General features: G+C 44.1%; 2 protein-coding genes and 2 pseudogenes across 2 annotated transcripts; 1 reads left to right on the top strand and 3 right to left on the bottom strand.

The window, feature by feature from the left end:
- Positions 1-8402: 8402 nt before the first annotated feature.
- LOC127030800 (olfactory receptor 14A16-like) lies at positions 8403-9347 on the bottom strand. Its single transcript, XM_050917536.1, has one exon. It carries the CDS (start codon positions 9345-9347, stop codon positions 8403-8405), a length of 945 nt encoding a protein of 314 aa, XP_050773493.1.
- Positions 9348-33670: 24323 nt separating this feature from the next.
- LOC127030799 (olfactory receptor 14I1-like) lies at positions 33671-34627 on the top strand. Its single transcript, XM_050917535.1, has one exon. It carries the CDS (start codon positions 33671-33673, stop codon positions 34625-34627), a length of 957 nt encoding a protein of 318 aa, XP_050773492.1.
- A 15081-nt stretch (positions 34628-49708) lies between these two features.
- LOC127031204 (olfactory receptor 4D9-like) lies at positions 49709-50650 on the bottom strand (annotated as a pseudogene).
- A 12979-nt stretch (positions 50651-63629) lies between these two features.
- LOC127031131 (olfactory receptor 10A4-like) lies at positions 63630-64621 on the bottom strand (annotated as a pseudogene).
- Positions 64622-72089: the final 7468 nt, after the last annotated feature.

Raw genomic sequence — 72089 nt, 5'->3', positions numbered from 1 at the left:
CCCTGGAGAGAGCTAAAGCAGCATGGCTCAGGTAGAGCCTGAGCTCCGCCCTGCTCAGAGCCTCATGGTAAGGGAGTGGGGCTGCAAGCTCTGGTCCCTCCGGATCTGTGTGGTAAGGAGGTGGTGCCTGAGCTCCTTCCGCTTGGAGCCACGTGGTAAGAGAGCGGGGCTGTGAGCTGTGGCCAACTGGTGGAAACTTAGGCCCGGCTGGAGTCAGGCTGCTGCAGCACTGTCCAGGGCCACTCCTGGATGTGGCCCAGTGTGGCTCTGGGAGAGAGGGAGATGGGGGTAAGTAGCATGGCAGGGGGCCAGGGCTGGAGGTGTTGGATAAGGGGCAGAGAGTCCCGGGGACAGTTAGGGGGCAGAGGGTCAGGAGATGGGGAAAAGGGGGTTGTATTGTGAGCATTCCGGGGGTCTGTCCGGACTCGGCGAGGGGTGGGGTGGATAGAGGTCGGGGCAGTAAGGGGACAGGGAACAGGAGAGGTTGGGGGGGTGGGGTCTCGGGGAGGTGGTTGGAGAGGCAGTATCGGGGGGGCGGTGAGGGGACAAGGAGCAGGATGGGAAGAGGATTCTGAGGGGGGCAATTGGGGGACAGGAAGTGGATGAGGGTAACATAACCTTAGTCCCAGATTTGGACCTTAGCGTCCAAAATATGGGGGTTAGTATGAAAACCTCCAAGCTTAGTTACCAGCTTGGACCTGGTACCTGCTGCCACCACCCAAAAAATTAGAGTGTTTTGGGGCACTCTGGTCCCCCTGAAAAACCTTCCCTGGGGACCCCAAGACCCAAATTCCTTGAGTCTCACAACAAAGGGAAATAATCCTTTTTCCCTTCCCCCCTCCAGGTGCTCCTGGAGAGATACACAGACACAAGCTCTGTGAATCCAAACAGAGTGAATCTCCCTCTCTGTTCCCAATCCTGGAAACAAACAGTACTTTCCTATTCCCCCAGAGGGAATGCAAAATCAGGCTAGCAATCCAACACACAGATCTCCCCGATTTCTTCCTCCCACCAATTCCCTGGTGAGTACAGACTCAATTTCCCTGAAGTAAAGAAAACTCCAACAGGTCTTAAAAGAAAGCTTTATATAAAAAGAAAGAAAAATACAAATGGGCTCTCTGTATTAAGATGATACAATACAGGGTCGATTGCTTAAAAGAATATTGAATAAACAGCCTTATTCAAAAAGAAGACAAATCAAAGCACTCCAGCACTTATATTCATGCAAATACCAAAGAAAAGAAACCATAGAACTTACTATCTGATCTCTTTGTCCTTACACTTAGAAACAGAAAATAAGAAAGTAGAGCTACTTCTCCAAAGCTCAGAGAAAGCAGGCAGGCAGACAAAAGACTTAGACACTCAATTCCCTCCACCCAAAGTTGAAAAAATCCGGTTTCCTGATTGGTCCTCTGGTCAGGTGCTTCAGGTGAAAGAGACATTAACCCTTAGCTATCTGTTTATGGCCAGGCTGTTTAGAGAGGCATGCCTTCCCTACCCTAAAGCTCATTCAGCAGTCTGAGGCTTGCAGACAGCTATTTAACACAAAGAACCAAGCTGTTATCTTTTCCATGGAAGACAGTTCACATGAGAAGAGCAATATCCTACACCACATAGCTCCTTCCCAACCCTACCAAGGGAGACCTCCCTCCCCTGCATTCCCCGAGGCTCCAGAGAGGTTAATTCAGTGATTTTCAAACTTTTGTACTGGTGACCCCTTTCACATAGCAAACTCTCAGTGTGACACCCCCCTTATAAATTAAAAACACTTCTGTATATATTTAACACTATTATAAATGCTGGAGGCAAAGTGGGGTTTGAGGTGGAAGCTGACAGCTCGCGACTCCCAGTAATAACCTCGGGAACCTTGAGGGGTCCCAACCCCCAGTTTGAGTACCCCGGGGTTAATTTAATTTTATCACCTTGTGTCCATTCACATGCATGTGCTATTTTGAGCATTTCAGTTTTCACAACATAGGCTCATCCCAGAATATGCAACAAGCTCAAATGCTCAGTTCGTGGAGTATGTACATAAGCTATACTAAAGACACACCCACAGTAACCGTCTCCAGTTTGCGTGGGACCTCGTGGAACCAGTCTCTAGGAAACAGATACATTCATGGAGGTTGAGTCCATTAATGGATTTTAGCCAAGATGAGTAAGGAATGGTGTCCCTAGCCTCTGTTTGTCAGAGAGTGGAGATGGCAGGAGAGAGATCACTTCCTCTGGGACACTTGGCATTGGCCACTATTGGTAGACAGAATACTGGGCTGGATGCACTCTTGATCTGACCCAGTATGACCAATCTTATGTTCTAAGCTAAATGAACCCAAAGTTATGGAGACAGATATGAGTCAAGGAAGTCAGCAGAGTATCAGAAACCTGGAAAAATCTCTGACTCGATGGGCTAAGGCATTTGGTCACAAGCTGAGGTGGTTCAAAACTTTTGGATTTTTTTTTATTGTTTCTTTAAACAAACAGCAAGCAGCAAATATTTGGCCACACACTTCTGAAACCCCAAACCATATTCAAGTTTTAGCAGACTAATTTCATCTTTTCAATTAAAAAAAAAAACACAACAAATTTTGAAGGAAAGCAGACATTGTCCATTTTTTTCTGCTTTTTAAAAACCCCTAGTTTTTGATAAAAAAAAAGTTTTGACAGAAAATATGCGTCCAACCCTTTTAATGAGTTTTAGTGCCTTTTAGCACTAGCTGATGCTGAGAACCAGTGATACCTTGTAAAGATGACTTGAAAAGAACTTTTCTCAAAACTGGATTTATGCCGAGATGCAGAAAGTTTTTAAATGTTTATTTTTCCCAGGGCTTCCTGGGGGGTGAGGGGAGGAGGAGGCTCAAGTGGGGCAATTTGCTCAGGCCCCATAGGGCCCCCAGGAGAATATAGTATTCTATAATATTGCAACTTTTTTTTATGGAAGGAGCTCCTGAAATTGCTTTGCCCCAGGCCCCCTGAACTCTCTGGGTGGCCCTGTCTTCCGGTTTGGTCATTTTTCTTTAAAACAGTCAGGGTCTCCACTGAATTGCACAGTGTTTATCAAGGTCACCGCTTGTGCTAAATGTTCTTGGGTTAGGCACAGATATTGCATAGCATAAACTATGGCCATAACAGTGTTTAATAAGCTTTCCAAACAGTTCAACATACAGGCCCCGGAGCTTGCAGTTTCTATCCACTGAAGTCCAAGTCACACAGTCATGGTGCTGGTGGCCTGGCAAATCTATGACACAGCCCTAACCATCTTCAAAAAGCTTTTCCCTAAGACAGAAATTGAGGACCACATAAACAGCAACACATACAATAGTCCGCATAACTTTTTTACGCTCACAACACAGCACTGGCTCTGTTAGTTCCATGCCAACCCTCTTCCTAAACTCCTCATGGCCGTCATCCTTGGAGTTCTGTTCAACAATTTGTATCAGCATTGAGAAAAACCAGGGTGGGCCCGGTTCACCTTTGCTGCCTGATGCAATGCTGTCTAGGGCCTCTGGGTCCACGAGATAGGCATCATTGAGATGGTGAGAGATTTTCAGAAAAGAAACAAGTGTAGGTTCTCATTGCTTGTTTTTAGATTTACACAACCCTAGTTTCTAACTCCATTATATATATATACACACACACGCACGCATGCGCACATGCACACACACACATACACAAATCCTCTAATGTTACTTCTAAATCGTTCATTTACCTGAGTGATGACTTTTCCATTCACCTTGTCTGCCAGTGACTCCCCTGAGCTACGTTTGCCTTCCTCCTCCAGAAGGGTGGATGATAAGAGGCCACCATGCTCACTGGGGTTTGTCACAAGCAGTTGGGTTCCAGGGTCGGGTTCCAGCGTATTCATCAATGGCTTGGCCATAGGGCTCCTCTCAGCTCCTCTCTCCTCCTCCTCAGAACTGAGCTGATGTAGCACTTTCTCCACAGATGATAGAAGACTCTTGGGGCTAAAACAATGTCTGAAGTTCTCACGGGGGTGATGAAGGACTCCATGTTTCCTCTAAGCATTTCACGATTTCTAAAACACATATGCTTGGTAAGAGATGGCCTCTTCTGCCTGGCACTGGGACTTATGGGGTGATGGTGCTGTACTCTGATTGGCAGAGGGTGATGGGCAGTTCATCCTATCCCAGAAGCTGCCCTATTTTGGTCAAATCTGCTCTCAGAGTGGTTCTCTGCAGCCGAAACCCATTGCAATTGGTAGAGGGCCATGGAAGGAGTTCTTATAGGGGTCACACAAAACAGTTCCAGACGGGTCATCCCGCCCTAGGACTCCCTCTGATTGGTCAAATCTCCTCTTGGGGGTGGTCCCCATCCACTGAAACCACTCCTGATTGGTAGAAGGCAGTGGGAGGCGTTGTTAGATGGGTCACGCAACCCACTCCTGGATGGGTCACCCTGCCCCGGAACTCCCTCTGACTGGTCAAATCTCCTCTTGGGGTGGTCCTAGGGGGTGATACCCATCCTGATTGGCAGATAGAGGTGGGCAAAGTTGTTAGAGGGGCCATATGACACACTTTGGATCAAGTCATGTGTCCAGCTTCACCCCGGAAGCAATACTCTCAAGAAAGGGACTTCCTGTGATGGATGGGCGTGGTTTAAAGGGTCAAAGGATGTGGTTAACATTTGATTGTTGGTAGGGCCCATATACTACTTATGTGAACATTTAGTTTGTGGCAAACTGGTATGTGAATCTACACTACACTAGCCCATGAGCTAACTATCCATGTGACCCTGCTGATCTTGTCCTATTTCAAAGAGCAATGGATCAAAGTGCTGTAACCAACCATGTCAGCAGGGTGCTTAGGGACAGTTAGTCTGCAGCAGGCTAGACCAGGGTCCTTTCACTGACCAGCTGGCTGTGAACATATTGTTCTTACAGAGAAGCTGTAAATGGGATCAGGAACTTTAACCTCCTCCCAGCTCTAGAGCTGACACTGGCATGTGCAGACTTCAGACAGGGTCACAGTACAAGATGTCCCTGCTCTCTGGCTAAATATCTGAATCCAGTCTCCTGGGCTGTGAGCTCAGGTCTGATCTCACCTCTAGAGCAAACCATGCCAACAACCTGCCCCAGCTGAGCTTAACCCCACAGAGGGGGAACAGCACCTTCCTTGGGTCTCACATGGTGGCAGCATCCCTGGAAGGACTCTTGACTATAAATAAGTCTGGGCTGAGGCCCCAGGATGTCCCCAGGTGTTTGCAGAATAAAATGTATATTTGTAGCAGATACATGTGATCTATAATAACTCTGAGCCTTGTGGCACCAAAGCCCCAATAGGTATGGAATAGCCTGTTCCTTCATTAGTTCTATATAATTCCCTCTGGATGACCAGAGATTTTGCTTAATTTCTCCTATGTTGCGTCAGCACCTCTTGGGATGCAAACACCAGAGGAACCCACAGCTCAGGCTGCCCTGGCTGCTTGAAGTTGGTCACTAAAGGTTCATCTACACTATAAATAGAAACCTGCAACTGGCCCATGCCATCTGACTCCAACTCACAGAGATCAGGCTAAGAGGCTGTTAATTGTGGTGTAGACATTCAGCCTTGGGCTGCAGCCTGAGCTCTGGGACCCTCCCACCATGCAGGATCCTAGAACCCAGGCTCCAGCCAGAGCCCGAACAGCTACACCACAGTAAAGCAGCCCCCTAGCCTCAGCCCCTTGAGCCCTAGTCAGATCACACAGGCCAGCTGCAGGTTTTTAATGCCCTAAGAGGTACCCAAAGGCAAAAACTAAAAACTAATGGCCAGGCCCTGAGCTGATGAAAACTGACTTCAGAGTAGCTAGGGCTATTTATGACAACAGAGGATTTGGCCCTCCAAGGGAGCTGTGGCAGATTTTTATCAACTGGGGATCTAGCCCTTTGATTTTAATAGTGCTATAGCTGATTTACACCGGCTGGCCTGTCACAGTTTCAAATCCACATTCTTTGCATGTGAATCTGAGCGAAAGTTGAGAAGAAGTTCTGAATTGGTCTGCAATTCCTTAGTTCTTTACCTGATTTTATTCATTACAAGAGTGTAACTTTTAATGGTTACAGAGTGATTCATTCCTACTAGCTACTGAATTTGGGAGGATAGTCATTATTTATTTGCAATAAAATTGGAAAGTGAAAAAGGATAATGGCACTTTCTGTGATTGTTAGGATATAGATATTCAAGCCTGTCTGCAAAGGCCTATACTTTAAGAATTTAGGTGTATTCTTATCACTTAGCTAGTTTTAAAGGTATAAAAGAAAGAATCAAAAATCACTGTCTGTCTGTGTAATGGCCTTCTCTTAACTGTGACAGTCTGAGGCCTGGTTCTTAAGCTAAAGCCTTCTGCTAAGCAGCAGAGGCCAGCCATAAACTGGGAAATGTATGGTCACATCCTCACATTCCAAGATAGTCACGTTGAAATAAGGTGCTATTGGGCTGTTAGGAATACAATCCTGTCCTGATATTCCTATCTCCTCCAGAGAAAGGGAAGAGCCTAGAAGATGTAAAAGGAAACTTAGTTTGATAGCATCCTGTCTGGCAAGAACTCACTTACCAACAGCTGGGATGTAATATCTTCATTTCTATATTATTCTATCACTGTAGTCTCCACTTCCCTATTGTTTGTCTGTATAATTTTTGTCTGGTTCTGTGATTGTTTCTGTCTGCTGTATAATTAATTTTGTTGGATGTAAACCAATTAAGGTGGTGGGATATAATTGGTTAAATAACCATGTTAAAATTTGTTGGGATTGATTAGTTAAATTTCAGTAAAATGATTGATTAAGGTATAGCTAAGCAGAACTCAAGTTTTACTATATAGTCTGCAGTCAATCAGGAAGTAAAGGGAGGGAATGGGAACAGGGACTGGGGATGGGGGTGGGGGAATTGGGATCATGTTTTGCTAAAGGGGGAAATGGGAACAGGGGATGGGAAGAAAAACAGGGACACAGGCAAGTCTCTGTGGTGTTAAAGCTGGGAAGGGGGACACTAAGGAAAGAAACTGGAATCATGCTTGCTGGAAGTTCACCCCAATAAACATTGAATTGTTTGCACCTTTGGACTTTGGGTATTGTTTCTCTCTATTCATGCAAGAAGGACCAGGGAATTGAGAGGGTGAAGAAATTAGCCCCTTAACAGTGATTTTTTTTTATTTTGTCAACCCTGCAATTTTCTGTTGGGAAAGGTTTTGAAGGAATGTTCCATATGAACACTTTAAATAAGTTGAACAATAACTAATTGATCTTGTTTTTGTGACCAGCTCTGGGGTTGAGTTACGATAGTTCCCTCAGTAAGAGCAGATCATGAGGCTGATTTCACTGGGCAGTCTTCAAAGGGTGAAGTCGAGTGGGATTTTCAGTGGAGTTTAAAGCAGTAAGAAATTCAACTGTCATGGAAATTCAAAGGTATGTTAGCCCCTAGCTCCCTTTAATTCCTTTGTTAGTCTCATCCTAAATCAGGAGATCTAGAAGTTCTGTTCTCAGGGGTGCTACAGGCTGAGAGTGTGAATTTAAACCAGCTAGGCAACTTTGGCATGTCCCAGTTCCCCCACCACCTTCTGGTCACCAAGACCTGGATTTTCAAGAGTTGTTATTTTGATATAGCTACTTAGCTCGGAGGAGTGGATTTTCTCCTCCCCGCCCCCCAAAGCAGTGTAGTTATACCAACATATGTTGGTAGTGTTGACCAAGCCTGAGCAACTCATATACATTGAGGGCCAGATTTTTAAAGATATGTTGCCAACTAGTGGAATTTTCAAAGGCATCTACACACCTAACACCTAGATACGTCAGAAAATCACAAGAGGGAGAAGTCTACACTTAGAACACTGCTTTGACCCAGTGGATTTTTCACACACCTGAGCAACACATTTTTACACCAATATGTCTGTAGTGTAAACCAGACCTAGGTGCTTAAATGCCTTTAAAAATGTGGCCTTACCCTTTAAATATCCTTCTGATGGAGGGATGTATAATCAATCACCGGCATATTACATTAGGGGGACTGGGACATAGGGAGATGAAAATAACTTACTGAAAGTGACACATTGAGGGGTGGTGGGGGAGGACAGTGCATGAATCAAGATTGGCAGAGCCTCAATCCAGTTCCTGGGAGGTGAGGATGGATGGTTTTGAGGTTGTCTAAGAAGAGCTTAATTTTACAGAAGAAAAAATATTTCCAGGTCACTTTCTGAGCAGCATTAGGAGTAAGATAAAATAGAAGAAACTTATATTTGATGACATTAAGAGAGAAATATAAACTTTGATACATCCTGAATCTCTCTCTCTCTCTCTCTCTCTCTCTCTCTATCTCTATTTAATAATCCCAACCTCAGCTATTTAATTTTTCACCCATTGCTATAGCATCTGAGTACCTTCTGTTATGCTTTTCTGAATATTTTTTTGCAGATCATTGGAAATATGTGGCCATATTCCACCCCTGCCTTTTCACTTTTCTCAGCGCTCCTTTTATCTCTTTATTCCTGAGGCTGTAGATAATAGGGTTCAGTACCGGTGGTACAACAGCATACAGCACAGGAACCAACATGTCTTGAGTGGACGGGGCCCTAGAGTTTGGCTTCATGTACATGAAGAATCCAGTGCCGATGAACAAGGAGACTACAATCAGATGGGGCAGACACGTGGAAAAGGCTTTATACCTGCCCTCTGCAGAGGGGATTCTCACTACAGTATTGAAAATGTGAATGTAGGACACAAAGATAAAGATGAAGCAGATAAAGCCATAGCAGAGGGCTAAGACAATGTTGTGGACCTTGTTGGACTGTGTGTCAGAGCAAGAGAGCTGCAGGAGGGGTGGAATGTCGCAGAAGAACTGGTGGACAAAGTTGGGCCCACAGAAGGGTAAACTGAATGAGTTACCCACGTGCAACACTGAATACAGTGCTCCACTAAGCCAGGACCCTGCAGCCATCTGGACACATGCTCTGCTGTTCATGACTGTCCTGTATCTCAGAGGGCTGCAGATGGCCAGGTAGCGGTCATATGCCATGACTGTCAGCAAGGCCAACTCTGCTGTCCCAAACGTGATGAAGAAAAACAACTGCAGGAAGCAGCCATGGAAAGAAATGGAGTGGCGGTGCATGATGGCATTCACCATGGATTTGGGGACAGTGGCAGAGATGTAGCAGAGGTCTAAAAACGACATGTTCTTGAGAAAGAAGTACATGGGGCTGTGGAGGTGATGGTCGAGGGTCACTAGGACAATGATGAGGAAATTCCCCATGAAGGCCGCCATGTAAGCAAACAGGAACACAAGAAAGTGCAAGATCTGCAACTCACAGATGTCTGAAAATCCCAGGAGACGGAATTCAGTCACAGATGTTTGGTTGGTCATGTCCTAGCTGGCGAGAATGGGAAAGACAAGGAAGAGCCATTAGGAAAATGCAGTTAGACTGAAAAGCACTGAAACAAACATCTTTTCCCAATGCATATGACCTACAACACTTTATATGCAGAGGAAGGTTGTGACACTGCTGTCTGTTATGCATAAGGAAGTTAAATTAAAAACATAACATACTCTTTCTGGAAGGCAGGAATATAACACTACATTTATTTCTGAGAATAACACAGAAGAACCTAAAACCAGAGAGAGAGAGAAAGCAGGCTGCTTCCTAAGGAGAGAAACACAATTCACCCCATTTTATCCTAGTTTGGCTCCATGTAGGCTGAATGTCGAAGACCTGGAACACATGCTTCCCTACAGATTCCCCTAGACTGTTATCTGGAGCAGGAAACCCCTCACAAGCTTAGAATGATAGCTTGACATGCCAACACACCATACTGGCCATTCATTACTCATCACCTGAGTACACAGGAGACATCAGCATTATCCAACCATATTAATATGTGTTCTGCCACCTTTTATTCTAACTTTCAGGTTCTAGACAAGTTCTTCCTAGACCTGGTCAGAAAGTGTTTCCTCTTTCTTCCATAAAACATTTTAATAGTAAAAACATCCATTTATTTTTTTTAAATTTTCAGTGGAAACTTGTGACATTTCATCCAACAAAGCCCCAAAACATTTTGATTTTTGTAAATGAAATGCTTTTTCTGACACCCTCCCCAACACAGAAAATGTTCTGCTGAAAGGAAAATTGACAGAATTTCTGATCAAGTGTAATTCTTGTATATTTCTGGGAGATCTCAAAAGAAGAATAACTCGTGATGGTCGACTGAGATTCAAGTTCACAGCTCAGGTTTAGAAGCTTAGTGTTCTATCTAGATAAAAAAAATACTCCTGGTCTGATATTCAAAAAAGATCAGCACCTGCAAGTCTTATTTAGACACAAAAAGAATGAAACCAGATCATCAAAGGAATTTACTATTCTCAGGAGCAGGTGCAGGCATCTCTGATCTTTGAGAAGACCGGGTCACTTCATTTAAATAGCTATAATGGGAGCAGAGATTGTCTGAAAATCCAACTTCACTTCAGGAAGATCGGTAGGGAAGGTTGAAAGTTTCCCTCCACAACTTTTGTTATGATAGAAAACTCGATTTTTGAATAAATATTTATTTTATTTTTATTTGTTAATTTATTATGAGTTTATTGTGCCATGTGATTGTTTTCCAGCACGCGTTGGGGGGGGGAATTATCGACCAACTAATTCTTTTGCACAAACCATCTTGAAGGTTGTGATTTTTTTTTTGCATTAATAAGTCAAAATTTACCAATAACACCTGGGATGAATGGACTCTGTGTCTCCTTTCTACTTTTGAAAACTTCAGCATCAGCCCAAGTTTCCATTACATTTATGAGTTCTACTGATCACTGAAGCAAAGTACTGAGGCAAAAGCCAGGTCACAATGAGCTATCACATGAGCAAGAAAACCCTGGAATCTGGTGCAGAAAGAAAAAAATCTTAGCAAATATAATTCATTGTAAAGTTCATATTTTAAACTAGATTTTATTCACTTTTTCTCTCTCTAAACAACACATCTATCTATCTATCTATCTATCTATCTATCTAAGACCTACTCAGATCACTATGATTAAGAAATCATGCATCCTGGAATATCAACAAGAACCACTCCAATGAGAGTTGGGCTCCAATCCCTTTGAAAAATCCCCAGCATCACCAATGAATATGAAACTATACCAGGAAAAATAAATTACTTGCCGTTGCTGCAAAGTTCCTGGGGTGTCTGTCCTGCTTTGCAACCCATGAATTATTATAAAGAAGTTGAAAAGTATGAAGTCCCTGAAGAGATTCACATGCATCTTCATTTGCTTCTGACAAAGGAGTCATGTTGATGAGTGATGCCGACGTGAGAAGAGTGATAAATTGTCTTTTCTCCTATGCAAAGTCTTATATTAATGCCTTGTTACAGTCCTTTGGGATGTAGGTCCCATGAAGCATCTCATAATTTTATCTGGAGAGAATATTTGTGTACAGTTCTTTTCTTTGTTATTAACACTCAGCATAAGAGGGTGGATTGTCTGGCCTTTCCTTGGAGGTCACATGGGGGAGAGAGAGAGCAAAGACAATAATTCCTGTCCTCTACACAAAATTAAGCAGAGAGATCACAATGTGAATGTCCTTTCTATGAATGACTCAATTCAATCTGAGCCATTTACATGTTTGCCAAGTGGGTGTGAAACTCTACTGCATTAGAAGAGTAGTGTCTTACACCCACTTTGCACTCAATTTTGCACAAATATAGGCAATTGCCCAACATGCCAGGCAATAAAAAAATTAAGCCCAAAATGCGTTGGGCAGGGTACTATATGTGACACATTGGAACGTAGGAGTGAGTCAGCTTGATTTTGCTCTCACCCAATATGGTGTAAATCAGGAGTAACTCCATTAAAGTCAAGTCATTCATGCCCAGGAGGATCAGGTGAACAAACTGTAGGGAAGCTTCAATGAATGGGCCTAAGACTGATCCCTCAATGGTGTAGACCAATGGTTCTCAACTAGGGGCCTGGGGTCCCTTGGGCAGCCTCACACAGGTTTCAGGGCAGATTGAGAACCCCTGGTCTACAGCAGTGCTTCTCAGCTAGAGTTTGGGCTCCCTTGGAGGCCGCAAGCAGGTTTCAGGGGGTCTGCCAAGCATGGTCAGCGCTAGACTCACTAAGGCCTATGGCAGAAAGCCAAAGCCCTGCTGCGCTGGAATGCAGCCTGGGACCCCAAGCCCCACTACCTGTGGCTGAAACCGAAGCTTGAGCAACTCAGCTTCGTGGTGCCCCCTGTGGCGTGGGGCCCTGATCAGTTGCCCTTCTTGCTACCCCCTAAAACCAGCTCTGGCTTTTATATGCAGAAAAACAATTGCTGTGGCACAGCTGGGCCATGGAGTTTTTATAGCATGTTGGATGTGTGGGGCTTAGAAAGAGAAAAGCTGAGAACCCCTGGTGTAGACCATTAGTATCTCTACTGGATCTTGGGAGCGCTGGTCACTGGCATGCTCATGAGGGGCTGGTCACTGGCTCCCTGGGGGAAGGGGCAGGCCTGAGGTGGGATTCCTGGCCCTTGATTCTGAAGCAAGACCCTTTGGGGCAGCCTGACTTCAGAGTGCCTTGAGGAGGGAGATCCCTTGGCTTGTCTATCCCACTGTGGCAAAGGTGCATCCAGCTTCCCATTTCCCCTCCCCCGTCTTGTCCATGCTGCCTCTGTCACAACTCAATGGCCCACTCCCCTTAGGGAGTCCCCTGGGAAGGTAGATCAGCATTGTATATTGCTAACTCTGTTGGAAGCATTGCAAAGCATTTTGAGGAGGGTTAAAGGTATGTGAATGGAGAGGGGAAGATTCCTTTGCAGATTTACGAGAAGTTGAAAGAAGGTGGGGAAGAAAGAAGAAAGCAGAGAATGGGTTAACAACACTGCAGCTAGCAAGCTCAGTCCGAAGATAAGCTGACTCCAGCCCAAGGCCAGCTGCTACCTGCCAAGACAGAAGGGGGAAAGTCCAGCCCCCACGACCAGCCTTGAGAAACGGGAGTTGTTTAACAAAATGAAGGGTCCAGGAAAAGGAGTGAGATGGTGAAGGCCAGTCGGGAACAAACAGAACTGTCTAGTGGACCTGAAACTGGTGTGTTTTGGGGAAAGTTCAAGAGATCACAGAAAGCCGGTTTGGACTGGCACAAAGAGCACCAAGAGCAGAGTTCCCTGAATGACACCATCCCTCGCCCACCCCAAGGAGCCCAGGACTTAAAATCCTCTTGAGAGCTGAAGAAACTCAGAGATCACAGCAGATCCTTGGATGGCCTGGGCTCAGGACAGCACTCCCGTCCACTCCCATCTACACCTTCTTCTGACATTACACTTAGACTTGGCCAGTCTGGGTCGTGAGTGTGTGAGTATGAAAGTTGGTTAGGGCTTGGGGCATTAATGCTTTCTTTCTTCCCCTGTGTGATGTGAGAGTGTCCTCAGCACTCTCTGCTGTGATTTTATTATTTTATTAATAAAGCTTTAAATTTTAGACACTTGGTGTGCCTCATCATCTCCTCCCCAAAAAAGATCCTGTCGCTCCAGCCTGATCAGGCAGATTGGTAACAAAAATCTGTCACACCACCACATCCTCTTTCCATCCACCTTCTTTGAGGTCACTGAGAATGACAGGCACCGTGGCCAATGGAAAGCCTCAAAGCACTGGTTCTAATCCCGCCTGGTAGGCTCTTATTGTCCTGTCACATTCTGGGAGTGATAACATTATGCAGAGAGGAGCTAGAAGGTTCCTGGTTGCAAAGAGGAGTGTCCCTGACACATCCTCAGCCAGCCTGAGCAGACTGCAAGGGCCAGATTCACAGAGGGATGTAGGCATTGCAAAGGCGGCTTCTCGCCTAAGCTAGCCAGGGGGAGATGCCAGGGAATGGGGCATGCACAAAGCCCTGCCTATCTCTGGGAATTTGGCACCCAAGTCTGAGCTGCATGAAGCTGCCTCCCACTGCTTGGAATTCCCAGCTGTGATCCCTTTCTGAGAGTCAATGCAGGAAGCTGTGGGGTAGAAGGGAGAGATACATAAGCCCCAGAGCTATGCATGAATGAGGGGAGAACAGGTGTTCATTCCCTACCTCACCTGCAGGGCCAGTGCAGTAAGTCTGCCCAGAGCTTGCCTACCAGAGCGGGACCCCAAAAGCATGTCTCACAGAATGATGGAGCAAGAGTACTTCTCTTGTAGCTCTTAGCCATCATGGTCAGCACATTCACCTGGGGTACTGGAGACAGAAGGAGGGATGTGCATCTAGGGTCTCCCAGTCCCCAGGTGATACCCTATGTGCTGGGCTAATGGTTGTGAGGGAGCTCCTGCTTCGCCGCTAACATGGCCTAAGCTCTTAACTCCAGGAGAGGGGTCACAGCTCAGAATCCCCAGCAGTGGGACACGCCTCCCTGTAACCTGCGCTTAGGTGCCTACCTCTGAGAGAGGGGCAGGGCTTAGCACACTGCATCTCCCATTGGCCACCTTAGCCGAGAAGCTGCCAAGTGCATTGGCATTTACAGATCCCATTCTGAGGTGCCATCATCCCCCATTCACTGAGCACTAGGTGAAGGCTTTTTGAACCCCAGTGATTTTCTAGGTACCTAACACTTAGCTCTGGGGACCACTCAGCATTGCAAGATTATGTTTCTTTGTGAGTCCAGCCCCAGATGCCTAAAATGGCAGCTGGCACCTCAGATCTCTAGTGAATCTAACCTTGAGGTTTCTAACATGTTCAGTTCCTCAAGATGCTAATCACTGTAGCCTGACCCAACAATGAGCTGAAGTACGTCTAATTGACTGTAAGCAAATGATGAACAAACCCTTTCCAGTCGGTACCTTTAGCTGTTAGACAGCTGAAGTGGTCAGAAATCTTTGACTAAAAAAAATATTCTCAACAAAGGTGCCTTACATGGGCCTCTTTTTCTTATTTCAATGTAATCTTATATTAAACAGGTCAAAAATGCCAAAAGTACAAATGTTTTGAAAAGTTAGAAATCAGAACATTTCTGAATAAATCTTTAAATCAGGAATGAGGACATTGTCAATGACATTACCGTTGGGTTTTTATTGGAAGAAAGGATCATTGAACCAATTCCTCCACCCAGAGTTCCTGACTCAGCTTACTTAGAGATCCCTTCTTAACCCACCTGACTAATAGTCCCCACCTCTCTCATCCTCACTCTTTTGACCTGGTTCCAGGTATATGGAACAGGCCACCCACTCCTGCTTCCTTCCCCACCACTCCATCTCCAAACAAAAGACTTCTCCTGCCTATTAGCAAGCCCTGCCATCACTTCCTTCCTCTCTTACTCTCCTCCTTCCTGTGCCTAACCAGTCCTCCTGTTCTGAACAGTGCCCAGGGTGGCCTCTGCCCAGCATGGCTGAGCACACAGTTGAACTGGGGAACTCACTGCCACAAGGTATCACTGAGACAAAAAGCTCAGCAGGTGAGACACAGGCATGGTTTATGAGAGCCTTCATGGTTATGTTAGATAAGAGAATGAATTAAACCTGCTATAGTGCAAATCTCCATCCAGCCTCTAGATCACTGGGAAACTCTCTGACATGAAGGTCAGTGCAGAATTACCCATGGCAGAAGGGATGCTCCCTGCCTCTCCCTCTACAGTAGCTGGGGCTGGTCCCAACAGGAGTCACTGCTCTGAGCAGGGCTGTTCCCTGGAGCATGGGGAAAGAAGCACATTTAGTCTCATAAATCTCTGCCAACTCTCAGGATTGGGTTCAGACACTCTAGGGCCATGCATGAGGCTGAGCCCCTTTGACCATGGCCCACATGGAATGACAGTGTGGCTAAGGCAGTGCCATCGGCCCCCTTCTCCTTACTAGAAGAAGCAGCAGTTGACTCATATTGCTAGCTCAAGCTTTTTATTTAATTTAGCAGTAACACCAGGAACCTACTGGCCTGTATCCTGCAAAGAATTAGCTTAATCAGTTAGCATAAAGCTACCGAGACCTATGTATTTTGACATAGATAAATGGTCTAGCAGTGATCCTAAATTACTGGGGAAGTGGGAAAAAATATGTTTAGGGTCTATCAGATAACCACAGAGAATATGAACTAATGCCAAGTTTTGGACATTCTAGGATAGGAATATCTTCAGATGTCTGACCGCAAGAGTCTCATAGCAAAAAATGGATGTAAGTTGAGATCATTGATATACTAAATTATTATTAGGGTGAAGAAACATAAATAATGAAGAGGGGAGACCCTCTACTGAATATGCATTAGGCATAGTGGTATTGGCATAAAATATTATAACAATTGTATCCCAGCCTCTGTGCGGGGAGAGGCAGAGATGTAGCCCTTGGGAGATACCAGGATTATGGCCAATGGCAATGATGATGAGGAAAGTGATGGGGATGAGGAAGATAACTAACATTTCAGGTAGCTCTGCAAGGCATGGTGTGAGTATATGGATGTCCAGATGTGCATTCTCTATTGTCTCTATCTACCTTTCTGAATTGTTATGTTTGGTGACTATTGTCACAACCCAATGACCCCAAGCCTCAGGGGGTCCCCTGGGGAGGCAAATTAGCATTGTATGTTGCTAATGCTGTTGCAGGCACCACAAGGCAATTTGAGAAAGATTAAAGGTATGAATACAGAATGAAAGGTTTCTATACAGGCGGTGAAAGGCTGGAGTGGGAGGAAAAGAGAAAGGAACAGATTAAGTTAATGTTCCAGCTAAACCCGAAGATAAGGAGCTGACTCCATCCCAAGGCCATTGCACATTCTGCTACCTGCCAAGAAAGATGGGGAGAATCCATCCCCACCACCAACCAGCTGTGAAAAAGGAGAGTTGCTGAACAAAATAGCAGGGTCCGTGAAAAAAAGTAAGACAATAAGGTCAATAAGGGAAAAAATAACAGTCTCACAGCCCTGAAGCCGGTGAGTTTTGAGAAAGCTGAGGAAGCTGTGAAAAGCTGGTTCAGGACCTGTACAAAAAACAGAGGGAACAAGGATCCCTAAACAAAATGCCTCCACCACCCCAAAAAAGCAACAGGATTTAAAACCCTCCTGAGAACTGAAGCAAGTTGGAGATCAACAGTGAACACTAGATGACCTGTGCACGGGACAAGAACTCCCGTCTACCCCTCTCCCTCTTCTTCTTATGTTACACCCAGGCTTGGCCAGCCTCAGGAAGCCGGGTGTGAATATGAAAGTGGATTAGGGCTTGAGGCACTAACACTTTCTTCCTTCCGCTGAGTGATGTGGGGAAATCCCAGTACTCTCCACTGTTATCTTATTATTTTATCAATAAAGCTTTAAAACTCAGTTACTTGTTGTGCTCCTTCATCTCCTCCACTAATAATTCTGCTGCCTCAGCCTGATCGCCTAATGCCTCAGGCAGATTGGTAATAGAAATCTGTCACACTGGCGGTATTGAATTAATAAAATCCTCACAAATAGAGAAGGATTTTCCTAAGTGTGAGTTTTTCAGCTGTGCACATCAGGGTTCCTAAATGACCAGTAATTTTAATAATACTGCACCTGATCTTGGGACAAGAACCTAGAAAACCTTGGAATCTTAACTGAGAATTCTTAAGTAATCAATATAATTAATATACAATCCAAAGATCAAGCAATATTTCCTATCTCTTGGACTATAAAGCAGATAGAAAGCTGGCTAGATAGTCCGTCTCAATGGGTAGTGATCAACGGCTCGATGTCTAGCTGGCAGCCAGTATCAAGCGGAGTACCCCAGAAGTCAGTCCTGGGGCCAGTTTTGTTCAACATTTTTATCAATGATTTGGATAATGGGATTAATTGCACCTTCACCAAGTTGTCAGATGACATAAAGTTGGGGAGAGAGGTAGATATGCTGGAGGGTAGGGATAGGGTCCAGAGTGACCTAAACAAATTGGAGAATTGGGCCAAAAGAAATCTGACGAGCTTCAACAAGGAAAAGTGCAGAGTCGTGCATTGAGGATGGAAGAATCCCATGCACCTCTACAGGCTGGGGACTGACTGACTAAGCAGCAGTTCTGCAGAAAAGGGCCTAGGGATTACAGTGGACGAGAAGCTGGATATGAGTCAGCATTGTGCCCTCATTGCCAAGAAGGCCAACGGCATATTGGGCTGCATTAGTAGGAGCATTGTCAGCAGATCAAGGGAAGTGATTATGCCCCTCTATTCGGCACTGGTGAGGCCACACCTGGAGTATTGTATCCAGTTTCGGTCCCCCAACTACAGAAAGGATGTGGACAAATTGGAGAGAGTCCAGTGGACGGCAACAAAAATGATTAGGGGGCTGGGGCACATGACTTATGAGGAGAGGCTGAGGGAACTGGGGTTATTTAGTCTACAGAAGATAAGAGTGAGGGGGGATTTGATTGCAGCCTTCAACTACCTGAAAGGGGGTTCCAAAAAGGATAGACCTTATCTCTTCTCAGTGTTGGCAAATGACAGAACAGAAGCAATGGTCTGAAGTTACAGTGGGGAGGTTTAGGTTGGATATTAGGAAAACCTTTTTCACTAGGATGGTGGTGAAGCACTGGAATAGGTTACCTAGGGAGGTGGTGAAATCTCCATACTTAGCGGTTTTTAAAGCCTGGCTTGACAAAGACTTGGCTGGGATGATTTAGTTGAGGTTGGTCCTGCTTTGAGCAGGGGGGTGGACTAGATGACCTCCTGAGATCTCTTCCAACCCTAATATTCTATTATTCTATGATTAGGCAGATGCCCACAGATAAGCAGGAGGCAGCAGTGATCCCCCCCAGCCCTCACTTGCCCAACCAGACAATATCTTCTTGGATGAGGGAGTATGGACAGTCCTGCTCTTCCCTGCCTCCTGCACACAGAACCCCGTACTGGGAGTGGGGTTGTTGGGGTTCTCAAGAGCAGTGGGGCAGGGAGATGTACACCCATGTAAAAGCCTGGGGCAGTTCCACTCCGTCAGAGCCATTGTCTCAGGCTCTCTGCAAACCCAGGCAAATGATCTTGCACTGGCTGCACTTAGAGCATCTCCCAGCACCGACTCCAGCTGTTCTAGGTGGTGCAGCATTTGATACTGGGCCGAGTGAGACCCTGGGCATTAGACTCTGGTGATTCCTACATTCCTGTGGGAAACAGGAAAATTCTGTTTTGAAAAAAAAGCAAAAAACATTTCACCCAGATCTATGAACATTCATTAAGAGCTTGAACCAAACTGAATAGTGGAGTGGGCCTAAATAAATGATTCTTTATGAAGTATTCTGCCATTCTCAGTGCTTATCCGTCAGATTACAAACAGAGAAACTGGGGCACAGAAAGTAACTTAGTGGCATAGCCAGGTTTAGATAGCAAGAGCACCAGGTGTTTGGATCTTGTTTCTCCAGCCCCTGCTGCCTGGTTATACTTATATCACAGCAGGCTGGAGTGTTTCAGGCAGGTTTGCATACCTTAGCCACCTATGCAAATCCCAGGCTTAATATTTCTAAAAAGAAAGAAAAAGCAGGGAAGTTAACAAGCTAGACACAGGGCCAGCTTTACACACAAGTTTATGCACTTGAACATGGAGATAGTATCTATGTGGGATCCACAAAAGCTCCTGAGCAGGTCAAGGGCTTAACTCCCATTGAATTTAGGAGCTTTTATAAATTCCACTGGTCTCCTGTTTCCATCTTTAGTTGCCTAAATATCTTTGTCACTCTGAATACAACAGAAGCTGGTCTGGAATCAAGGAACCCTGGGGCAGATCCTAGGGCCTGTGTTGGGTAAAGCTCAGAAGAAAGGGGCACATAAGTCACTTTTGCCTTAGTCACCTATACATTGATGCACTTTTGCCTCTGGGCTGCTGCTTCTGAGCTGTGCAGGGCTCCAGGGAATGAATCTAGCAAGCACTTGGGAAACAGAAATGGATAAATTGTCTTGTACACTATGAGTATCCTAATGTCAGTGATGATCAGACTCAGCTACACACTGCTCAGCTGCAGAGAACAACACTTTTGAGTCTAGTTCTGTCAGGTCAGTCTCAGAGTGTGCAGGTGAAAGGATTCTTTGAAATCTGTCCCTCTGAAATGTAGATAATACAGTGGTAAGGACAGTGAGATAGATAGATAGATAGATAGATAGATAGATAGATAGATAGATAGATAGATAGATAGATAGATAGATAGATAGCAGAATCGTGGAGCTGGAGGATCAAACACAAAGCAAGTTGGAGTAAAATCTGCAATGAACAGCACAGTAAGTTACTGTTTCAATTACATATATTAGGGAATTAACGTACTGACAAATTTAAAAAATTACAATTGGAACTCTTTATAGTTTTTATTATCAATTTAATCAAATATCTAGAGCCAGCCAGAAAAGAAATAAAGAAATTTTAAGTTGAAAAAAAAAATAGAGGAGTGGGTTCAGTTTTTCAACAAAATATAACCCCCTGTCCCCCCCCCCCCCGGAATATCAGTTATTTTCCCTGATAATTGCTATTTGGTTGAGAAACCAATTTTCACATATTAAAGCATTCAGATGGACAATTTCTAACTCTCTTAATTGGAAACCATGCCTTAAACAGGGGTGAGAAATGCTAATATTTCATACTGTAATTGCAAATCTAGTTATCCTACTGCTGCTGTGTTTATTTCTATTTCAAAGGAATAGATGCAGGAAAGTAAAAATTCAGTAACAAGCACAGCTGATAGTTCACAGAATGTGTTTTCTACACACCAACAACTGTAAACTCAGTCAGATTCCTTTGCATAGACAGCCTGTTAGGATATTTTTAAATAGGAAAATGGGGTTCTCATCGAACATTTTCCAGGAATGCAATCTACTACATAAAAACTGCCACAGATGATGCTGGTAGTGTCTACATCATATTTCCCTGTGAAGAGGGAGAGTGCCTGTGTTGACATTTTGATATTTTAGGTTTGTGTCCTAGTTGTGAACCTCCTGTTTGTCATAAGAACAGAGGACATGAGACCAGAAGATACCTCTTGGGTCTTCAGGTCCAGTCCACAGCTTTCACTGGCAACCCCATTATAGCCCCATCATAAATGTATCAAACTCCATCTTAAAACTAGTTAGGTTGTTCAATCCTACTGCTCTTCTGGGGTAGTCTACTCCAGAACTTCACTTTTCTGATGGCTACAAACCTTCTTCAGATTTCCAGCTGGAATTTACTCATGACCAGTTTATCTCCATTTTGTGTTGTGCCAACATGGTCCTGTAGCATCTTCTTCTTCCCTGGTGTTTATCCATTGTATTAAATGTAAAATGTATGCATCATTGTGGGCCAGGATTGTATGTAACTTCTCGAGGGGCGAGATTGGATGTGACCATAGAAAAATGTCCTGGTAGGTTTTGAAGGGCTCACTCCTACCAGAGCCCTTGGGTGGAGTGGCAGGGTGATGTCTGGTAAGTTTATTATCATGTGTGTAGGTTATTTTATTTTTAATACAGATTCTCTGTAATGCTTTTACCTTAAGGATAAATCTGCTTGCTTCAAAAGGGCTCTATGGTCTATACCTGGGGGCATTTACACTGTTTATAGTCTCTGTAGAAAAAACAAAGTGTGGATGCAAACATGTTTAGACACTTTGGCTTGCTGGGAATAACACAGTGTAAGCAGCAGGCTGTGCAGCTCAGAAAACCCCCTATAAGGAGGGAGTGGAGATATTAGTATCTGCCTCAGAGAGGTGAGAACCGAGCAGCCTATAGCTACTATGGGTGCTCTTTTTGGAACACTACAGGGAAATAAAGGAGGAGAAGAGGATCAAGTCAGGTCCATGGGACCTCAGAGGAAGGAGATAAGGGTGTGGCTGGTTTGGAGATAGCAGGCAAACAGTGATGGGTATGATGCCTGTAGCCCTTGTTAATATGGACACCAAAGAAGGTTATGCGTGGTAAAGAGTGCTAAGAAATCCATGATATCCAAAAAAGGGTGGGAAAAGCCCAAATATGTATGAAACAACCATTGAAGGCATCAACAGGGGAATTGATCTATATTATTGTCATGAAGCTGTATTTGGGTATGGTCACCAGAACTGCTCATTGACTGACTGAATGTATGAAGTTCAAATAGACAAGTAGTAACACCAGATGGTCTGTCTACGAATGGGGAGCCAGAAAATCCCTGGGGGACCTGCTGCATACCCTTGACCTGTTCTTTCTGGAAAGGGGAAAAATGTGAGGAATTGGGAGTTTTATCTGAATAATCCTTATTTGTGAAGTTTTCAGCACTCAATGATCGTCTAAATCCAAGTAAAACACCTTGAGACAATAAATCATAGAATCATAGAATATCAGGGTTGGAAGAGATTTCAGGAGGTCATCTAGTCCAACCCCCTTGTCATGGTATAATTCCCCATTCTGAACCTTAGCGTCCAAAAGATGGGGTACCAGCATGAATTCCTCTAAGCTCAATTACCAGCTTAGTACTTGTAGCGCTGCCACCAATCAGGAATTCCAGTGCCTGGTACTCTCTGGTCCCTCCAAAACCTTGCCTGGGGACCCCCAAGATCCACACCCTCTGGATCTTAACACAAGGAAAGTAAACCCTTTCCCTCACCATTGCCTCTCTCAGACTTCGCCTCCCTGGGTTATCCTGGAAGATCACTGTGATTCAAACTCCTTGAATCATAAAACAGAATGGGAAAATTCACCTTTCCCCCTCCTTCTCTCTCCCCCTCCCAGACACCCCCTGAGAGAGAAAGAAATCCTAACACAGAGAGAAAATTAACCTTTCTCTCCCCCTTCCCTCCTTTCTCCCCACCAATTCCCTGGTGGATCCAGACCCAGTCTCCTGGGGTCTCACCAGAATAAAAAAAAAAAACCAATCAGGTTCTTAAACAAGAAAAGCTTTTAATTAAAGAAAGAAAAAACAGTAAAAATTATCTTTGTCAATTTAAGATGGAATATGTTACATGGTCTTTCAGCTATAGACACTGGAAATACCCTCCCAGCCAAAGTATACAAGTACAAATTAAAATTCTTTTAGCAAAATACAAATTTGAACTCCTTCCAGACAAATACACATTTGCAAATAAAGAAAACAAACAGAAACCTTACTCGCCTTATCTACCTAGTACTCACTATTCTGGACATATACAAGATTGTATCAAAGAGATTGGAGAGAAACCTGGTTGCACGTCTGGTCCCTCTGAGCCCCCAGAATGAACAACAATCATAAACAAACAGCACACACAAAAACTTCCCTCTCTCAAGATTTGAAAGTATCCTGTCCCCTGATTGGTCCTCTGGTCAGGTAACAGCCAGGCTCACTGATCTTGTTAACCCTTCACAAGCAAAAGAGATATGAATTACTTCTGTTCTATTGACTCTTAACTATCCATTTATGACACCCCTGCTCAAAGCAGGACCAATCCTCAACTAAATCATCCAAGCTACGGCTTCGTCAAGCCTGACCTTAAAAACCTTTAAGGAAGGAGATTCCAGCACTTCCCTAGGTAACCCATTGCAGTGCTTCATCACCCTTCTAGTGAAAAAGTTTTTCCTAATATCCAACCTAAACCTTCCCCACTGAAATCTGAGACCATTACTCCTTGTTCTGTCATCTCCTACCACTGGGAATAGTCTAGATCCATCCTCTTTGAACCCCCTTTCAGGTAGTTGAAAGCAGCTATCAAATCCCCCCTCATTTTTCTCTTCTGCAGACTAAACAAGCCCAGTTCCCTTAGCCTCTCCTCATAAGTCATGTGCTCCAGCCCCCTAATCATTTTTGTTGTCCTCCACTGGACTCTTTCAATTTTATATACATACTTCTTGTAGTGTTGGGCCCTAAATTCGACACAGTACTCCAGATGAGGCCTCACAAATACCAAAGAGAGGGGAATGATCACATCTCACGATCTGCTGGGAATGCCCCTACTTATACAGCCCAAAATGCCGTTAGCCTTTTTGGCAACAAGGGCACAGTGTTGACTCATATCCAGCTTCTCATCTACTGTAACCCCTAGGTCCTTTTCTGCAGAACTGCTACTTTGCCCTCGGCTCCTACTACTTAGCAGTGCATGGAATTCTTCTGTCCTAAGTAGCAAAGAATCCTGTGGCACCTTATAGTCTAACAGAGGTTTTGGAGCATGAGCTTTCGTAGGTGAATACCTACTTCGACAGATGCATCTGACGAAGTAGGTATTCACCTACGAAAGCTCATGCTCCCTTGTTAGTCTATAAGGTGCCACAGGATTCTTTTCTGCTTTTACAGATCCAGACTAACATGGCTACCCTTCTGATACTTGTCCTAAGAACAGGACTCTGCACTTATCCTTGTTAAACCTAATCAGATTTATTTTGCCCCAATCCTCTAATCTGTCTAGGTCACTTTGTATCTTATCCCTACCTTCCAGCATATCTACCACTCCTCCAAATTTAGTGTCATCTGCAGACTTCCTGAGAGTGCAGTCAAGGCTATCTTCCAGATCATTAATGAAGATATTAAACAAAACTGGCCCCAGGACAGAGCCTTGGGGCACTTTGCTTGATACCGGCTGCCAACTAGACATTAAATCATTAGTCACTACCCATTGACCCTGACGATCTAGACAGCTTTCTATCCACCTTATAGTCTATTCATCCAGCCCATACTTCTCTAACTTGCTGGCAAGAATCCTGTGGGAGACCGTATCAAAAGCTTTGCTAAAGTCAAGGAATAACACATCCACTGCTTCCCCCTCATCCACAGACCCAGTTATCTCCTCATAGAAGTTAATTAGTTTAGTCAGGCATGACTTGCCATTTGGTGAATTCATGCTGACTATTCCTGATCACTTTCCTCTTCTCTAAGTGCTTTAGAATTGATTCCTTGAGGACCTGCTCCATGATTTTTCCAGGGACTGAGGTGAGACTGACTGGCCTGTAGCTCCCCGGATCCTTCTTCCCTTTTTTAAAGATGGGCACTACATTAGCCTTTTTCCAATCATCTGGGACCTCCCCCGATTGCCATGAGTTTTCAAAGATAATGGCCAATGGCTCTGCAATCACGTCTGCCAACTCCTTTAGCACCCTGGGATGCAGCCAGGGCCGGCTGTAGCAATTTTGCCGCCCCAATCATGGCGGCATGCCACGGGGCGTGCTCTGCCGCTCGCCCGTCCCGCGGCTCCGGTGAACCTTATACAGGCATTTCTGTGGACGGTCATCTGGTCCCGTGGCTCCGGCTGACAGCGTTTCTGCGGAGGGTCTGATGGTCCCACAACTCTGGTGAAGCTGCCACAGGCGTGTCTGCTGGAGGTCCACCAGAGCAGCGGAAGCAGCGGACCATCCACAGCCACACCTGCAGCAGCTCCACCGGAGCCACCTGCCACCTTCCCAGCAACCAGATGAGCGCCCCTGCGGAGTGCGGCCCCAAGCACCCGCTTGGCGCGCTGTGGCCTGGAGCCGGCCCTGGATGCAGCGCATCCGGCCCCATGGCCTTGTACTCATCCAGTTTTTCTAAATAGTCCAGAACCACTTCTTTCTCCATCGAGGGCTGGTCTTCTCCTCCCCATGTTGTGCTGCCCAGTTCAGCAGTCTGGGAGATGTTCTTGTTCGCGAAGGCAGAGGCAATAAAGGCATTGATTAGATTAGCTTTTTCCACAAGCTCTGTTACTAGATTACCTCCCTCATTCAGTAAAGGATCCACATTTTCCTTGAGTTGATAACATACCTGAATAAACCCTTTTTGTTACTCTTAACATCCCTTGCTAGCTGCAACTCCAAGTGTGATTTGGTCTTCCTGATTTCACTCCTGCATGCCTGAGCAATATTTTTATACTCCTCCCTAGTCATTCGTTAATGGGTTTGCACTAGCTGGGAGAAGGCATGTCCTCCTTTTGTCTTAAGGCAGGGGGCTTTGATAGCAGTGGAAAATTACCAAAAAGCAGAACAAAAGCAGCAGGGGACCCCAGCAGGAGTCTCTAAATAGACTGACAAGGGACAACTGGAGAAGAGAGCCACCTTGCAGCGGAGTAAGATGAGGGAGGCTCTGGCAGGGTAAGCAGTGGATGGTGGATCCTGCCTGCCTCACAGAACACAGAGGAACCCCAAGGGAAGGGTGAGTTGATGAGGGACAATGAGTTTATGATGTTTGTGTGATTTGTATTCTCTATGCTTTATATGCTTCAATACAAAGAGTATAAAGTTGACAGATTGAAAAAAGTGTATGTGTGGGTGTGTGTGTTATTGTTTCAAAAACTACTGCATGCCCCCAAGGAAGTGAAACTAGAAGCTTCACACTTTTGGGGTGGAGTTGTGGGAGAGAGGTGAGTTTGAGTACTGAGGAGTCTTGAAGCTACAGATAGGATACAGAAGAACCTAGTAAAGTTAGAGGATTGTGCCAAAAGAAATCTGATTAGGTTCAACAAGCACAAGTGCGGAGTCCTGTACTTAGGACAGAAGACTCCCATGCACTGCTACAGACTAGGAGTCGAGCAGAAAAGGAATTAGAGGTTACAGCGGACGAGAAGCTGAATATGAGTTAACAGTGTGCCCTTGTTGCCAAGAATGCTAATGGCATTTTGGGCTGTTTAAGTAGGGGCATTGCCAGCAGATCGAGAGATGTGATTATTCCCCTCTATTTGACATTGGTGAGGACTCATCTGCAGTACTGTGTTCAGTTTAGGGCCCCACATTACAAGAAGGGTGTAGAAAAATTGGAAATAGTCCAGCAGAGGGCAAAAAAATGATTAGGGGGCTGGAGCACATGACTTATGAGGAGAGGCTAAGGGAACTGGGCTTTTTTAGTCTGCAGAAGAGAAAAATGAGGGGGGATTTGACAGTTGCTTTCAGCTACCTGAAAGGGGGTTCAAAGAGGATAAATCTAGACTGTTCTCAATGGTGGAAGATGACAGAACAAGGAGTAATGGTCTCAAATTGCAGTGGGGGAGGTTTAGATTGGATTTTAGGAAAAATGTTTTCACTAGGAGGGTCGTGAAGCACTACAACGGGTGACCTAGGGAAGTGGTGGAATCTCCTTCCTTAAGGGTTTTTAAGGTCAGGCTTGACAAAGTCGTAGCTTGGATGATTTAGTTGGGGAGTGGTCCTGCACTGAGCGGGGGGTTGGACTAGATGACTTCCTGAGATCCCTTCCAACCCTGATATTCTATGATTCTATAATTCCCTTCAGGCTCCAAAAGTTTAACACAACCCATGGGTTTACAGAACACAAAGGCTTGTATTGCCCACACAGCTATTCCAGTGGGTGTCCAGGAACAGGGGCTTGCTCTTATCTGTAACACCTCTGATATATTCTCGGAAAGCGATCATTTCCCCTCTCAGCCCACACTTTGTATAACTCATTTAGTTTCCTATCATGAAATGTCTTTCCGTTGTTTCAGTTGGACAGCCATCATTCTGAGGATGGATCGGTTTGGGTTGTAATTAGTTCCATATTTACACTGCAATTTGTGAAGCCACTTCTTGAACCAGATTGTCTAAAGGTGAAAATGGATGCCACTCCATTGACTGTGAGGGATCTATAGGCGTTTATACTTGTGTCATCTTCTTCTCATGTGCTTTTTAGAAACAAGATGTTTTTTACCCAGAACCATGAACAAGCGATGGCACCTTCCATCGCTACAGTGAGGTTCTCCTAGCCTCTGTTTGTCAGAGGATGGTGATGGACAGCTGGAGAGAGATCACTTGACCATTACCTGTTAGATTCACTCCCTCTGGGGCACCTGGTATTGGCCATTGTCGGGAAACAGGATATTGGATTGGATGGACCTTTGGTCTGACCCAGTATGACCGTTCTTATGTTCTTATGTTCCTCTGTACAGGTCTCCCCGAGGAGTCAGCAAATGAGCAGGTACTCCATGTATCCGTGTCATTAGAGCTACTCTAATGATTGGTGTGATAATGTGCCTGATGACTAGAGTGGTTGTCAGAGATGAGGAAGCAGGAGTGCTTTAGCCTCACCATTGCCCTTGTCCTTCTCTCCACAGGCAGCACATGATGAATTGAGTAGGAAAATGTCCAATCAGACCACCGTGACTGAGTTCCTTCTCTTGGGATTCTCTGAGGTTTGAGAGCTGCAGATTTTACACTTTGTGGTGTTTCTAGGGATTTACCTGATGACCCTGACAGGGAATCTCCTTGTTATCACAGTAGTACCCCTTGACCACCACCTTAACACCCCCTTGTACTTCTTCCTGATGAATTTGTCCATCCTAGACATTGGATCCATCTCTGTCACTGTCCCCAAGTCCATGGCCAATTCTCTATTGAACACCAGAACTATTTCTTATGCTGGATGTGTCACCCAAGTCTTTCTCTTCTTCTTCTTCACTTCGGCAGACTTTGCCCTACTCACTGTCATGGCATACGACCAATATGTGGCCATCTGCAAACCGCTGCACTATGAGACTGTAATGAACAGGGGAGTTTGTGTCCAAATGGCAGACAGTGCCTGGATCAGTGGTCTTCTCAATTCTGCTTTGCACACTGGGAACATATTTGCAATATCATTCTGTAGAGGTAACATTGTGGATCAATTCTTCTGTGAAATCTCCCAGCTCCTCTAGATCGCCTGCTCTGACTCATATCTCAGTGAAGTTGGGATTATTGCCTTTAATGCACTGTTAGAGTTAAGCCTTTTTGTTTTAATAGTAATGTCTTATGTTCAAATCTTCACCACAGTGCTAAGAATCCCTTCTGAGCAGGTCCGGCATAAAGCCTTCTCCATATGCTCTCCTCACCTCATTGTGGCCTCCTTGTTACTTTGCACTGGGACCTTTGCCTACTTGAAACCCACCTCCAGGTCTCGGTCAGGTCTGGATCTTGTGGTGGGTGTTCTCTATGCTGTGGTGCCTCCCATGATGAACCCGATCATCTACAGGGTGAGGAACAATGAGATCAAAGCTCCATGAAGAAACTGACTAAGGGGAGATTACTCATCAAAAATAAAATGCCCATCTGTCTCTCATGACCATGGTTTAATTCTGTGTTTCCTAATTAATCTAACCAATGGGTGAAAATGTTGTGTCCACGAGAACATGATGCGTAATCCGTTTACGCAAAATGCTGCTTTTATGGTGGTAAAAAAAACAACAAAACAAGCAAACAAACAAACACAAAACGGACTAACACAGCTGAAGTTAATCAGTTTCTTTCGGATGGAAAGGCTCTCTGGAAGAACAAGATTTTGACATGTGTCCTATAGACAAAGCACTTTACACAATGCACTGTCAACCTGTGGAACTCTTTGCCAGAGGATATTGTGAAGGCCAAGACTATAACAGGGTTCAAAAAAGAACTAGACAAATTCATGGAGGATAGGTCCATCAATGGCTATTAGCCAGAATGGGCAGGAATGGTGTCCCTAGCCTCTATTTACCAGAAGCTGGTAATGAGCGACAGGTTTTGGATCACTTGAGGATTACCTGTTCTGTTCATTCCCTCTGGGGCACCTGGCATTGATGACTGTAGGAAGACAGGAAACTAGGCTAGATGGACCTTTGGTCTGACCCAGTATGGCTGCTCTTGTGTTCTTATATTTAGGATTCCACAAGTATAAATAAAATCAAAATCTATAAGTGTATTTTTCTAGAGTTTTATATTGCCACCCATCGTCACTGTACCTGAGCACCTTCCACACAAAATCATTAGCCTGAGGAAGTCCCTAGTGGACTTTATGAACCATCTGGTTTTCTCCATTTCAAAGTTAAAAAGTTCTGTTTGGAGATAGAGATTTTTGGCATTTTATAATTTAGCTCATCTAACTGTGTTTCTTTTTAGCAATGGATTGATTGATTTGTCTCATTGTTCCAGACATTTAGTTTTCTGGGGTAGATGTACTTGGGGAATAGGAATGATTAGTTACATGCAGTAGTAAATGTTTTGTTCTTTCTTGGTTTACCCATATGCCAGCTCTTTAATGGGGTTTTCTGAGGGAGAAGATTTGTTCCCCACAATGACACAAGAGGGCAGAAGAGTTTCCCTGGGTATCCAAGTCTCTGAACTAATGTTGAGATTATTATGTTAATGCATCTAGGATTTTATTGTGTTATTGATGGGTAATAAGGGTGCCTGGACCCATGAATACACATCCTTTTATTATTTTGTACCTAAAGACATACATCAATACCATGGTATTTTTCCTAGGATGGAAAGGCTTTCTGGAAGAGCACATTTTTGACATGTATCCTAAAGACAAGCTGATTTGGGAAAATGAGGTAAAAATTTGATCCTTTTTTTGTTGCCGGGGTTTAATCTCTCCCTTTGAAGGGATTCAGGTTTGGCAAATGGTTAATACACACGAGGATCCAAATATGGCTAAAGGTACCCTGGAGAAGACGAGTGGAAGGTTTGTAAGTGTTTGACTTCCAGCTCAGCTGGACCTATGCAGAGTCATTCCATTGACATCCATGCTTAACGCTGGTGAGTTTCTGCCCAAAGACACTGGGATAAACTCAGTCATGAAATAACCACTGGGGTAAGTTATTTGTGAGGGATCATTTTATTGTAACCTTTGTGTAAATGGAGAAGTACCATCATAAACACTGGCCTTGCATTCCATGTAGATGTAATCAAATGCAGAAAGAATACAGTGATTAGATAGACAGAGAGTATGTCTTCATGGCAAAGAAAAACCCAGGTCTCAGAGTCCAGGTTTACAGATTTGGGCTTGCACTAGGATGTTGGTTTCTGAGCACATTTCAAGTGACTAGGAAAATATTGTACAGCTGCTACCTGAGTTTCTTTGTATTCCGAATGCAAAATGTAAGATTTCAGTCCCATGCTGAATGATGCCGCTGATGTGGGTGATGGAAGGAACAACAGGGCACATGATAGTAATATTTGTGTATTAAGAATGGGCTATTCAAAGAGATCTAATGGAGTTAGGTACATAACATTGGGTAGTCAATGGGAACTGAGCACCTAATTTCCTTAAATTGTTCTGAAAATCCCAGTCATAGTTCACATCATGGTGCAAGAGTACATGGTATGGTTCCAGATTCTGCCACAAATCCCCTCGCTCCCTTTCCTAATGCCTTTAATTGGAAATATTTGGATTTCTTCCTGGGATAAATTTGGCTCATTCTGTTGATCTGGTTTCTACTCTTTCCTCTGCTAGAATTCTTTGAGGGGTGGGGTCAATAAACAAATGAGCAATGATTATCCAATGTACCTGGCCTTTTAGAAAACCTTTGACAATGTCCTTCATCAAAGTCTTCTATTCAAAATAAGCAGTCATAGCATAAGAAAGAAAGCCCTTTCATGAATCAGTAATTGATTAAAAGACAGAAAACAAAAGGTAGGAGTAAATGGTCAGTTCTACGAATGGAAAGTGGTAAACAGTGGTGTCTCCCAGAGATCTGTATTGAGACCAGTGCTATTCAACTTACTATGTGATCTGGAAAAATTGGATAAACAATGAAGTGGCAAAATTTGAGGATGATACAAAATTACTCAAAATCGTTAAGCTCAAAGCAGATTATGAAAATTTACAAAGGGATTTCACAAAAATTCTAATAGGTTCCCAGTGGTATTTACAAAAGCACCTAAGCAGGTTGTGCACCTAACTCCCATTGAAAGTCTATGAGATTTAGACTTTTGGCTCACTTAGGAGATTTGATAAATCCCACTAGGCACTTGGCTTTATCTGTAGGTTCCTAAAACCCTTTGCGGCTCTAGCCAATAGATTACACAGAAGCTAGGCTGCGATCAGGAAACTCTGGGGGAGATTCTAGGGACTGTGTTGTGCTGGAATTAAATTACAGGATAATAATGGTACATTTTGGATTTAAAATTGATAAATTCATGAACTTTTGCCTCTGGGCCTCTGCTTCTGAGCTGTTCAGGGCTCCAGGGAATGAGTCTCTCTAGCTCTTACAAATTAGACGTGGATAAGTCACCTTCCTGCAGTGTTGCTTGTCTAATGCCGGTGACGATCAAAGCCGGCTACACACAGCTCATTTGCAGAGCGCAACAGTCAGTTCTGTCTCAAAAGCCATGTCTACTCTACGAGGGCTATAACAGCATAGCTACAGCATGGTAGATGTGCCAGAGGAACCCTGTAGAGTAGCCACAGCCTGCAGTGATGGAAAGGGTGGTTATGTAGGAATATCACCTCCCTGAGTTATGGGACTTGGATCTTCACATATATTTTTTCCATTGATTTTGCTCCATCTACACCAGGAGTGAAAGCAGCATAGCTACACCACTCTGGAGTGTGAATGTACAGCCTTGAGTGGTACAGCTATGTTGATCTAAGTTTTAAGTGTTGAGCAGGTAAGAGTGAGGATTCTTAGGCAGTTGTGCCTTTGCCATCAAGACATCACTGTGGTGTGGGAAATGAGATAGATAGATAGATAGATGATATTGACCAAAGAATCCAGGCAGTGGATGACAGAATGCATCACAATTTGGGAAAAAGTCTACAAATTCCAAGACAGTAAGTTTGCTACTTCAGTTAAATATTGTTGGGAATTAATATAGAGGGGAAATTTAAGAACATAAATATTAATTGTAATCTGAACTCTTTTAAGATTTTTACTATCAATTTAATCAAATACCTGGTCAGAATTTTTCTCCCTTCTGGAAAATGCTGACGTTTTCTTTTAAAAAACAAACAAAAAAATGATTTTTTTTAGCCAGTTGTGGACAATCAAACTTTTTCAGCTGAAAGCTGAAACTTTTAAGATGAAAAACATATTTTTAGTAGTAAAACACACATTCTTTAGGTGAAAAAAGCCAAATTTCCATAAAAAATATCAACAGACAATTTGCAATGAGCCTTAAACTTTAAAGAAGTGCTGTGGACATTGATACTGTCTAATTTCAAATGACTTCATTCTATTGCAACCTTGTTTGCATTTCTGTTTCAAAGTGTAACAGCAATAGACCCTGGGTGTTGGTGGGCAGGACTGAATTTAGGATATCTGGAGCTAACTCCACAAGCTAAAGGCCACAAACCCCTTAGCTAAGGCTAAAGAGAAGACTTGTTAAGCTCTAAGATGGTCTCGGTACCACTTTTGTAACCCACACCCAGGAGGACTGTGGGTTACAAAAGCAGTAATTACACACAGATAAAAATTGAAAGGGGAAAAAAAGGCACAGAAAGGTCAAAGTGACTGGCCCAAGGTCAGAGAGCAGGCCAGTGACAGAGCCAAACATAGAACCTAAGTGTACTGATGGCCAACGAGCCACATAGCACAGACCTAAATTCACAGAAGTGAACACCACCACCCAGGAGCTACTGATTCTCCAAGATCATCATGCCATGCCGATGGAAGCACAGCTGGTATTCGCTGCTGTAAATCAGTTTTTAATCGAGCAGCAGGCCATTGACGTGCTGCTGTGGTGGAATCATAACAGATAAGCTGACATTTTGGATGCAAGGTGAGTCTATGGAGTGTAGCCTCAGAGAGTGGGAATGAGGCTATGCTGGCATATTCTAGTACTTCAGTTTCATGCCCAAGTTGTCAGCTGGCTATTTCTCAGAATAGAGGGACCATTGTTAGTAGTGTTGGGTTTAGTTTGTAATTTGTTCCAGCCTTTATACTACATTTCATCAAGCCAGATCCTCCGATGGTGAAAAATGACCCAGCAACACTAGGAGAAATGCCAGTTTACACCGGTACAATAATGCACTTGACTAATGGTCTGATTGTCAGGGGAAAGGAGCATTCACCATGCCTGGTCATGGAACTAATGAGTGCTGTGCTCCTGTGACAGTCATATCATTAGAAATCATTAAAGAATATCTTCAGCAGTTGAATATAGCTATAATGAAATGCAGACTAAAATGATGACCATAGTCTTTATTCTTCCCTGCACAGGCAAGACACAATGAACTGAGGAAGAAAATGTCCAGCCAAACCACTGTGACCAAGTTCCTTCTCCTGGTATTCTCTGATGTCCCAGAGCTGCAGATTTTACATGTTGTGATGTTTCTGGTAATTTACCTGGCAACCTTAATTGGGAATCTTCTCATCATCACAGCTGTAGCTCTTGACCCCCATCTTCACACCCCCATGTATTTTTTCCTGATTAATATGTCCATCCTAGACCTTGGATCCATCTCTGTCCTTGTCACCAAATCCACGGCCAACTCCTTATTGAACACTAAGTCAATTTCCTATGCTGGACGCATTGCCCAAGTCTTTCTCTTTGTCTTCTTTGCAGCAGCCAATATCACTTTACTCACTGTCATGGCGTATGACCGATACATTACCATCTGCCAACCACTGGACTATGACAGAGTGATGAACAGGGATGCTTGTGTCCAAATGGCAGCCAGTGCCTGGATTACTGGTATTGTCTACTCTGCCTTGCACACTGGGAACATCTTCAGGTTACCATTCTACCAGTTGAATGTCATCAACCAGTTCTTCTGTGAAATCCCCCAGCTACTCAAGCTCGCTTGCTCTGATTCACACCTCAGTGAAGTTGGCATTCTTGGCTTTAGTGCATGCTTGATATTAAGCTGCTTTGCTTTAATAATTGCATCATATGTTCACATCTTCATGACAGTGCTGAGAATCCCCTCTGAGCAGGGCCAATGTAAAGTCTTCTTCACCTGTCTCCCTCACCTCACTGTGGTCTCCTTGTTGTTTTGCACTGGCATCTTTGCCCACCTGAAACCCACCTCTAGCTCAGCATCAAGGATGGATCTTGTGATGGCTGTTCTGTATTCTGTAGTACCTCCAACAATGAATCCAGTCATCTACAGCCTGACGAAGAAGGAGATCAAAGCTGCCCTGAGGAGGCTGAATGTGTGGACATTATTTACCAAGAACAATATATTTGTCTTTTTCTCATAACTGTCATTTTATTGTGTTTCATTATAGCTACATTCAATACATAGAAATATTCTTTCCATGGGAAAATCACCTGCAATGTACAGACGAATTCCACTGAAGTCGGTGGAGTTACTGTAGAATTAACCAGTGTAAATGAGGTCGGAACCTATCTATTAATCCATCTTAAGGATTTATATGGCTACCATCACTCCATCATCAGAGCACCATACACAGTAAATCAGTAGCTACGGCAAAGTCATTTGTCAATTTCATTTACTCTCTGGCTCATCTCTTCTTTTTTGTGGGGGAGGGGTAATATTTATGTTTGGGATAAGAGATGTTTTATTTTCTTGATTGCCTCTGTTTCTTGTTTTGTTTTGCTGGTTGTTCTGTTTTCTGTGAATTGCAGAGAGTGGGGTATGTTTGCTTAGATGCATGTGTCTTTTCCCCTCTTTCTTTATTGTTCTCTCCACGTACTGGGGGTGTCAGTGTGTCATGCCTTTCATGGGAGGGGGCTCAACTTTTGATTCTCATGTTGAACAAGAGATGAGAAATAATTTCTGTCGGTGTAGGGATGGCTGAGTTTCTGCTCAAATGATTATTTTAATGCTGATGGGATTTTAGTCTGTTAGTAATGATGGGTCTGAGCACAGTTTTCTTTGTTCCTGCTATGCTAAATAAATTATACTTTGGAAAAGACCAGCTGGTCACTCAACATACGACTGGTCACAGCTCTGTGGGAAGAGCAGGACCCAAACCCAATCAGACTAGCTGAGAAATCATGGTTGGTGCACTCAGTGCTGTAGCCTGGGTCTCAGTATAAAAGTGAGAGAAAAGACAGTTACTCACCTTTGTAACTGTTGTTCTTCTAGATGTGTTGCTCATATCCATTCCAATTAGGTGTGCGCGCGCTGCGTGCACGTTCGTCGGAGACTTTTTACCCTAGCAACACTCGGTGGGCCAGCAGGTCACCCCCTGGAATGGCGCAGGTATGGCGCCTGATATATACCCTTGCTGGCCCGCCCGCTCCTCAGTTCCTTCTTGTCGGCTACTCCGACAGTGGGGAAGGAGGGCGGGTGTGGAATGGATATGAGCAACACATCTCGAAGAACAACAGTTACAAAGGTGAGTAACCGTCTTTTCTTCTTCGAGTGTTTGCTCATATCCATTCCAATTAGGTGATTCCCAAGCCTTACCTAGGCGGTGGGGTCGGAGCGAGATGTGGCGGACTGCAAAAACGCTGTGCCGAAGGCATCGTCGTCTCTAGCCTGCTGCACCAGAGCATAGTGTGATGCAAAGGTATGCACAGAAGACCAGGTGGCCGCGCGGCAGATTTCCTGTATGGGGACATGTGCCAAAAACGCGGCAGACGAAGCCTGAGCCCTGGTAGAATGGGCGGTAAGGGGTCCCGTTGGAACATGGGCCAAATCGTAACATGTCCGAATGCAGGACGTGACCCAGGATGCGATACTCTCGGAGGAGATTGCCATGCCCTTCATGCGTTCTGCTACTGCCATAAATAGTTGTGGTGAATGTCAGAATGGTTTAGTCCTCTCAATGTAGAACGTGAGAGCCCTTCGGACATCCAAGGAATGGAGCTGTTGCTCTCGACGGGATGAATGCGGCTTTGGGTAAAAGATTGGCAGGAAGACGTTTTGGTTAATATGGAAGGCGGAGACGACCTTAGGGAGAAACGCCGGGTGCAGTCGCAGCTGTACCTTGTCTTTGTGGAATACAGTGTACGGAGGGTCCACGGTCAGAGCTCGAAGCTCCGAGACTCGTCGAGCCAACGTGATAGCGACTAGGAAGGCCCCTTTCCAAGACAGGTACAGCAGCGAGCATGCGGCTAAAGGTTCGAAAGAGGGCGCCATGAGCCTGGTCAAGAAAAGGTTCAGGTCCCAGGAAGGGGTAGGCCACTTGACCTGAGGGAATAGTCGCTCCAAGCCCTTGATGAATCTTGACACCATGGGGTGGGAAAACATGGACTTGCCAGCCTCGCCTGGATGGAAGGTGGATATAGCCGCGAGGTGGACCCGCAGAGAGGAGATTGCCAATCCCTGCTGCTTGAGAGACCACATGTAGTCCAGAATGCTGGGGACTAGCACGGAGAGTGGGTCATGGCCATGCTGGTTGCACCAGCAGCAGAAGCGCTTCCATTCTGCGAGGTAGGTAGAGCATGTAGAAGGCTTCCTGCTGCCCATCAGCACTTGTTGTACTGCCTCAGAACAGCGCAATTCTGACTGGCTTAACCAGCCAGGAGCCATGCAGTCAGATGAAGGGACTGTAGATCTGGATGGCGCATCCTGCAGAAGTCCTGCGTGATCAGATCCGGCCAAGGAGGTAGGGCGATTGGGTCCGCCAGGGACAGATCGAGCAGCATAGTGTACCCGGGCTGCCTCGGCCAAGCCAGAGCGATCAGGATGAGGCGGGCCTTGTCTCTCCAGACCTTGATCAGGACTCAGTGGACGAGCAGGAAGGGTGGAAACGCGTAGCAAAGCCGACCCGTCCACGGAATGAAGAAAGCGTCCGACAGGGAGCCCAGGGAGCGACCCTGAAGGGAGCAGAACACCTGGCATTTCCTGTTCAATCTGGAGGCGAACAGGTCTATCTGGGGAAACTCCCACCTCCGGAAAACCGAATAGAGGACGTCTGGATGGATGGACCATTCGTGGGATAGAAAGGATCTGCTCAGGTGATCCACAAGGGTGTTCCGCACTCCCGGGAGAAAGGAGGCCACTAGATGAATAGATTGGGCTATGCAAAAGTCCCACAGACATATTGCTTCCTGACACAGCTGGGAGGACCACGTCCCGCCCTGCTTGTTGATGTAATACATGGCCGTTGTGTTGTCCGTGAACACTGCAACACAACAGCCATGTAAATGGCATTGAAACATTTGGCAGGCTAGGCGAACCACCAGCAGCTCTCGCACATTGATGTGAAGAGTCAGCTCTCTCTGCGACCATAGACCCTGTGTACGCAGGGTCCCCAGGTGTGCACCCCAGCCCAGCGATGACACATCTGTTATCAAGGACTCTGAGGGCTGAGGGGCGTGAAATGGTAGGCCCGTATACACTTGGGAGGGCGTTGTCCACCAGATGAGGGAGCCTAGAACATACGGTGGAATCATTATGATTGTGTCTAGGGCGTCCCTGCCTGGACAATAGACCGACGTGAGCCAGGTCTGCAGCGGGCGCATGCGGAGTCTGGCATGCTTGGTGACAAAGGTGCATGCGGCCATGTGCCCCAGGAGAGTGAGGCAAGTTCCAGCTGACGTGGTTGGGAAGGCTTGTAGGCTTGTGACCATGGACGCTATGGCTTGGAATCGGTGCCGGGGGAGGCTGGCTGTCGCAAGGTTGGAGTCCAGCATTGCCCCAATGAACTCTATGCTCTGCGTGGGCACCATAGTGGACTTGTCTGGGTTGATGGTCAAGCCTAGATTTGCAAACAGCTCTCTGATGATGGTGATGTGACCGATCACCTGCACCTCCGAGGTGCCTCGGATGAGCCAGTCGTCGAGGTAAGGGAAGACACGGATATGACGATGGCGCAGGGAAGCAGAGACGACCGCCATACATTTGGTGAAAACCTGAGGGGCCGAGGAGAGCCCAAAGGGGAGGACCGTGAATTGGTAATGGTCCTGATTTACCACAAAGCGAAGATACCCCCTGTGTGGGGGAAAATGTGGAAGTATGTGTCCTTCATGTCGAGAGCGGAGTACCAATCTCCGGGATCCAGGGAAGGAATGGTGGTGCCTAAGGATACCATGTGGAACTTGACCTTTTTGAGGAATTTGTTCAGCCCTCGCAGGTCCAGGATGAGTCAAAGGCCCCCTTTTGACTTGGGGATTAAGAAGTACAGGGAATAAAACTCCTTGCCCCTCAACTCCTTTGGCACCTCCTCTATAGCTCCGATGAGCAGGAGCTTGTGAACCTCCTGGATGATAAGTTGCTCGTGAGAGGGGTCCCTGAAGAGGGACGAGGAGGGAAGATGGGAAGGGGGTGGAGAAATAAACTGAAGATGGTATCCAAACTCCACCGTGCGCAGGACCCAACTATCCGAAGTTAGTTGGGACCAGGCCGGCAGGAAGGGGCGGAGGCGGTTGAGGAAATGAAGAGGATCCAGGGAAGGGATTGGTGAGCTGCTCTCAGGCGCACCCTCAAAAGTTTGTCTTGGGTCCCTGCGGTAGCTTGTTGGACCCAGAGTTATTACCCCTTTGAGGCCCCGACTGACTTCTACGGGTCGGCCGGCCTCGCCTCCGGTTAAAGTCTTGTCTGGGGCGAGGCGGAGGGTAAGGGTGCTGAGTGTATGGGTGGAATGGTCTTCTCTGAGTCTGGGGCGAGTGCATTCCCAGGGAACGCATGATGACCCGGTTATCCTTCAGGCTCTGCAGCCTGGGATCCGTTTTCTCAGAAAAGAGACCTTGCCCATCGAATGGCAGGTCCTGGATTGTGTACTGTAGCTCTGGCGGTAGTCCAGAAGCCTGCAGCCACGATATTCGATGCATGGCTACGCCCGATGCCAGCGTTCTTGCTGCCGAATCTGCGGCATCTAAGGACGCTTGTAGCAAGGTCCTAGCAACCCTCCTGCCCTCTTCTAGGAGAGATGAAAATTCCTGGCACAAGTCCTGGGGAAGCAGCTCTGTAAATTTGCCGACAGCCTGCCAGGTGTTGAGGCTCTAACTGCTCTAGAGGGCTTGTTGGTTCGCCACATGGAGATGAAGGCCTCCCGCAGAGTAAATCTTGCGGCCTAGCAAGTCCATGCGCCTGGCTTCCCTGGATTTTGGCGCAGGAGCTTGCTGGCCGTGACGTTCCCGCTTGTTGACTGACTGCACCACCAACGAGCAAGAAGCGGGATGTACATAGAGGTACTCATATCCCTTGGATGGTAACATACATTTTCTTTCCACTCCGCGGGCCGTGGGTGGAATGGAGGCCGAAGACTGCCATATGGTGTCCGCCTTCGCTTGTATCATTTTGATGAAGGGGAGGGCCACCCTGGTCGGTGTCTCCGCAGAGAGAATGCTGACCACTTGGTCCTCCACTTCAGGGACCTCCTTTACAGGGAGGTTCATGTTTTGGGCAACTCGCCGTAGAAGGTCCTGATGCGCCCTGAGGTCAATGAGCGGGAGCCCTGTTGAAGATGTGCCCGCTACCGCCTCATCTGGGGACGAGGAAGACAACAACCCAGAGAGAAGTGGTTTCTGTATGGAAGCCTCATCCTGAGGGACCTCCGTCTCCAGGGCATCCTGTTGCTCCATAGGATTTGCAGGGTCTTCCTCCAAATCTGAGGGGGGGCGTGGCTGACTTTGGCCTCTGGTACACGACGCTCCGAATGACTGGAGCGGGCTGGGCCGAAAGGTTCACCCTGGGCTTGGTGGTATGCCCAGGGCATCCAAAAGGGCCATTGTGGTGGTCCCTGGTCCGGGTGGGCTTGTACGTCCGAACCCCCTTAAGAGGCGCTGTCCATACGAGAGGAGGCAGACGAGTGCCTTGAAGGCCATGGAGGAGCCGTAGATGACTGCAGCAGGGCCCTGTGCATGCCGATGTCCTCTCTGCGTGGTGCCGGTGATCGGTACCAGGAGTCATGGCAGTACCTAGATCTTGACCGGGACCTGCTACCAGCTCGGTGCCGGGAGGTCGACCGGTGCTGCACGCTGCCGTGCCAGGGCCGGCTGCGGTAAGAACGCCAGTGCTTGGATCTGGATCGGTGCCGAGAGTGGTATGACGGCGACTGGGATCTTGATCGGTGCCGCGAGTACGACCGGTACTGCGGGGAGCAGTCCTGGGACTGCTAGTGGCGTCCTGATCTCGAGCAGCTACGCTGAGCATAGTCTCTTGATCTAGAGCGGGACTGATGCTCAGTAGTGCCCGGTGAACGCGGCCGCACTATGGCGGGCTTGCCCATCAATTGGATAACCCGCACTGGAGGTGCCAGGGGTTGGGGCAGCTCGGGCTCCGTCAGGGTGATGAGGTCGTGTGCGATGGACAAGGTCTCTGGTGTAGAGGGCGCGACAAGCTCAACCGCTGTTCTTGCTGGGGAGCTGAGAGGCACTGGACTCAACGGCTGCTGAGAAGCCGGAGTCGACGGTGCGGCAACGGTCGGTGCCGCAGCGGATGACAGTGCCGGGTGGTCAGACTTAGAAGCACACTCCGACTGCAGTGCAGCTGTAGGTACCGCAGGAGTTCTATGCTTCTTGCTCCTCAGGGAGAGGGAGCAGTGCCGGCTAGGGTGCCGGGCTGGTGCCGAGCGGGATGGAGTATTTGCTGGCATCGGGTGATCCGGAGCGGATGCGACGCTTGGTCCCGGTGCTGAAGTCGGTGCCGACGGTGGGGGAGTGAGTGCTGCCTCCTTCAAGATCTGCTTCAGGCGACTGTCCCGCTCCTTTTTCGTACGGGGCTTGAACGCCTTGCAGATCCGGCACTTGTCCACAAGGTGGGACTCGCCTAGGCACCTCAGACAGGAGTCGTGCGGATCTCCTGTGGGCATCGGCCAATGACAGGCCACACAAGGCTTAAATCTGGGTGAGCCAGGCATGGGCCCCGGCAGTGCAGGGAGGAAAAGGGGCGAACCCCCTATCCTCTATAACTATTTACAAACTACTTTTAACTAACTTTATACTAACTATAACTAATACTATTAAAGAACTCTATACACAATACTATAGAAGAGTGAAATGCTAGGGAGGTGGAGAACAGCTAGCCGTGCTCCACAGTTGCAACGACCGACACCGGCGGTAAGAAGGAACTGAGGAACGGGCGGGCCAGCAGGGGTATATATCAGGCGCCATACCAGCGCCACTCCAGGGGGCGACCTGCTGGCCCACCGAGTGTTGCTAGGGTAAAAAGTCTCCTACGAACGTGCACGCGGCGCACGCACACCTAATTGGAATGGATATGAGCAAGCACTCGAAGAAGAATAATGAGTTTCCACCCTATGGAAATGTGCAGGCATGAAGCACAAATCAGAAGATGTGCATTCAGAGAGACCAGAGAATCACAGAATCATAGGATTGTAGGACTGGAAGGAACAACAAAAGGTCTTCTAGTCCAGTCCCCTGCACTCAAAGCAGGACTCAGTATTATTTAGATCATCCCTGACAGGTGATAGATGCAACTAGGCCTGTAACCGTAACAACTAGGATTTAGCCATTTACTTTAAAGGGATCTGGATTTGGCCAAGGGTGTTTTATCCCACAAGGATCCAAAGGTGACAAAACGTGCCCCGTATCACAGAAGTTAGCTGCTTATTGTTACTGTTATTATTACTACAATATTTGTGCATATAATATAAGTGACATTAAAGGAGAACCACAGAATTTCTATGACCATTTCATGCCCAGTGCTCATTTACAATCAGGTCTTGATTATTATTAAGTGTTTGAACTTTTAGCTGTTTCATCTGGTCACATTTTAACATGCTTTGATTCTCTTTCCTGACCAGATACATTGACAAATTACAATCCAGATTCTGGAAAATGGAAAGGCAGATTGTCAGTTGGTATAAACCATAGAATCATAGAATATCAGGGTTGGAAGGGACCTCAGGAGGTCGTCTAGTCAAACTACCTGCTCAAAGCAGGACCAATCCCCAACTAAATTATCTCAGCCTGGGCTTGGTCAAGCCTGACCTTAAAAACCTTTAAGGAAGGTGATTTTGCCACCTCCCTAGGTAATCCATCCCAGTGCTTCACCATTCCTAGTGAAAAAGTTTTTCCTAATATCCAACCTAAACCTCCCCCACTGCAACTTGAAACCATTATTCCTTGTTCTGTTATCTGCTACCACTGAGAACAATATAGATCCATCCCCTATAAAACCTCCATTCAGGTAGCTGAAAGCAGCTATCAAATCCCCCCTCATTCTTCTCTTCTGCAGACTAAACAATGCCAGTTCAGTCAGCCTCTCCTCATAAATCACGTGCTCCAGCCCCATAATCATTTTTTATTGCTCTCTGCTAGACTCTTTCCATTTTCTCTACATACTTCTTGTAGTGTGGGGCCCTAAACTGGACACAGTACTCCAGGTGAGGCCTCACAAATGCTGAAGAGAGGGGAACGATCACATCCCATGATCTCATGGCAATGCCTCTGCTTATACAGCCCAAAATGTTGTTAGCCTTCTTGTCCGAACACAAAGTGATTATGAAGTTAAAACTCATCTCCTTTAAATATTCTGAACTAATGGCACTGAACTAGAAAAAGCAAGTTGTTGACTTTAAATGTATGGGAAGTCCCATTGCAGGCTTAAAGATAAATTTATGAATGAGTGCTTTTCTGGATTTGGGCATATGAATAAGACTGTCAACTGGGCCTGTGGTAATTAGACATGAAACTCCTGTAGACTTCCACTGGGTGTTCAACACCCAACTTCCCTGGGCCTGTTGATGAATCTCATCCCAGTTCCTTCACATTCTCTGCTTCTGTCAAAGGTTTTTTCCCCACTTTGAACTTTAGCATCCAAAAAGTGGGGACTTGCATGATCACTTTTAAGCTTAATTACCAGCTTAAATTTGGTATGCTGCCACCAGCCAAATGTATAGTGTTTGGCACATTTCCTGTTCCCCCAAAACCTTCTCTGGGGAACCCAAGACCCAAACCCCTTGGGTCTTAAAATAAGGAGAAATAAACCATCCCCCCTCCTTTCCCACCCAGACTTTCCGCTCCCTGGGTTGCCCTGGGAAGCTACACAGATGCAAACTCCTTGGATTTTAAAACAAAGAAGAATTAACCATTCCCTTCCTTTTCCCCCATCAATCCCTGGTGCGTTTAGACTCAATCCCTTGGATTCCAAAACAAGGAAAAATCAATCAGGTTGTTAAAAAGAAAGCTTCTAATTAAAGAAAGAAAACGTAAAAATTATCTTTGTAAAATCAGGATGTAAAAATGCTTACAGGGTATTCAGATTCATATAGACTAGAGGGACCTCCCTTTCCAGCCTTAGATTCAAAGTTACAGCAAACAGAGGTAAAAATCCTTCCAGCAAAAGATACATTTACAAGTTAAGAAAATAAACATAAGAATAATCTGCCTTGCCTGGCTATACTTACAATTTTGTAACATGAAAGACTGATTCAGAAAGATTGGGAACACCTGGGTGTACCTCTGGTCCCTATTAGCCCCAAGAGCAAACAACAAACAAAACAAACAGCACAAACAAAGACTTTCCTCCACCGAGATTTGAAAGTATCTTGTCCCCCCATTGGTTCTCTGGTCAGGTGTCAGCCAGGTTTACTGAGCTTCTTAACCCTTTACAGGTAAAAGAGACATTAACCCTTAAATATCTGTTTATGACAGCTTCCTTGAACATTCACATCTGCATTGGAGTAATATTCATGGAATGTAACCAAAAAGAGGCCATGACCTTACTTCAGTCTAAAGTATTTTAAAAGTAACATTACTATGCACACATATATGGGTTGCTGTATTCATTCAGTTCTTCAAATGAAAGTGGGCAGAAGCTCACTCAAGCATCTAGGAGACATAAATCAAGATGCATCTTTTGTATACTGCTATGCTATAATATATATTTCAGTAAATACCAATGTCCATTCATTGCCTACCAGGGCTAAGTCCTGACTACACAAGAGTAACACCTTCCAAAGCTAGGCCTTATTTTAACATCATGTTATAGAGTTTCTGCTCTCATCTAATAATTTACACCAGTGTAACCAGAATCTGCTGAGGCAGGTGATCTAACAGCCGATGGTTCATTGACAGTGGAATTCTCTTCTTGTGCTACATCCCAATTCTTTTGACTTTAATGATGTGCTGTATGGCCCATGTATTTTTCCTAGCTTAGGAGAGGCCTAAAGACATGGACCTAGGCTTCCAAACTTACCGCTTTATAAATAGAGAGAAGTTAGTATTTTTTGATGGCTTCATGGAGGCCCTCAGAAATGGACTAGAGATCCTTGTCCAATCCCTAGAAAATGTGTCCCTGCCACACAAACATCAACATCACTGGAATTATATTTGCACCTCTGTGTTCTGTTACTATAGAGTTGTCAAAGTATGGAGAAGGGAATCCTCTGACATATCTGGAAAGGATCCCTCAAAGGCAGGGTAGAAGCACATTTCTAGGGAATGCAGAATGGCAGAAAACTGCTCAGCTGCTCCTGGGCTTCTAAATATACTACAGAAAAATGTGAGACTTCAGACCCTTGAGTGAATCATCTGGCCACTCAGAGTTCAGGCAATGCAAAGAAAAGTAGAATACAAGGGGACAGGACAGAAATCTCTGTTCATTAAGGCTGGTGTATTCCAAGGGGTGTAAGATGTTTAATTCCCATTGACCAGTAGATATGAGTTGGGCACCTAATTTCATGAAGTCACTCTGGATATCCCAGTCACAGCTCACAGCTTGGAGCAAGACTCCACTGAATCATTTGTGCCACATTCTGCAGCCCCTTGTTTCTGCTCTAATTGCTCAGGATGCTGCTCAGAATGCTCAGGTCCAGCCACAGGACCAAGATCATTCCTGGTGCCTCTCCAATGAAATCAGCAGATTTGTACCCAAGATACATTGGACTCATGCTGTTGAGCTGTTTTCTTCTCAGTCCCCTGCTAATGCCCACTGAGGACAACAACAGCTCTGTGTCCCTGATGATGAGAGGCAGCCTCTTTCATAATCGTTAGCTCTGGAGTTAAAGCATTTACCCAGGAGGTGGGAGACTCAAATTCAATACCTTACGCTGCCTGGTGAAAGGGATTTGAACAACTGCTGTCCCCTCCAAGGAACTGTGATGTTATCTGATTGAAATATGACCATGTAAATCATTGTTGCTACCACTGTTATATAATTGCAACAAATCTTATACAAAGTGTGTCAAATAAGGTGTCAATAGAAACACTATGATTTGCTGAGTATGATTATGCAATTGGTATGCATGTCTCATTTTTGCATCTGAAGTTATGAGCTTTAGCTCTATTCCCGTATTTCAAATGTTTGCTTCCGGGTAGCGCCCCCAAGGTGTTTAGCAAGCACATTGTGAATGAACTTTTCAAGTGAATGGCCCATTAAAGAACACTTAACTCACAATGGAAGATGGCTACCTACACTTAATGGACTTTCCTGCTTTGACTAAGTGAAATCATGCTTGGACATGATAGCCCATGTGACTCCAAACACATCTTATTACCTGTAATTCTCCACAGTGAGAACAATGGTTTTCCCTTCACTTGAGTGAAGCTGTAAAAGGTGATAGAAACATCTCTTTTTTGCCTTTTTCCTGCTCTAACCTCTGGACTATGAACGTATACTGAGAGCATTCTAACCAAGGGACTGAGGACCGAAGAGTCCAGAGACTTAACAAACCAGCAGTTTATTCCATCACTGCTACAAGCCTGAACCAAGAACTTTGCCATTACTGTATGTGAATGATTCCTTTAACCAATTTTAACTCTCATATTTCTTTCTTTCTTTCTTGCTCAGCCATTACATTATTTTTTCTCTTACTGGAGACAGCACTAATTTAAAAGGCTCACTGAGCTGCAGATGCAATGCAACATGGCATTTAAAAATATTTAATTTACATTGGTTATGGAGTAGGTGTAATTGGCTGTAGCTCCTTTGGACATTAGGGCCCTGCTGATAGCTCAACAGAGTTGTGTTAATTGCCCATTTCATTTTAAGTGGTCTCCTACATGTATGATCCCACTCTGCGTAACAATTAGGGCTGTTGATTAATCACAGTTAACTCATGTGATTAACTCAGAAAATTAATCACAATTAAAATTAATCATGGTTAATCACAGTTTTAATTGCACTGTTAAACAACAGAGTACCAACTGAAATATATTAAATATTTTTGAATATTATTCTACATTTTCAAATATATTGATTTCACTTACAACACACAATACAAAGTGTACAGGACGCACTTTATATTACTATTTTTATTACAAATATTTGCACTGTAAAAATGACAAACAAAAGAAGTGTTTTTTCAGTCCACTTCATACAAGTACTGTAGTGCAATCTCTTTATCATGAAAGTACAACTTACAAATGTCGATTTTTTTGTTACCTAACTTGATTCAAAAACAAAACAGTACAAAAATTTGGAGCCTACAAGTCCACTCAATCCTACATCTCGTTCAGCCTATCGCTAAGACAAACAAGTTTGTTCACATTTGCAGGAGATAATGCTGCCCTCTTCTTGTTTAAAATGTCATCTGAAAGTGAGAACAGGTGTTCACATGGCAGTTTTGTAGCCAGCATTGCAAGGCATCTACATTCCAGATATTCTAAATATTCATATGCCTCATCATGCTTCAGCCACCATTCCAGAGGACATGCTTCCGTGCTGATGATGGGTACTGCCCAATAATGATCCAAAACAGTGCAGAGTGACATTTTCATCATCTGAGTTAGATGACACCAGCAGAAGTTTGATTTTCTCTATAGTTTCTGCATCAAAATGTTACTCTTTAAGACTTCTGAAGCATTCTCTCTCCTAGTTCTCAGGTTATGAAGGGCATCTGCCATAGGTTAGATGCAAGCAGTTGGGCAGCCTCATCTGCTCCGAGGGCCTCAGCAAAAGTCACACATCCAATTCCAAACACCTAGGCATTGGTGCAGTATACAGGGAAGCTGAGGTACACACGGTATCAGTACAGAACAGTAAGACTCATATGTAACATAACAAGGGGAAAACCCCACTTAGTCACACAGCCTTTTCAACCTTTTAAAAGGGTATGATATATTTTGTACAAAGTATGCCTTGTGAGATATCATTTGAAAGCTCATAGAATCATAGAACTGGAAGGGAGCCCGAGAGCTCTTCTAGTCCAGTCCCTTGCACTCGTGGCAGGACTAAGGATTATCTAGACCATCCATGACAGGTGTTTGTCTAACCTATTAAAAATCTCCAATGATGGGGATGCCCCAACTTTCCTAGGCAATTTATTCCACCCTGAGAGTTAGGAAGTTTCTCCTAATGTCCAACCTAAACATCCCTTACTGCAATTTAAGCTCATTGCTTCTTGTCCTATCCTCAGAGGTTATGAAAAACAATTTTTCTTCCTGTTCTTTGTAACAATATTTTACATACTTGAAAACTGTTATCATGTCCCCTCTCAGTCTTCTCTTTTCCAGACTAAATAAACCCATTTTTGAGTGAAACATTTAGTCATAATTATCTTATTTTTGACATTTCAAAAGGTCATTTGGCATTTTTGATGTATTGAAAATAAGATGACAGTGAAATAATAGAAAGAAGCCCATTTGTGTGTTCTTGTTATGAGCAAAGGTGTGTGTGTGTGTGTGTGTCCATGTGTAAAAGATTAGTTTTGGGCCTGATGACAAACAGGGAGAGACAAGACAAAAGGAAAAAAGCAAAGCAGCAGCCTGTAAGTACAGTGTGAACCTGGGAAGAGCCTACAAGGAGGTTCTGGGCTTGTGGATGAACTAAGCTTGAATCTGTAAATTAAGAAACTGCTCCTTTTGTCTTTGGTTCCTCCTCCTACAGAGAGGAGGAATTTGTACATTCCTTGTAAATAAACAAGATTGCATCAAAGAAAGTATTGCATCAAAGATTTTATCGTCATTTTCTACCTCCAGTTGGAACGAGCTATCAGGTCCCAAATTCTGGCTATCCACTTGTGTCAAAAAGGGGAAACATATCCAAAATCATGTTATTGAGATCAATGCAGGGGTAAACAGGTGAAAACTAATGGTTTGTGATATACAGAAAGTCAGACCATATTATCTCTTGGTCCATTTTGCGCTTAAACTCTAGGAATCTATGGCTTTATAGAGCTCCTTTCCACTATGTTGGCATCTAGTTCTAACAGATATTAGCATATTGATTATTTCCCCCTAAAAGGTTGGACTGACACAAAAAGGAAACAACCATGGTGTCATAATGACCCTTGAGAAGCGTAATTTAACATTGATAAGAGGAAGCCATTTCCCCTTCTGGATTAACACCCACCAAAAATAACCCAGATATTCATCCAGGGTCATAAAATGCAATATATAAAGTACAGGAGGAAAAAGGCATACAACCATCAGCCAGCTGCTCTGTATTAATGAATTTATGGAAATTAATACCCTCAAAGAACACACAAGAAACATGAATATGCAATTGTTTGCTTTATTGAGACTAAAAACTTTCTAATACAATGTAGAAAGCCCAAGTTTTAGAAGAATGTTAACATTGATGGACCCACTAATTAATGAAAATGACACCTCAAAGGGCCTGATTCTCATTGGTAGGCCAAGCCTATGAAGGTCTTACAATCAACTTGACAGCATTTCTCTGTCTGTCTGTCTGTCTGTCTGTCTGTATACTCTGAAAACTTTTGAAAATTACATCTGATGAGTTCCAAAAATTCAGGGACTATTTTAGGAATCAAAGGCAGACATAGAACCACTGCTATGGCGGAAGGATGGAGGCCCTGGTATTGGAGGAGGGCAGGATGAGGGGCACAAAAAACTTCTGGTGGAAGGGAGATTGGTGGAGCTCCAGGGAGGAAGGCTAAAAACACATCTATTTGTATAACTATTCACGCAAATTATTATCAAATACTTCCTCTATGGTAATTCACTCTACTTAAGCTCAGGAAAATATGTAAGAAATGTAGTCATAAGAGCTAGAGAAAATATGGAGGTATAGCGATGCCCTAAGGTTATCAGACAGAGATATTACAACATGTTAGGAGAAAATAAATAGATCTTTCAAGATTACTAAAGTTAGGCCACCTTTGGAACTCATAGCTATAGTACAAAGTTGGTTATTGACTAGGGGAAGGACCAATTCACCATTATTGCTAGTAGCCAGATCTGTGAGAGCTCATGTTTGAAGAAGGACAGATCCACCAACATTAGTAGCATGGAGAAATAAAGTATGGGAAATCCTTCTAATGGAGAAAATGGCAGAGATCCCTAGCTCAGCGTCAAGTAGAATGCATAAGGAATTAATACCTTGTTTGGCAGCTGAACATCACGAATAAAAACTTCATGCGAAGAGGTTCACCAATGCAATTTTTCCTCATGCCACATACAGGAATTATGAATGAAAACATTCAATATGGTGGGAAGTTCATGCAAGATAATTATTACAAAATGGAAAAAAAGCTCATCCAAGATAAATTCCATTCTTATAATTTTCTCTGTGAGAAAAGGATTCTTCTCAACAGTTTCTTGATGGCTTTTTTCATCTCGGCATTTTTCAGGGTGTAGATCATTGCATTCATCATTGGAGTGATTAGAGTGAAAAAGACTAAGGCCAACTTGTCTATGGGGAATTTCTGGAAGGGTCGAGCATAGATGAAGATGGAAGGTATGAATTGTAAACAGACAACCGTGATCTCGGTTCCACAGGTGGACAGAGCTTTGTGCTTCCCATCTGTGAAGTGTTTCTTTATCTTGACTAAGATGATGGTGTATGAAATGAGCAGGATGATGAACATTACTATGACGAGCATCCCGCTGTTGGAGACCATCAGCAACTCAACCAAGTAGGTGTCAGTGCAGGCCAGTTTGATGACTTGTGGGACATCACAGTAGAAATTATCCAGTATGTTTGGACCACAAAATGGCAACCAGAGGACCAGTGCGATCTGAACAATTGAGTGAGCAAATCCACCCATCCATGCCCCTGCCACCAGGCCTACACACACACCCTGGTTCATGATATTCAAGTAACGCAATGGTTTATAGATAGCTACATACCGATCAACTGCCATCAACACAAAAACTAAAATTGCAGCACTAGCGAAGAAGTGGAAGAAGAACATCTGGAGGATGCACTCATTGAATGAGATGACTCTGTGCTGGGAGAGGAGACCCAACAGCAATTTGGGAGCAGTGACTGATGAGTCGCTGACATCTAGGAAAGCCAAGTTGGTCAGTAGGAAGTACATGGGGGTGTGGAGCTGGTACTCAGCTATCACTGTGATGATGATGGTAACATTTCCCACCCAACTTGTAAGGTACAGTATGAAGAAGATGATGAAGAGGCATCGCTGAATCTCAGGACTCTGGGTGAGTCCCAAAAGGACAAATTCTGTCACTGTGGAAGTGAGGTTCTGCTATTCCATTTACCAGCCTAAAAACATGCCTACAGAGACAATAGTAAAGATTAATAAGAAGAAGTTCTTATTACTCCCTCCTTAAATTACTAATGTTAAGTAAGTGTTAACTCCTCTTAACTGAATTTGGTTTAGGAATTTTTTAGGTCACTAAATTCAATCAGCCTCAGTGGAGGGCAACCCTGCTTCAGCAGACCCTAGGAGCTACACCACTGGTCATTCTCAATTCTGAGGTAATAGGGAGTGAAGGAGAGCAGCCTACAATTCAAGCTCATGTCTCACTGCTGTCTCCATTCACCTTCCTGCAGTTCTGATGCTGCACATCTCCTGAGGCCCAGAGGGTCAGGATTGAGTTGAATGTGGGTTTCAGAGAGTGCTTTTAAGTTGGACTTCTCAGAGTCCAATGGTTCTCAAAATGCAGGTCACAAAGAAGTGTCAGGAGACCACGATGACCAAAATGCCCTTCCTATATTGACAAGCGGCAGGGAAGTCCCAGGTAGCTCCTGGTCTAGACTGAAGAGAAATTGGATTGAAAATGTTGAGAACCATAGATTTACGGGATTCACATACCCAACCTGTGACCTTGATATGAGAGGTATTGAGCATCTGTAGCCCACATTAGCAAAACAATGGTAGTTGTCTCCTTCTAGTGGCTACAAGAAGAGTAAGAATTAAATCTTATTCTCTTTAGCATAAATTGCATACGTTCCCCACATCTGAAATAAATATAGTTACTATAATGAGATGTCCATGGATTTTGGTGATTAATTTTAAATATCTCTATTTAAAAGCTGTGAACACCAAAATATTTCCATGAATGAATCGAGATATAAATATTGAAAACTACTGTGGGGTTATGGATGCTCAACTCCCATTAACATTTTCAAAAATGTGTAGAAGTAGTTGGCAAAAAAAATGTTCCCAATAATGTTCCCAAGAAATAGTCAGTATTTCTAATTTTTTATGGTTAAATTTCTAAAGCAAGAAAATGAAAATGTTCACATCATTGGTAATCAAATCCCATTTTTCATTTAATTTGTAAATAGGATTTGTTTTTTTTTAATTTCAAATTGAAATTTAACTTTTAACTTTAATTCTTTTTTATTGGTGGGGAGTCAAACATATTTGAAATTTGTTGTTATGAAGAATACTATCAGTACCTGGCTCTTTATATCTAAAGACCTCAAAGTGCTTTACAAAGGAGGTTGGTGTCATTATGCCCGTTCAACAAATGCAGAACCAAGGCACAGGCAGGTGAAGTGAGTTGTACAAGGTCCCCCAGAGAGACATTGAAAAAGCCAGGAAAAGAACAGAGACTTCTGCAGTCCTGGTTCCATGCTCACTCCACTAGGCCATGATTCTTTCAGTCTGGCAACATTCCCCCATTTTTATCCCTTTTTTTCATTACTTCAAGATTTTCCTCTCCAAACATTGGGTTTTGAGGAAAGCGTATATTTCTACAGGAAATAGATTTTGCCAAAGAATGTCAGCCAGCCTGAAATGTCTTCTCCTTTATGGATAGGGCCATGTTACTATGTGACATGTGTAAGGAAAGGCCATACTGGATCAGACAAAAAGTCCATTTAGCCCAGTATCCTGTCTTCTGACAGTGGCCAATGCCAGGTGCCCCAGAGGGAATGAACAGAAGAAGTAATCATCAAGTGATTCACTTGTGCTGTAGGGGTGATGACTCTGTGAATAAAATACTGGCCTCAGACTTTGGAGATTTGGGTTAAGTTTTTGCCCTGCCACGGATACCTTCTGGGACCCTGGGTAACTCACATCTGCACTCGGTCTATGATTTTCAAGGAGTAAGAGAGTTAGGCATGGGGAATCTCATTCAGGTTTTATCTGCAGATCAGGGCACTTCCCTGGATTTTTTCCAGTTTTCACGCCCCTGCTCCAGAGATAAAACCTTTCAGATCAGAGCAGCACAGACCCGCTGACATAGGAAACGCCCGGTCAGACAGAGCTAGTCACATAATTTCGGGTGGTAAAGGATCTATGGATTGTTCTCCTCCTAACTCACTTAGGTTCCTGTAAGATCCAAGCCAGTATATGAGCTCACCAGTGCCCACTTCCTCTCTGCAGTAACAATGCCTAACGCTAGTACCACATTGTAGGTCTTATACAACACGAATCATTACCTCACTCAACCTTTGTGCTGTTGATCTCAGAACCGGCCTCCTCTAAACAATTGAGATGATCTGGGGAAGTCACATCTCACAGCTGAAACTTGCTCTTCTTACTGGCTGGAGCAGGGGACCTGGTTCCAAACAGGAGAGAGTGGTGGAAATCTACCTCTTATATCCCATCTGACCCATGCACCAAGACTGGTGCTAGGATCAAAGACTCACTGAAATCCCCCTGAGCTTTTTACTGAGCCAGATCAAAAGAGTTGCTGCTTGGGAGATTTGAGAGTTCAATCTCAAGGGAAATGATTAATAAGTTCCTGGAGTTTTTCATTTTGTTTATGTTTCTTTTTAGCCACTCAAACTGAACAAGTTTTGGAAATTGACTAGATGGATTGAGCCTGAGACAAAGAGGCTGTATGGGGCACAGAGATTTCTTACACTGACCTAGCTGTTAATATCTCTTCACTTCAATTTGGCTCCCACCAAGGTAACTGCCCCGCCACACTGATTTAATAACACCACCTCCCTGAGTGTCACAGAGTCATGGGCAATGTGATTGATGCATTGTAGACACTTAAACATCAACTGTTATTGGTGTCCCAGAGTTGTCCCACAACACCCACCACTAACCATTCTAGTCACCATTGTGAATTCAGCTGTCCAGGGTTCAGGTGGACAGGAAGCCCCTCCTCCCCTTTAAAGCACTAGACATTTTTTGAAATTATTTTTTGCCTGATAAGGAGAGCCCACCTAGCAGCTCTCCTTTGTTCTGTATAACTGCCTTGTTGACTATACCGGCTACATGTTCCAAACGCATTCCCACCTGTAGTATGCAGAAGATATTGGATTTCTTGGGCCTGTGGGGAGAAGAGGCTGTGTAAACACAACTCAGATCCAGACATAAAAATGTGAACATCTACAAAGCCTCCTTCAGTCAGGAGCGGCAACAGGGTTTCTGGCGCCCTAGGCAGAATTGAGGGGGCAGCATTTTGTGCGCTCCCCACAGGGTGCGTGGGAGCTTCCAGTTCCACTCCCATGGCGCCGCCGAAGAAGGACCCTCTGCCAAAATGCCACAGGCGACACAGCCAGTCATTGAGCTGCTCAATTGCCTGCCGCTGTTTTCTGCGGCACATTGGCAGAAGGTCCTTCTTCGGCAGCGCAACGTTAGCGGAACCGGAAGCTCCCGTGCACCCCGTGGGGAGCTCACAAAATGCTGCCCCCTGAATCCTGGCACCCTAGGGACCGCCTAGGGTCACCTAATGGAAGTGTCAGCCCTGTCTCAGTCATCTAACTCTGGGTTGAGCTCTTTTATAGCCCTTGTATCTGGCTGTTCAAATTCAGCAGACAGCCACGCCACCTCCACCCCAATGGAAACTTCTCCCCCTTCACTTCACAGATGTTATGAAGGACACAGGAGGCAGCTATAACCAGTGGGATACTTTTCTCCCTGAGTTCCAATCTTGTAATGTTTCAGAGGGGTAGACGTATTAGTCTGGATCTGTAAAAAGCGACAGAGTCCTGTGACACCTTATAGACTAACAGATGTATTGGAGCATAAGTTTTCATGGGTGAAGTGGGTATTTACCCATGAAAGCTCATGCTCCAATACCTCTGTTAGTTTATAAGGTGCCACAGGACTATTTGTCACTTTTTACCAATCTTGTAAGTAAACAACATCAGTGTCCCTTCAGATGACCAAGGGCCCATTCATTTGTCATTCTATGCCTGTAGTTGAAGCAGTTCTTGGTGCTGTTAAGGTGGCTGGTGTATGGCTTCATGAACTATGGAAGCAAGGGGTTGTCCAGGATGACTATTGGCATTTCAACATTCTCAATGGCAATCAGTTGCTCAGGTTAGAAAGTCTCTGCTTGCACCTTTTTGAACTGGCCTGTGTTCTTAAATACGTGAGCATCATGCACCTTCTCTGACTAGCCAACACTGATGTTGGTGAAGCATCCCTGATGACCCATCAGCACTTGCATAGCCATAGAAAAGTATCCCTTTCTGTTGATGTACTCTGTGACAGGGTGGTCTGATGCTAAAATAGGGACACATGTGCCATCTATGGACCCACAGCAGTTTGGGAATTTCTGCAAATCCATCCACTATGTCCTGCACATTGCCTAGAGTCACAGTCCTGCATAGCACGAGGCAATTAATGGCCCTGTACAGTTGCATGACAGCGGCCCCTGAAATGGATTTCCTGACTCCAAAATGATTCCTGAGTGACCTATGTTGCATGTTTTCACAGTGCAATCACCATTCACTTCTCAGGTCAGCACGGTTTCATTTTGGTATCCTTGTGCTGAAGGGCTGAGGCGAGTTTGGTACACAGATCCAGGAATGTGGTCTTGCACATCCAAAAGCTCTGCAGCCACTGCTCATCTTCACAAACCTGCCTGACATTGATCCCACCAGTCAGTGCTTGTTTCTCAAGCCCAGAAGCACTGCTCTGCAATATCCAGCTGCTCCGTGAACTCCAACAGCAACCTTGAATTGTTTCTTTCTAAGTCCCACAGCAAGTTAGCCCCTAAGGAATCATTGTTTTCTCCATGGCTCCTCTGGCAGCTCCACAAAAGACTGAAAGGTCAGGTGCCCTGAACTTGTGATGCTCATAACAATAGTGCAGATCTGTGCAGTCTCCATGCTTCTGTCAAAGATGGTGGACAGCGAGGAAGGATATGCACATTTATGGGACTTTGAAAAGAAGGTGTAAAATATTATGGGCTGCAGATGAAATTATGGGATGGAGAACATTGCATTATGGGATGTTGACTCTATGCTCCCAGTCATCATGCAAAACTTGTTTCAGCTTCACCAGGCACTGCAAGAACTTCGCAAAAGATCCTATGCTGGAAGGCAATGAGTTGCATGCTGGGATACCTACCCAAGATGTCCTGCTCTCTGAATTATTACAAGTGCTCCTGGTGAGGATGCGCACCATTGACACAAGGAGTCTAGTGTGCACATGCACCAAGTGATTTAATAGCTGTGGCTATTAATTTATAAATGTATATATTTATTTATAAATTTATAGAGTAGACATGGCCTTAGAAACATCATTCTTTAGACAGCAAGGCTAGAAGAAGGACGAAAGGAAAGGGCTCCTCTGCACACCCATCTGCAGCACTGGGGGCTCTGAGAGGTGTGACAGGGCCAGTTCATCTGAATAGGATGGTCTCTACTGAATGAGAACACTCTATGGAGATGATACAGCCTGGGACAATAGCTTTAAGATGTGGAAACAGCTCCATTAATCTCAGTGGCTGTTCTCCGCCCCCTCCTGAGTGTTTCAGAGTCTCTGATAGATAAGAAGTTTCCCTGTTCTCAGCTCCCCACCCAAAAGGACAGGACCTCTCCAGATCCTGGCCACAAGAGGAGTAGGGAGAGGGCCTCCCCTCCCACGTATGGACACAGATCCAGGAAGGGAGAATGCTGGACTGATGGTTGCCCCGGCTGCTATTCTCATCCAGTCCTCCTGACACTCACCTCCTCCTCTCCCTGCCCAGTGTCACACTCCTCCACTCCCCAAATCCCCATGCCTCCCTCACCAGGTCTCCCAACCTCTCTCCTATCTTGCATCTCCATTTGTCACCCTTCCCATAAACCCCACATCTCACTGTAGTCCAAACCTCTTTCTGCCAGTTTCCCCACTCCTCTGCCCTCCAATTACCTCTCCCCTTCCAGGAAAGAATTGCACGTCTATTTTTTTAAATCCAAAGAATGTGATTACAGCCCCCAAAATGAAATGACCATCCAGAACTCACAAATTCACAGCCAGCAATCTCAGTGAGGTCTGTGATTCCTCCAGTCATTAGTAACTCTCAGTTTAACAGTATCAGGCAGCAGAACAAAACCATTTTGGGTGGGGTGTAACTTGTCAACCCCGTGGTCACATGACTCAAATCTGGAACATTAACAGGACCTTGTGCCCCAATGAGACACACTGAATTTCAGATCAAACCAAGTAACCATTTGAATTTTTAGAGCACTTAAAAGAGTTGAGGTTGAAAACATATCAAATGGGGCTCATGGAAACCATCTATCTGTGTTTCTGTATTGGTGTGTACACACTGTAAAAAAGAACAACTTCTTAAACACTATTCTCAGTTTGGGTTCCCCAAAGATTTAGTAGGTGCTATGCACTATCCCGGGTTAAAAGTTGGCAGATAGAAACCATTTTGACTTTCATCACATCAACAATTCGATCCCCAGGTCTGTGAAAAAATAAATAAATAAAATAAAATAAGGCCATTTTCTTAGGACTTATATATCCGGTACCTCTGCTCAACTGACCCCAAATTTGGGTTGCTAACTTACCCTGGGCTGTCCATAAGAACATCATATTTCACAAGAATTTAACTAAACTGCTGCCCCGCTACAGCATTTTGTTAATGGCTGGGTACACATCTCTCAGATTTCTGTCTATTAACCATGATCTTGGAATCTTCCATGAGGTTTAATATGGGCTAGTGGTCTTAAGAAAGAGAATCACAGATGAAAAGATAGACAACATTAGGCATTACAGGAAGGATACTTAGCTCATGTAAATTACCATAACTCCATAGCACTAAACTAATTCATCCCATCTTTGGAAATGGCACAATTGACTATATGAGGTTATGTCTGGTTTACAGCAGCTGGGAATCTGGCCCCATTCATTTCAGTGGAAATGCAACAATTTACAAAAGGGGGAGAACTGTCCCATTTAATCCAGTGGAGCTATGGATGTTTTATACCAGCTGGAGGTATAGACCCATTGACTCCAATGGAGCTACACTGGTTAACACCAGCTTCTGGTCCTTTATAGATGTTCAGTCTCTCTGAGATAACTACAACCCATATGAATTAAATGTTTTTAAAATGTCATGAACCATTGCACCTGCAGCCTAATGGTGTTTTGTTTTAGTGTTATCTGAGTAAAGAGGAAAATAGTAATTGCTGAGAAAGAAAGAAAGAACGAACGAAAGAAAGAACGAAAGAAAGAACGAAAGAAAGAAAGAAAGGTTGGGCCATTCATCCCAGTAGAAGCTGAAAATCAGATACAAAAAATCTCTGCAACACTGAATTCCTCCAACGTTCTGACCCAGTGGGACTGAATCACTGCATAGCCATTAACAGTTCCACTCTTGTAATTAATCCCATGGCACAAAGAGCCATGGAAGGACAGATGGGTTAAGAACTTTTGACTCATCTTTGGTTCAGAATGACAGGCAAAGTTTATGGATCTGAAACTGTGTAACGGACTGGATCCCAAGCAGGTGTAAATCAGCCACAGCTCCGTGGAAGTCAATGGGACAAATTCCCAGGTCATTTAAATCATTGTAGTTCCACTGAAATCCAAGAACTGGATCCTGAGTTGGCATAAACAGCCCTAGCTACTCTGGAATCAGTTGAACTGTGTCAGTTTACACAAGCTCAAGATCTGGCCCTTAGTTTTCGGTCTTTGACTCTGGTTACCTCTTATAGTGTGTCTGCACTGCAATTAAAAATCTGTCACTGGCCCACGCCAGCTGATTTGAGCTCACTGGGTTCAGGCTAACAAGTTTTTAATTGCAGTGTAGGCGTCTGGGCTCAGGCAGGACCCTGGCCTCCAGGACCCTGCGAGGTGGAGCAGACAGATAGGCCTATTACTTGTCCTAACAATCTCATTTTGTCATAATGATATATTACTGGATAGATAGATAGATAGATAGATAGATAGATAGATTCTCTGTTTGAAACTCTTCCAGGAGTCTGCTGCGTTACCTGGGAGTTTCAATTTTTGGGGGGGTTTTAGATGCTCCATCTCCATGATGACTCCTTTATTCCTTCACCACAGTCCTCTTTTCTCTGTCCTCTCTTCTACCTTACTCTGGTACCATGTATTGTGAATTCATAAGGAGGAGAAACATTCTGGAGTCTACAGTGTAATGCATTATTAGAACTAAAACATGTTCCAAAAGCTAAAGGAGAGCCCAGAGCTCCGAGTTGTGTGTCTGGCAAAGGTGACAATAGAATGCTAGCCCCAGTCCAGTGCTCTGCTCTTAAAGACACAGAACATACTCCTAACACATACTAACCCTGGCCATCCACTTCCCCATCATACTCTACCATCTACCCTGAAAGGACTGTGTGCAGCTCTGTACCTTTAACACCATGTTCTTAGTAACCCCTATGAAGCCCTGTCCTGTCACACCCTGAGAAGTATCATTACTTCATAATGTGCTCTCAGTTACTCCTGTGCATGCCTGTTGACTTCAGGGCTTTGACACAGATGTCCCTGGTGAGAACTTTGTTTGTGATGTTGCTGATGATATTCCAGCCAGGAATAACATCTGTGCTCACCAGAGAGAAGACCTTCACTGAACCGTAGTTTTTCAGCCCTGCCGAGGACCTGGCCAATTGACTACACTGGAACGATGTTGATTTACACCAGCTGGGGGTCAGTCTCATTGATCACAATTTAGCTATGCTAATTTACATTAGCTCATTGATCTATGGCATCTGAGAATCTGATTCTTTATCATCAGCAGAGTGATTCCAATCTACAGCAGTGGTGGAGCTGTCCCATTAGTGTCAACAGTGCCGTACAAATTTACTCCAGCAGAGTATCTGGCCCTATGGAGTATAATGGAGCTACATTGATTTATACTTACTGGAGAACTGGCTCATTGACTCTAATGGAGCTGAGCTAATTAACACCTACTTTCCCATGAGTGTCAAGGAAGCTACACTGATTTATGTTGTCAAGCATCACGAGTGTGGTGCTCTGCTCCACCCAATGTTGATATCAGTTGGCTGCACGTGTTCCCCCTGTGTGCTTCCCCGGCTCTGCAGATCGCTGGCACACCACACCCTGAGAGAAACCCCAATGACCACAGACTCTGCTGAGGTACGAAGGCACTCGGCCAGGTTTATTGTAAAACAGTCTCTAGCTCCCCGGATCAGATGTCTTCAATTCTGCTAGTACATATGTGCTCCCTGACAATGGGCTGGCTTAGTCAATGGTGGGATTTACCAGTGCCCCCCTAGGCCAGACAAAGACAGCCCCTCAGGGATGCATTCTTATACACAGGTACAAAAAAGTGTCCTGATGTATTGAGGTACAGCCCCTCTATGTAGCAAGGTGCCGCCTCTCACATTTTACATGTTGGTTCAATTAAAACAATCTCATTCATCATAAAAAAGAATAAGGAGTACTTGTAGCACCTTAGAGATTCACAAATTCATTTGAGCATAAGCTTTCTTCAATGGATGCATGTAGTGGAAAATACAGTAGGAAGATATATATATACACACAGGGAACATGAAAAAAAGTGGTGGATCCGTGGCACCATCCACCCCTCTCTTTTTCCCCCGCCCCCGCACACACACATAATGTAGTTTCTGTGGGTGGAGGATGAAGGAACCCCACATGGCAAACCCTGGAATTGACCCAAAAGAGTGGAAAAGACTCCCCTATAGTCCCATCCTCCCCTAGCAGAGGAAGTAGAGGATGCAGAGCGGCAAACCTGGCAGTTGGAGAAGGGTAGGAACTTTCTTCCATCAACCTAGCTACCATTACTCAGGGAGATGGAGTTGCAACAGTGACAGACGAACCCCTTCCATTGCTGTGATGTCTCCTAGGTAGTGTCTACACAGTACATTATGGCAATATAGCTGAGCTCTTACCATTGTGCTCCCTTGAGACAAAACTCCCCCAAATGCAGATGGCCACCACAATGCATCACTTAAGAGCCAAATCCAGTGCTCAACAGGTGTCTTTCTATTGACTTTAATGAGTACTGGGTCAGACCCTAAAGGCCAGTTTTTCAAAAGTATTTAGGTGTCTACAGATGCAGGATATGCACCTAATGGGATTTAGAAAGGTTCCTAAGGAGGTTAGACACCACATTATTTCAATTAAATGAGAGCTAGGTACTAGGCACAGTTGAAAATTCCTCTAGGCACCTATGTGACCATTAGACACCTACATACCTTTAAAAATTAGGGCTCGTAGGCACTTAAAATGCAGATAGGCAATTAATGGGATTTTTCATAATCATTCAGGTGACTAAATCCCACCTCACTAAAAACCTTTCTGTATACTTGAATGCATTTCAAAATCTAGTCCTAGACCTGGTTAGGTGCTTTGAAAATCCTACAAAGTGCAACCCTAGGCACTGAGTTTCCATTTGATTGTTCAAATTCCTTAGCTGGCTTTGAAAATATTCAGTTTGACCCTTTAAACCATATATTACTTGAACAAGTTTCTTAGAACCTCAGGCTATCTCCCTTCAGGTTCAAAGGAAAGGAAAAATTATTTGGTTTAATTTAAGTTGTTGGATAGATGTGAGGGCGCTGGGTGGTGGTAAGTGGCTAGTAATATACTGGAGGTCGAACTAGATGATTTGATGGTCCCTTCTGGCCTTAAATGCTATGCTGCTTGCTTATGTTGCTAATTTGTTTTCTAGACCACCAAATAGTTTGTTTTTGTCCTGAAGAGACAAACAATAAGTAATTGTACTTGATCAAGTTACTTTTTATTTACTGAACATTTCAACTGCCTTTGTGTGATAATTTTTTTTTCCTTACAGACAGAAATACTTGAATTATTTTATTGTCAATTACAAACAAACAAACAAACAAACAAACAAACAAACAAACAAACAAACTAAAACATTTCTTTCTTTCTTTCTTCTACATTATTGTGCCATTACCATACATGGAAATTTATAGCAATTTAACAGAATGAAATAGTTCTCTGGGCAGTTGATGATCTATAGCTCAATTAAACACAGAACAAAAAAAAATTATGGAAGAAAAGGGGATGATATTACTTTAAGATATTTGGGCATGTCTACCAAATAGCTGGAAGTTGAAGCTAGAAATAAATTGTATATTTTTAATTAACCACTGGAAAAAATTACTGAGGTATGTGGTGGATCCAATCAAGACTGGATGTTTTTTTCTAAAAGTTATGCTCTAGCAATTATTTTGGGGAAGTTCTATGGCCTATGTTATACCGGAGGTCAGACTAGATTATCACTGTGGTTCTTCCTGGCCTTAGATTCTATGAATCTAGATAGACTCCAGACAAGATATATTAAAAGTGCCTATGGGAGAAAACACTATAAATGAGCAAAGAATCCTGTGGCACCTTATAGACTAACAGACGTTTTGGAGCATGAGCTTTCGTGGGTGAATACCCACTTCCTCAGATGCATGTAATGGAAATATCCAGGGGCAGGTATATATATGTGTGCTAGCAAGCAAGCTAGAGATAACGAGGTCAGTTCAATCAGGGAGGATGAGGCCCTGTTCTAGCAGTTGAGGTGTGAAAACCAAGAGAGGAGAAACTGGTTCTGTAATTGGCATCTGTGACTGGCTTGCCAATTACAGAACCAGTTTCTCCTCTCTTGGTTTTCACACCTCAACTGCTAGAACAGGGCCTCATCCTCCCTGATTGAACTGACCTCGTTATCTCTAGCTTGCTTGCTAGCACACATATATATACCTGCCCCTGGATATTTCCATTACATGCATCTGAGGAAGTGGGTATTCACCCACGAAAGCTCATGCTCCAAAACGTCTGTTAGTCTATAAGGTGCCACAGGATTCTTTGCTGCTTTTATAGATCAAGACTAACACGGCTACCCTCTGATACTTGACACCTATAAATGAGGTTACCCAATACTTTGCATTACAAGACCCTGTTTTTAATTCCTTATAATTTCCTGAAACTTTAACCATTTGGGCTGAATTTTTTCATGTTGGGTGTCTGCCTCAGTAGGAAATTTTCTTAAGAGTTCTGCAAAAAAAAATAGGTTCAGTCATTTCCAAGAAAGAGATTATGGGAAAATATATTGGTTCCCCTGTGTTAACAAAAGGGAAGAATTCTCTTTTCGGACATGCTAACTCTGGTAGGCACTGAAGCAGGAAATGAAATATGAGGTGGGGGCACTTTGGTGTCAGGGATGCACCTTTTGCTGGTTCCATGAAACAGCACCCAGATTTGGCTAAGTTATGACTATTTGGAAGAACCTTGGTTTCCACATGCTCAATAGATGTTTCTTAAGAGTTCTGGGCTTAGAGCTCCTATCCATCCCACAGAGTGTGCTCCAGCTCCAGGCTAAACTGGCAATGTTGGACTTCCCTGGAAATTGCTGATATCACACTAGATGATCAAAATGGTCCCTTATTACCTTTAAATCAATGAATCTATGATATACACCATAATCTTACAATCTGATCTGCTAGTAAAAAATGCCATGGAAGTCAAGAGCCATCTCCCAGAGTTGTTGTGTGACCTGATCAGGTTAGGCATTGAAAAATCTATCCGTGTCTTATATAGGAAGCCTGAATAAGTGGGGAGCAATGTTATTTAAAATTAGGCCAGAGGGAACCCTAACTCAACCCAAAACCTAAAATGCTGCACTGGGTAGCCAGAGCAAGAAAAGGGGAAGCCTAAATGGACTTTTCTGTAGAGCTGGTTGGAATTATTCAAGTATTAAAATCTTGGTGAAAATTGTTAAATTTCAACACACCAAGGTGAACATTTTATGAAATGTTTCTTACCTTAATTTTTTTTTTTTTTGCTTTGACATTTCAAATTTTGAAGATGTAAAATCAGGATACTACTTCGACTAAAGATTCTCATTTCATTTTTCAATTATCTTTACACCTGTTCAAAAGGTTCTGACTATCAAAAGTTTGACAAAAGCTTATTTATTTATTTATTTATTTCATTTTTTAAAAAGTTTCTCTTGTCATTTTCCAAACAGATTTAGAACAGGTCAAAGTTTTTCAAATGTCAAAATTCCAATTAAAAAAAATGAATGTCATCAGAAGAAATTCAACAAAATATTTATGAATTTCCCTCATTCCCCGTTTTAACTAACTCTATCTTTCATTCTCTGATTTCTCCACTTGTGTGAAAAGGTACTCTTTTCTATTGTTTTTCTAAAGGCTCCCTTCACCTCTTTGTTCCTCAGAATGTATATTATGGGGTTCAACACTGGGGTCACAACTGTGTACTTGGGGAAATCATTTGATCACTCTCTGGGGTGGAGATAGACTTGAGCCTCAGGTAGGTGAAAAGGGCTGTTCCATAGAACAAAGTCACCACCATGAGGTGGGAGGAGCAGGTGGAGAAGGCTTTACGTCTTCCCTTTGCTGATGGCACCTTGAGGATGGTGGAGATAATGCAGATGTAGGACACGGTTATCAACAAAAAAGGGCCCATGATGAATAAAACTGACACAGTCAAGACCACAATTTCATTTTTGGATGTGTCAGTGCATGCCATTTTTACCATCAGTGGGATGTCACAGAAGTAGAGGTGGATGTGGTTGGAGCCACAGAAGGGCAGACTAAAGATCCACGTAGTCTGAACTACTTCCACTGAGATACCGATTGTCCATGAAGCAGCCATGAGCTGTGCACACACCTGACCACTTGTGATGATTCTGTAGTGCAAGGAGTTGCATACGGCTATGTAGCGGTCATACGCCATGGCTGCTAGAAGGCAGCATTCTGTGAAGCCCAGGATGGTGAAGACATACATCTGTGCTGCGCAGCCCACAATGATGATGGTCTTTTGCTCCATGAGAAGGTGAGCCAGCCACTGAGGGACCACACTGCTGATGTAGCAGACTTCCAAGAAGGACAGGTTCAGCAGGAAGAAATACATGGGGATATGAAGTGATGAGTTTAGCTTTTAAAGGAGGATAATGAGCAGGTTCCCCACCAGAGTGACCAGGTAGGTGAGCAGAAACACCAGAAACAGAAGGATTTGGAGTCTGGTAAGGTATGAAAACCCCACCAGGATGAACACATCAGAAATGGTCTGGTTCTCATCAGGCTCTCTCTCAGAATATGTCATGTGCAGGGGTGACAAAGAGAGAGACACTGGAGCTGAATCTGAAGAATACGATATATGTGCATATGAATCATACAATTCATACTGGTTTCCTATGTGTTGGGATGCTTCAGACAAAAACCTGCTGCAGTTCTACATGTAACTGGGCCCAGTCATCATTGGGTGTAAACTGGTGTAGCTGCACTGATATCAATCAAGCCATGACAATGAAGATCAGCTGGAGATATGACTGTGATGCTGCTCCCAATATTTTTTATAGTAATAGTATGATATGATTGTGTCATAATCCTAATGTATTTTATTTGAAATAGTTTATATGGGGTATCATTAGAAAGGTTATGATTTACTGAATATGATTAGCTTATTAGTATGCATGTATCATTGTTGTATCTAAAGTTGGCAACATTGACTATACATCTGTACTACAAAAGTGTTTGCACCCGGGGAATGCCCACCAGACAGAATGCAATCAGTCTGGCTGGCTAGCTGGGAACAAGTTAATGGACCATTAAGAAGAACAATAGGTCTTTGAAGATGCTAATCTCCCACCTTCCTGAGAAGCTTTCCGGGGATGCTACAAACTGCCTCTAATTTATGGCTGCTTTGACACTACAGGGTCATGTGTTCAAGTCATGTGATACTGGTTTCCATGATAAAACATGAGTCTTTTTCCACTGAGGGGTATGGGAATCACACTGAAAGACAAAGGATTCTACCATATGTAAATCTTATTTAAGGGAGGGGGAGTGAAATAATCGGGGTTCATTCTTCACTGAATCCCCACTCAGGATGACTGCTGGAAACATCTAAGGAACAAAGATAAAGGGGGAGATAGGGACTGAGCCGAGGCTGAAAGGTGTCTGATCTGTGAAAGAAATATTTGGAGTTTTAAGCTGCAAGCAAGATCAGCTTGCTTTCAAGAACCTCTGCAATCTGCCTAAATCAACATTTAGCGTGAGAAATTACTACTTGTAACCAGTTTCTTTAGAATATTAAGCTTATATTGTGTTTTTGTTTTATTTGCTGGCTAACCATAGAATATTAGGATTGGAGGAGACTTCAGGAGGCCATCTAGTCCAACCCACTGCTCAAAGCAGGACCAACACCAACTAGATCATCCCAATCAGGGCTTTGTCAAGTCGAGCTTTAAAAACTTCTAAGGATGGAAATTCCACCACCTCCCTAGGTAAACCATTCCAGTGCTTCACCACCATCCTAGTGAAATAGTGTTTCCTAATATCCAACCTAGACCTCTCCCACTGCAACTTGAGACCATTGCTCCTTGTTCTGTCATCTGCCATCACTGAGAACAGCCTAGCTCCATCTCTTTGGAAACCACCTTCAGGAAGTTGACTGTTCCTGATCACCTTTCTCTCCTCCAAGTGCTTCCAAATGGATTCCTTTCGGAGCTGCTCCATGATTTTTCCAGGGACTGACGTGAGGCTGACCAGTCTGTAATTCTCCGGATTCTGTTTTACAAGATGGACACTATATTTTCCAATTGTCTGGGACCTCCCCCCAATCTCCACAAGTTTTCAAAGATAATAGCCAATTGCTCTGCAGTCACATCAGCCAATTCCCTCAGCACCCTCGGATGAATTAGATCTGGACTCATGGACTTGTACATTTCTAGCTTTTTCTAAAATAGTGCTTTGATCTGTTTGCTATCCCTCACAATCATTTAAAATCTTTTGTAGTTAATAAACTTGATTATGATGTCTCTAAAACCAGTTTGTGGAATTCATAACTGGGAGGCAAAAAGTTGTAGATATCTTCCTCTACATCGAGGGAGGGGGTGAATTTCAATGAGCTTATGCTGTACAGTTCTCTGTGTTTTCTTTCAATTTTGGGTTTACACTTCAGTGGGGGGGGGTGCACTTGAGTGCTGGGCAATTCCCTAGCTGAAGCTTCCCATGCAGGTCTGATTTCAGTGTCTGTTTTGTTCCACAGCTGGGTGGGGCCCAACCTGCGTGTGTGCTGGAGGAGGCTTGAGGGCCCGGCTCAGCAGCACAGTGTAAGGGAGCCCAGGCTGGTGGAACAGATGGGCTGAGTGTTATCCCAGTACAACAGGTGGCACCCCTGTGGAGAGGGCAACCCATCACAATGTCCACTTTGACAACCAGTGGAAATACAACTGATTTACAACAGACGGAGGTCTGATAAATTAACTCTAAAGGAGCTACATCAGTTTATACCAGCAATGGAGACATACCAGTTTCCAGCATCAGGGGTTCTGTTCTTCCTCTTCAAAAACATTTATTTTCTGTCTACATGAAAATTCAAAAGGGGATCAATGCTTTTCTTTCTTTCTTTCTTTCTTTCTTTCTTTCTTTCTTTCTTTCTTTCTACAGCCACATTTATCAAATAAGATTTCTCAAATGAGAGCAAATTCTGAGCTCATTTGGATCTTAAACACAGGAATTCTTATTCGAATGCAAATTTTCCAACTGCAGTTACAATTCACATAAGTGAGGACTACTCACATGAGTAAACTGGTGCTGCTGAGCCCAGTATCATTGAAGCCCTTTGAAGAATGGAAGCATGATAAATGCTGAAAACAATGGGGGATTTTGGTCTTTTGTGTACTATTAAATGTTATTCTTCCCTAAATATTAGAGAACAATTTCAATAATTCCTGCCTTTATCATCACAGCATCCGAAATGCATTGGTTTCTCTCAATATACAGAATAAGAACTAGGGACAGTTCCTTTGCTGGTGTAAATCTTAACAGATTCATGGGTATAAAAAAGTTCTATACTGCTTTACACCAGTGGAGGATCTTTGTCTAATCACCTTGCTACAAAGAATTTTACAAGAAAAAAGATCCTACAATGTACAAAGAGACAATTTCCACAGATTTATTACTTCTAGGTTGTTTGTTGACAAGGAACTTCCTAATAAAGGCATGTCACTGAAATGACAGAGTTGAAATAAAAATGAACAATAACAAATATTGTATTTTGCATACCCTTAGCACCTTCAATATGTGCTATCAAAGCAACATGTCAAAGAATAGTGAGCTACTAAGGGGAAAACTGGAAATGATTGGGTGAAGAGACTGGGTTTACACAGCGAGCCATCATTCCTGATACCTGAAACTCTGCCATAACCACAGAACCATTCTCCTGGAAATTGAACGCACTCAAACACTCACACACATTCAATGAAATAGAGAAAATTAAATCCAACAACCAAACACACTTTAGTGCGCACTATGCAGAGTGCACATTTTAAAACAAAAGAGAATGTTTTTCTCTAAATAGGGAGCCTTGGAGAAGAGGTGGGAATTCTTCAGCATCTCTTAAGACCTACTTTGGGGAACCTCTATTGATGTTTGTGAATATTTTCCTCAGCACAACCATTGTAGTACATGTTAAACTGGCTGAAAAATGGAATTTTTATCTCATGGGAAATTCCAATATTCCAATATATATTTTCATCCTGAGTTTATACGAAAAGTTGAAATAGTGAAAACCTTAATTTCGATTCAAAGAGTCCACATGAAATCGAATGGAAAATTGAAAACTGCCATTAACATCAATGTTTTCTCATGGAAAGCATCAATATTGATTAAACTATTTTTTCAGAAGGAATTTGGATATATTTCTTTATTTAATGGCTGGCATTTGGAACAGCTCTAAATAAATGTAGACATTTACTCACCATTAGGAATAAGGTCTATAAAGATGCTTGTCATTGGCAGTTGAGTGACATTTTCTCAGCTCTTCAAGGCATCTGGACACTCCATTAGTATACAGGAGGACATGAAAGCAATTAAAGAAGCATACATGATGTGGAGGAAAGTTTGAGAAAAATTCAGCTAAAAGAGACCGCCATTTAACTCTTAGGCAGTAGGTGCAGAGCATGTGCCATGGTTGGATTCTGGGAGTGGACTTTCTTATTAGAAGAGATCAGACTGAATCTTCCAAAACAATTGTATTCAGACCCAAATACAAGAACCACTTCAAGAAACAAAATTTCCACTCAGACTCAGTGGGTGATGATAACAGTTGAGGAATAGAGCAGAGTAAGGATGAGAGGAGGGAGAAGCAAGAAACATCAGTGATAACAGAACAACAACAACAAAAATAAATACCGTCATGGCATGATGATGAGCATGTTTGGTGCTTATTTATCACTTTGGTGGACACTATGGAATTATGGGACCAGAACTTCACCTGGTGTAAATTAGCATAACACCACTGAAGTCAAGCTCACAACCTGACCCATGATTATTAAACTAGATGTATTCGGAATGATAGATTCAGACATGAATAGATCAATTTATATATTAATTTAAAGATAGATAGATAGATAGATAGATAGATAGATAGATAGATATGAACACAGACACAAGCCATGTGCTCAGACACACATTAAGATTCTCTGCCCACGTATGGAAAATTCAAATGAAGAAATCAATGATATGATCTTGCTCACATTGCAGACTGGGGCACAGCACCCATGGACTTCAGTGAGAGGATGTTTTTGTGCCTTAATTAATTCATTTATAACCTATTTTGTTTAAGAAGAGTAGTTCTATCTCCTAGCTACAAGTGCAAAATGTGTTGAAGGAAACAAAGGTGTTTTTATTTCATTCACTGGCTTCTGGGACCCAGTCCCTGAAGGAAATTTCTTGTAATATTCCTCAGAGGAATAACAATTCTGCATCACACTGCAACAAAACAAAATACACTAGGGCAATAATTTCAGAGGAAGTGGTATCATCATCATCATGATCATGTATTTTCTAGATGAAAATTGTAATGGGATTTACTAAATGGGGTAAATTGTATGATACTATTTTGTCTCGAAAGAGGAATGATTTATCCAACGCACTTACTAAGGAGGTCTCAAGTGATTGGCCCAGTACCACACACTGACTCGGTGATTCAGATGCTTTGAAAACCATGCTGTTCCTGCTTCAGAGCTCTGTGCTCTAAACATTTGACCACACCACTACTTACTCAATGGTACATGAGTATCCAGCTTGAATCATTAGGTTGAATTTTGTGGCAACAAAAATGATTAGGGGGCTGGAGCACATGACTTATGAGGAAAGGCTGAGGGAACTGAGATTGTTTAGTCTGCAGAGAAGAATGAGGGGGATTTGATAGGTGCTTTCAATTACTCTGAAAGGGAATTCCAAAGAGGATGGATCTAGATCATTCTCAGTGGTACTAGATGACAGAACAAGGAGTAATGGTCTCAAGTTGCAGTAGGAGGTTTAGGTTGGATATTAGGAAAAACTTTTTCACTGGGAAGGTGGTGAAGCGCTGGAATGGGTTACCTAGGGAGGCGGTGGAATCTCCTTCCTTAGAGGTTTTCTAAGGTCCGACTTGACAAAGCCCTGGCTGGGATGATTTAGTTGGGGATTGGTCCTGCTTTGAGCAGGGGGTTGGACTAGATGACCTCCTGAATTCCCTTCCAATCCTGGTATTCTATGATTCTAACACAACACAAAGAGTCAGGGGCAGAGTCAGTAACAACACCCAAAGGTCATGACTCCAGTTCCCTCACTTTCAGACTATGTGCCACACTATCATCACAGACCCATGATTAGAACGCAGGAGATCTGATTCCCAATTCCCACGATTCTAAATATTACACCCCACTCCCCTCCCAGAGCTGGGAGCAGAACCCAGGAATCCTCATTCTCAGACTCTACTGGTCTTACCAAAAGGTCCATTTCCCTTCTTGAGGACCAGATACAAAGTCTTTAGAAGTCACTGAGATTATTCCCTTTGATAAAGTTTGCAGTGGAACTAGAATCAGGACTAATTCACAGGAGCAGTATAATAAACTCTATGTAGAAGCTGAGAGGTGCTAGAGGGTCGTGTGCTTCAGGGAATGGGGTCATGGCCTCAGCTGGGAGCACTCTCATTTCTTAGACAGTTCTGACCCCATTTCTTCAGCATGGCCATAGGGAGCTGAGGCTGTGCTACTGTGAGTGAGGTGGGGTGCTCAGTTTAGGGCAATCTTCCCCCTTAGTCACTGTTGCTAGCAATATCCCAGTCTAGCACTAGGGGGTGCTAAAATACAGGCATGGACCTGGAGGATGTCCTTAGGTTGATGGATCTCAATGTCCCTGTTCAGCAGTAGGGGGCGCTGTACTGCAGGGAAAAGGGTGGATGACTCTTTAAGGGACATTCTTCCCTGGGGATCAGTACTAAACCCAGTGTTCCAGCACAGCTCCAAGTTATGACATACTGCAAGGAGCTGAGTGGGGTCTCACTTGGGGGGCACTCTTGTCTCTTGGTCCATGCTGACCCTTGTGCTTCAGCAGGGCACCATGTAGCCCTGTGCCACAAGGAGCAAAGGGAGGAGCTCAGCTGTAGACCTGCTCCCATCAGAATCACTGTTTACCACAGTGCTCCAGCATAGCGCTCAGGAGCCCTGTGCTGCAGGGGTGGGAAGGGTGGCTCACTAGGGGGTGCTCTCCCCCTGCTGACCAGTAGCGATCCATCACAGTGGAAGGGAACAGTGTTTCTGGTGGATGTTATATCTTTTGGATGAGCTCTAAATGAAAGATCTTTCCTGCACACCCGTGGTCATTGAGAAGTCAGTGAGTCTATTTACAAAAAGAAGGGGCAGCAGTGGCACGTACACACACACACTGAACATGGCTCATTCCCTCCAACAGGGGGTGACAGTCACACAGACAGACAGGCACATATATATACACGTACACATACACACACACTGAGCAGGACTCATTGCCTTGTGGTTACATATCTGATGTTTGCAACACTTGTGATTATGACAAAACAATAAACAGAGCCTTGTGATGTTTTGTGACTTAAGGTCACTGATACTTTACTTCCTTATGGCAACTCATTGAGCAACTGCTCCTGTTTAGACTGGAAAGCCTTTTACTTACCCCTAACTGCTTAAGATATTCTTGTATGCAGTGCTGTTCTAGCCATCTGAGTCCCAGGATACTAGAGACACAAACTGGGTGAGATAATATCTTTTGCTGGACCAACTTCTGTCTCTCTCACTAACAATAAAAGATATTACCTCACCCATCTTATCTTTTTAAGTAATTTTTATAAGTCTAAACCTATAGGTCTCTTGTCTTTCTGCTATCATTTCCTCAACCCTTTGTCATTTACTTACTATACAACTATCATTATTTAATGGCTATATAGTCATTACACGGGCTACAAATCTCTCTCTCTCTCTCTCTCTCTATCATACACACACATACACACATGGGCATAGTTTCTATTTTGCATAAGGTGTTCTTTCCTTCCTGCCTTAATCATCTGTTGAACAGTGTTGCACGATGCATCCCAGACATGCCTCCATTTCAGTGGTCCAGCACAGGGACCACCATTTGATGCCTGGCTAAAGTGCTCTGTGGGCCTGTGTGATGAAACTCAACACAATGTGAGACAGAGGAGGTCAAATAAGAGAATCTGGAGGTCCCTTTTGTCATTAAACTCTGTGACTCTGACAATATGAAAT

Source organism: Gopherus flavomarginatus, chromosome 11, assembly GCF_025201925.1.
Source record: "Gopherus flavomarginatus isolate rGopFla2 chromosome 11, rGopFla2.mat.asm, whole genome shotgun sequence".
In the NCBI taxonomy this organism is placed as follows: Eukaryota; Metazoa; Chordata; order Testudines; family Testudinidae; genus Gopherus; species Gopherus flavomarginatus.
The sequence above is the reverse complement of the archived record's forward strand: the minus strand, read 5'-3'. Positions and strand labels throughout refer to the sequence as shown.

Coding starts and splice junctions, on each gene's coding strand:
- LOC127030800 (XM_050917536.1), bottom strand. CDS start 9,347: ATGACCAACCAAACATCTGTGACTGAATTCCGTCTCCTGGGATTTTCA.
- LOC127030799 (XM_050917535.1), top strand. CDS start 33,671: ATGTCCAGCCAAACCACTGTGACCAAGTTCCTTCTCCTGGTATTCTCT.